The sequence below is a fragment of the Hydractinia symbiolongicarpus genome, chromosome 13, assembly GCF_029227915.1.
Source record: "Hydractinia symbiolongicarpus strain clone_291-10 chromosome 13, HSymV2.1, whole genome shotgun sequence".
In the NCBI taxonomy this organism is placed as follows: domain Eukaryota; kingdom Metazoa; phylum Cnidaria; class Hydrozoa; order Anthoathecata; family Hydractiniidae; genus Hydractinia; species Hydractinia symbiolongicarpus.
This window is the reverse complement of record NC_079887.1, coordinates 13079715-13144601: the sequence shown is the minus strand read 5'-3', so window position 1 is coordinate 13144601 and position 64887 is coordinate 13079715. Positions and strand designations below refer to the sequence as shown.

At 32.4% G+C, this 64887-nt stretch overlaps 2 protein-coding genes across 3 annotated transcripts; both read left to right on the top strand.

Moving 5' to 3' along the window:
• Positions 1-4756: 4756 nt before the first annotated feature.
• Positions 4757-9872, top strand: LOC130624311 (LWamide neuropeptides). Of its 2 annotated transcripts, XM_057439892.1 has the most exons (3): positions 4758-4999; positions 6482-6586; positions 8659-9872. In XM_057439892.1, exon 3 carries the CDS (start codon positions 8667-8669, stop codon positions 9816-9818), a length of 1152 nt encoding a protein of 383 aa, XP_057295875.1. In that variant the 5' UTR covers positions 4758-4999; positions 6482-6586; positions 8659-8666; the 3' UTR covers positions 9819-9872. The 2 variants fall into 2 exon arrangements, with proteins under 2 accessions (XP_057295876.1, XP_057295875.1); XM_057439893.1 differs by lacking the exon at positions 6482-6586 and having other exon boundaries at positions 4757-4999.
• Positions 9873-18578: 8706 nt separating this feature from the next.
• On the top strand, positions 18579-25979 carry LOC130624206 (uncharacterized). The gene is made up of 4 exons (XM_057439779.1): positions 18579-18644; positions 22347-22550; positions 23522-23704; positions 24212-25979. Exons 2-4 carry the CDS (start codon positions 22356-22358, stop codon positions 25136-25138), a joined length of 1305 nt encoding a protein of 434 aa, XP_057295762.1. The 5' UTR covers positions 18579-18644; positions 22347-22355; the 3' UTR covers positions 25139-25979.
• Positions 25980-64887: the final 38908 nt, after the last annotated feature.

The window sequence follows — 64887 nt, the reverse complement described above, 5'->3', positions numbered from 1 at the left end:
TGAGGAACTTGTAACGATCACGTCATATCTGTCGTCACCACGAAGTTCCAACACACGGCTAAACAAAAAAAATATTTTTAAAGATTTCATTCTCTTTGTTCTTTCTCCCCCCCCCCCCCCCCCCCAATTTTTTTTTTTTTTTTTTTGCTTTTTAAGCTACGAGATTTTTTTTTCGCAAAAAATGACAACGATTCGCGAAAATAGCTTTTGTCAAAATATTACAAAAACTTAGAAGTAATTAATCATATTTTCATTTTTCATTACATTTATACTTTCACTATGTTACACTACCATATCATATATGCGCATATTTGTTATTGTTCTTTATTCCTATAATTCGCAAAATTAATCTTTCGCGAAAAATCAACGTAGTGCAAGTTGGCAAAAATACCTCTCCGCGAAAATTAAACTCGTTAATGTAAAAGAATGTAACTTTACCTATTGTTCAGATACCTCACGCTTCCATTAGGCGAACCATTTAAAAATTCTAAAAATTCTGCTGGATACTTCTTAAACAGCGGATCGTCACAATGATATAGTTGAAAATAGTATGTAAACAGAATATAACTAAGAAAAAGTTTCATGTTTCTTCTTCCGAACTTCATCTGTGATTTCCATTTCATACCGAATAAGAAAAACCTTGGGTATAAATGAGTAATATTTTGTTTTTTTTAAATAATTTTTGATGCTTTTTTCGTTTTTTCTTTTCTTGCTTCCGCTTCATATTATGCCGAAAATCAACTGTTCTTACGCATTCTAAAGTACTTTTGAATTTAAGAAGTAAATAACTTATCACATGGTATTTTCTCACCCGAGGAAAAGTTTTCTCGCCCATGCTATATGAACAATAACTAAAAATTATATCATGCTGAAATATTTTCGCGCTAACCGACGAAATATTTCCATATGAACAGCTCCTAAAGGGTGTTCATGCATCACATGAAGTTTTCTGGGCTAAAAAATAGTTTCATGAAAAGTGTGTACTTTTCAATAAAGTTTTTTACATATATTTTTATATATAATTCATAAACTATATATTTTTATCAAATAACTTTTAAAATCAAAAAAATATTGATAAAAGTTTATTCATTAATGTTTTTGTTCAGAAAACAAGTGCATTTAGGGATCGAAATAACTTAAGCGGGAGGTGTTAAATGCCTCGTCGGGATTTGTGTTGAAAAAAACGAGATCCCGGTTAGTCGGGCTGGTTTGCTTGTCATTCCATAAAATTCAAAATATGAAATTAATACAAGTGTAACTTGCGAATTCAAACTAAAATTTAATAAAACTTATTTCTTATTTGCTAGGCTTAACTAAGAGATAATTTATAGCTATACCCTGAAACATCGCAACACCGCGACGACGACCACGAAGGAGGAAAAAAGGTCAGGCGCTGACCATAAAGATTTTTTTCCTCTTTTTTTAGGCCACTTGTTAACGATGAAGCGTGAAAACAGTATTGTACTATTAACTGAATATTTATAAATGATATATCTAGCGTTATATATCTATTTTATCGTTGTATATCTATTTTTGTCAGTCTGTGCTAAGTCTGTAAGACATAAAAACTGTGTATTGTACCACTACCTGAAAATTTATAATTGATGTAGCTATCTAGCGTAATATGATTACTATTTGGTGTTGAGTTCGCCAGATAGTTTCCTAGATTTTTACTGATTAAAATCAATTTTCTATCAACCATAAAATCAAAAAGTATGTACTGCAACCACTTTGGGAACAAATACAACTTCAAGCCAATAATCCTCACAAAAGCAATGCCCATTTTAACGCAGACACGAAGAAAGCTAAATTTGAAGAAAATGATACGCGTGTTCTAAAAGCATGACGTCATAGATCCTTCATGTTCTAATAAGATGACGTCATACATTCTTGACGTGACCAAAAAGCTATTTTTTCTCCGTAAGGAGTTTGAGATCTTTAGAAGTGGCATAATCCTCCGCCCATAGCTCATAGAAAGTTGTTAGAAAGAAGCAAATGTTATACCTGCCTCTTCTTTTATACAGAATAATGTAATTATTTGGTCTACTATCAGTTGGTTGGAAAGAGTACCAGTACGGCACACACTTCTTTTCTGTGCGTGTTTAAATTTAAAGAAAAAAGAAATCTTTTAAGCATTGTTTGCTTTCATTAAAAGCGATAAAAAAATTTAAATTTTAAATCTAACAGAGCAGCTAACATGAAGTTAATTAGAAAAAAGGAATCTGGCTATAAATAAAATTAAGGAATCTTTAAAGCTAAAAAATCTTTTAAAGCTAAAAAAAAAGCCATTCAAATCTATTAGATAATTCAAAACAACTGTGATAAAAGGAGACAGCCCAGACGGTCTCTGCGATCACACGATTTGCCAATAAACTAAGTTTCTCGTTTATTTAGAAACTCGCTTCTTTCTTGTAAAACTATTTTTGCCAATGGAATTAGAAAGCTCACCGGTTGGGAAGATGTTAAGTACAATGAACATGAAATATGATATTGTTACATAGCTGTGAATTTGCACCATATTGTGAATTTCAATGAGCATTTAAACAACCTTGTTGACGGGTTGAGGAAAGAAACTGAAATATTTTCACCAAGATAGAAAGTAATTATATCACGTCTCTTATATTAATAACCGTATTTTGTTTGCCCCCTGTAATGATGTCGTGTGAAAAATACACGAAATATATTTGGCGAAATAGCAAATGCGATATATTTTAATGAATCCTGTGGGTTTTCTACGGGATTATGGTTAGGCTTTATAATAACAACTGTATTTTATTTAAAATGATAGCCGATTTATCACCTTGTGCTAGAAATGCATAAAGCAGCAACGCACAAGATATGTACCTCGGGTTAACAATCAGTTTGTCTATGTCTATGTTTACTTGGAACCAAATTAATTTTTGTTTTAATATTGATGTGAAGTCGGGAAAAATTGATGGAATTCACATATGTGCTATAATGTAGATAGCTGTAGTTGTTTGTTAATTTGATCTTTTGGATTTGAAAATTAGCAGCACAAAATCTGCTTTGTTATGTTACGATAAAAGTAATAGTTACGTACCCTTTATAAAAAAACACTGATATCATCATCAAGTTGTTTTAGTGTGTATACTTTTTATATTAGAACAATTTCATAAGGATAATAAGGCTAGGATTTTCTAGAAAATTAAAACACAATAAGAAGTTGGCAAGGTTGAAAAAAATTTACTTTTTCTTTCTGATAATGATGACGTCATCGAACATTTTTGATATGTGTAGATGAACAAAAAGAGCACTATAACGAAATTCATTTTCGCGAGTTTTTTCACCCGAAAAATTAAATTAAAGGTACTTCTTTTTCGCTTCACCTATAACTTTTAACTATCCGCTAAATTCGGAAAATATTTATCTTGAAGTGTTAGGACTTTCCTTAAGTTACAGGCAAAAATTTTAAAAGAAGTTCTGGATCAAGAGATGCAGAAGGGGTGGGGGATTGATGGATGAGTTCCTGCCTCTCAAAAATGTCTAGTAACCACTGGATTAACTAGTGCTTGATTGTATCGAGAGAAAACTTACTGAAGACAGTAACTTGTACTTTTACATTTATTTGCTCTTTTTTGTATCACATGTTTTACAGGAATACAGTATACCCAATAGCACCGTCTCGAAATACATCTTTTCTCGTACAAAAAAATCAACGCGGTAAATTTTATTTTTATTTTTTTCAATTCATTCCCCACTTCACCCTTTATATATAGGTAGTTATAGGGGGGCGAGTGTAGTGGCGGGGGCAAAATGCTCCCCTTCCTCATAAACTTCTTGTGTTCAGTTGTACATAATAAAACTTGGTACGAATGGGTTATACCACGTGAAAAATCATGGCTCGAATGGCATAGGGCGTAAATAGGTGTAGCTTTAGATAAAAATTAACGCAAAGAGGCATAAGTTAGTGTTTATAGCGAGGGGCGTAAAGTATTTTTAAATATTTGGAGTGAAAATGAAGAAATCACTAATATGTCAAGAAATTAAAAACATGTGAGATAGAGCTTTTTATAATGATAAAAAATCAGTTACCAAAGGTTTCAGGGTCATTCAGTTACCCGTTCTAATATAAATAACGTCAATACTGCAGATGAGACATCCCTCTCCATCCCCGATCATAAATAGGGTTAGATACCCTTTCCAAACCAACTTTTGCTTTAGAATACTCACTAAGTATATGCATTTGTTTAATTTTCCTTAACGTCTACGCAGAAAAATGGCCCAAAAACGCGTCCAAGAATTTTTTAAAATCAAAAAAAAGAGTTTCTCCAGGCTATTCACAAATATTTTGTATGACAAATAATTTTGGCAGTCGAAAATTTTGTCGAAAATGTTCATGTTTCCCAGTCAATAACAGAGTTTGTTGAAGTTTATAAGCTTCATTTGTACGTCATTGAACATTTTACATCAGATGATTACATCATAAGATAATGTAAAGAACACAAGCTTGCCTAAGTTTCCTCAAGTAGAAAATATATTCTTTCCGCACGTAATTTAGCGTTTAATAAAGAAATTTTCCCGTAAAAATCTTCTGTTCAACACTGGCTAATAAGCTTAACAATCTGGAAATCTTCCGTTAAGCTCTTCTTCTTTCATTAAAATCGAGATGAACATTTTCTTTAAAAAAACTCGAAGGTTAATCCTTTTCTAACGCAATGTAAAGGGTGCCAGTCATTCACTTTCTAATCTTGGATAAACTTCTTTTATTAGAACATATAAAATAAGAAAGTAAAAAAAAAAAAACAACTTAGAATTATCATTTTGTGTTATTTCCTCGTGGGATGAACACAATTCGTGCCATTATATTCTGATTTTGTTGCCGTTTTAGAGAAGTAAACTTCAAGTGGAAGAGTATAAGTGAGAAATTTCTGTGTTTTTAATTCGCTACAAATGGTACAAATCATCGTATAAGGTATTGTGGTAAAACACACCTTGAAGTAAATTGTGGAGGAAGGAAATTTTTTGAGACAAAAAAAAGGTTGGTATGCATGTTTTACATATTGTGATTTTTAAAAGTATTTTTAATTACTAATCTGTAATGAAATTAGTATTTTCTCGTTATTGACGTGTTCCCTACTGCAAGTTCATGATTTAATGAGACGTAATTGCTTTGCCATTTGAAGGAGCTTTTTAAAACTTATTTTAACTGGGCCCTATCTATAACATTTGCCATTTTACAAGAGCTTCTTGAGGATATTTTAGGCAGGTCCCATCCATTAAATGTCGTTTTGACAAACAGTAATACATTGTGTCGAATATCACACATCGAAGTTAAAAACCTATGGAATTTTAAATCTTTTCATGTTTCTTTAAAAGGGATTCATTACCAAAGAAGAAGGAAAACTATATATATATAGCATCAAAAATTTAACAAAATAAAACAAAACAAAATTTAGTGTTGTATGGTGTTTTTCGTTTTGTAAATGTATATCTTTCCTGTTTTCTTGAAGTTTTTCCTTCCTTCCCGTTATTTGAAATATCTTAAGAGATGTCATAGGTTTTATGAAACATACGAAACAAAACAAAGAACAGTTAAAAGAAAAGAAAAAGGAAAAACAGAATGATTGTGTTGAGATAAAACATAAGTTATTCGAAACAATTTGAATTGCAATAATAAAGAAAAAGGAAGCAGGTTTTTTTGACAGCCATTTGATTGTGAACCATTTGCTAAATATATTACACCAGTCTGTTATAATACGCAGTCGTCAAACTCCGCAAGTAAAAATTAATTGTTTTTCTGCTTCAAACTTTAGCATATCTTTCCTTGAATTACACTTTTCTCATATCATTTTTATTTTTATTTTAGGAATCCAAACTTTCTACCTAGCCATGCTTATCATAAGTAACAAAACTTTAAGTGTTCTAATAAAGCCAGACATGAAATTATTTGTAGCAAAATTTAGATCGTCAAATTAGTTGTTCATAATTGAAGAGTTTTTCAAACTAATATTTTTTTGCCATTTGATTCAAGGATTTAAAATTGAGAAAAACTTTAATACCATTACAGGTTATAAAATTTGGACTCCTTTCTGACAATGTTCATATAACGACGGAAGTGATAGAACCTTTAAAAGCAATGTGCTTGGAAAAATCTGCTATACCTTAAAAAAATGATAAAATAAAGATACAAAATATTACAGTATTAAAATATTTTAAATCTTACAAAAGACTTAATGCCCTTTTTCCTGAGTTTGTACCTTTTCATTTTTCTTTTCAAAATTTAAGTAATGCAGCCATTTTTTCTAAATACAAATTGGCGCCAAATTATTAAAACAGCGGGAAAAAGCGATACAAAAATTGTAGCGACATAATGTTTTTAAAAAAATGCATCTGTTCGTATCACCATGATAAGGTGAAATTTTATAAAAATGGCTTTCCACATCGTCCGGGCAAATAATAAATAACATATGTTTGAATGCAAAACATACTTGTATATATAAAAATGTTCATTTTCCAATAGGCATATTAAAACTCAGAAGAAAAAATTCAAATTTATTATATGGTCGTGGAATCAACAAAAGATAGAAAACAGTGGCAAAGTTTAAGACAGGGATAACACTCCTAGGTATGGAACACTCCCATTGAGTTTTGAATTTTCCTATTTTTCTATACTATTAATTATAGCTGCGCATTAAAGTGTTAATTTTTCCATGCCGAAAACTTTATAACTTAAAATAATTATGACAGATATCGGAATTATACATTCGAGATGAATATTATCTCATAGTTCTGCCAAAAGATTGTTTGTTTTGTGTATGAAAACAACATTCTTTAATTTCACTTTTTCGAGACCTTCTCTGTTTATTGAATTAAAGTAAATTGGTATTTATTCAATCGAACTATATTATAAATTCAAGTTTGTGACTGTTTTTCAAAAATATAAAATGTCTAGCGAGTGAACAGAAAAGTGTCGAGTAAGCAGAAAAGTGTTTAAAGCGCGAGTTTTTTTAAAAGTTGCACTTAGAACTAGAATAAGACCAGTGTAGAAAGTGATCTAGTATCAACTTTTCACCTATCTTTAGAGGAGCGTAAATTATCATAGAAAAAGTTAACAAAAATATGATAAACAAAGAAAGATATATTTCTTAGTACACAATAAGAGAATATATATTTTCACACCCTCGCCGAACGTACAGAATATCAAAACAACGTATTAGAGAGTGCTAAACCGGAATTAGATTCTTCTAATGAAGATTTATTTGAATGTTTATTTCAATATATTTTTCATCGCATGCGCTACTCAAAATCTTATTCTAACAATTAGTTTTTTTTTTTACAATAAGAAATTTACTAATCCACTCGTTAGGAGACTAGTGCAATATTATTTATTTTCCAACACAAAGATAACAAAACAATCTGAGAGTATAACTGTCTTTTTTACAGCTGTTTGCAGCTTTACCTAAACATCTGATGTGAAAAAATGTAATTGCCTTGCTTATAATGCCAGGAAATAAAGAAAAGCTATATATGAAATGCTTAATCTGTTCAAAAGAGATGGGAAACATATTTCTGTTAGGATCCTTTAACAAAGAAATCTGCTTCCTTTGAAGAAATAAGAAAACAGAAAAAGCGCATGCGCAGTGGTATAGAATACTTTAAAAAGTGTCCAGTGAAAAGGTATTTAAGGTGGTAAATCAATCATGGAAATTGACTACTGTATTAGAGCTGAGTTGCAGAGAAAACGAGGCAATAATAATAATAATAATAATGAAAAGGCAATAAAAAGTGTTTTTGATTTGATGGAATTTGATAAAGATTGAAGATTGAGAAGTTGCTGTAAAAGATCTTATATAAAAGGGTAAAATTCTGTCATACAGAACAGTGTTCATCAAAATCTGTTCTTGTTGCTATAAATTTATGAATCAACTGTCTTTTATTGTTGCTTTTAGTAAAAGAAATGACAGCCATTTTAAGATAGATTTAGGCGTGTGTTTCGTTAAGTTTATTATTTAATTTACTGTTATTTTTCACTTTTTGCATGAACTTTATCTTAGTTTATTTTTTGAGATAAAATTATCCTCTATAAGAATACAAGAACGGTAGTAATCTACTGCAAACGACAAGCTTTACTATAGTGGTAAAGAGTTTAAGTATTTAATTTTCGCGAATTTTTTGAGTTTTTGTCATTTTCGCGAGAATTAATTTCCGCAAAACTTAGTATTTACCATATTTTTTTTTTCTGTTTTTTATTTATTTCTTAAAACTACATTTAATATATATGTAAATTTTACCTTCTTTACCGTCTTTAGTTAAGGTCTCATGTAATAAGACCTTAACTAAAGACTAATAAAGAAGATCTTTGAAAAACGGTATAAATTGAGAATTAAAATGTCATAAATTCCTTTCTTTTAGAAATTTAATCCTCGCGAAATTGTAGGATTTACCAACTTCATGAAATTTAGTTTTCGTGAAAATTTAGACATCGTGCGTGGAAGCAAGCCTTAAAAAATACTTCGACAATCTAATCTCAACTGTTTTCATTGGCAACCTTACCATTTCTTCCTATATTTGTATTCAAGACATTGTGTTGCTTCCATAAATAATTAGATCTAATTGAAAAATCAACATTTACAATCACCACAAATAGTTGAGTTTCATTTTCTCTCTTTATTGATGTTCATCACTTTTACATTCTAGGAAAAGCAATGAGAAACTTGATACTGCTGATGTTACTTACTGTACTGCTGGATAAAGGAATTGGTAAATGCAACGCTAAAAACGAAGAAGATCGGGATGGGAACGCGAGGAACAATAGAATTGATAAAAACGATGAGGATAGCGATTCTATAGAAAAATATTTCAGAGAAGTGACTGACGAACTATCAAAGATACTAGCTAAAAGGATATACCGCGATATACAATTAAGGGAGAATAACAAGAAAGCTGAGAATCGACAGTCTTGGATTGGGGATTTAGAAAACCTAGATATTGATTCAACAGTACAGAGGCCGCCAGGTTTGTGGGGAAGAGAAGCCGATTTTGATAATAATAGAGCTCATGACTCAGCGCAAATATCAGATGAGAAACCGCCTGGAATTTGGGCTGGAGATGCTAAACCACCAGGTCTGTGGGGCCGTGATGCGAAACCACCAGGCTTACGGGGCCGTGACGCCAAACCACCAGGCTTATGGGGACGTGACGCCAAGCCACCTGGCTTATGGACCGGTGATGCTAAGCCACCAGGTTTATGGGGCCGTGACGCCAAACCACCAGGTTTATGGGGTCGTGATGCCAAACCACCCGGTTTGTGGGGCCGTGAAGCAAAGCCACCAGGTTTATGGGGTCGTGATGTCAAACCACCAGGTTTATGGGGCCGTGATGCCAAGCCACCAGGTTTATGGGGCCGTGATGCTAAACCACCAGGTTTATGGGGGCGTGATGCTAAACCACCAGGTTTATGGGGTCGTGACACTAAGCCACCAGGTTTATGGGGTCGTGACGCTAAACCACCTAGTCTATGGAGTAAAGATGATAATGTTATTAAATCACAAAGCGAGGACGCAAAACCTCCAGGATTATGGGGTCGTCAGGTTGAAGATGGGCCAACAAAGATTTGGGGAGATGGATTCCTGGATGCTGAACGTCATATTAGGTTGCTCAAAAACGACGAGCGCTTTAATCGACTAGAAAAAAAGGTTGATATGGAAGAGGAGGTCCGTATTGCTCAAGGGCCTTCCGTTACAAAAGATACTTTTGGAGAATTAGCTGATTTACTGAGAAAACGAATTGTAAAGAGACTGCATAAAACTGATAGCCTCAACAACAGGAGAAACAATAACAAGAATAATAAGTTTTAATTAGTTATATATTTATATGTAAAAAAAATGGTAAATAAAAAAGTTTTAATTTTATGCTCATGTGTTTTTAGTCTTATGAAGTGTTTTTATAAAAAAAATCATAACTTAAGCAGCCTCTCCGCTTACTAAAAAAATTAAATATTAAATCTCACTTAAGTTTCCTAATTTCGGCGCAGTAAACCAAAAATTAGGCTGTGCAACTTAGTATTTCTGTAGATTTCCTTTTTTTTGGGCTAATTTTGTTTTCATTTTGAGACTGTACACAACGTGATTATGTTCCTGCTACTTTCCTATTTATGTGTTAATTCCTTAGAATTATTACTAATATAACGGGCACTATCAACCCAGTATTGTTCATAATGTGGGCATAAATTACAAGTTGGGGCCAACATATTTACTGCCCGCTAATCGAGCATAAATGATGTTTGCAACGCGCTGAGCAATGCAGTGACTTCTCTGATAATTTTTTTCAGAAATAGCTGTTCTTAAATGTACATTTCGATACTTTCGTTTAAGTGAATTCAAGTAAAGTTCAATAAAATTATCAATAATTTATTATCAAAATACCCCAAGCAAAGTACAAAATTTTTCCAAAAAATTTTTTTTTATCAGAAGCAATAAAAAAAAGTTAGGAATAGTCATAAAATTTTAGCACTTAATCACATGTGTATCTAAAGTTATGCCTAGTCAAAAAGACCGCGGGCACTTTGTGCCCCCCCCCCCCCCCAGACACAATAGGGTTAAGAGAATTCAGTTAAAGTTCACATTGGTGAAAAGCCGCTTAAACTTTAAGAAAATAACATGCTTAAATATGTGGGAGCTTTCAACTCTTTATGTACTTTCAATTTTGTTAAAAGAAAAGTTAATTATCTCAAGCTTCCGCTGACAATTTGGCCTATAAATGTAGGGTTATTTATGGTGTTGTTGTTGTTGTTGTTGTTGCACTTCTCATTATTTGTTTTCATTAAATATTTATAAAATTTTTGTTTTATAAAGATATGGCTTAATACACGTGTTGTTTGTTTGCCTAAACAATATGTGGTTGAAATGAAATTGCTAAAATGAACTTTTCAAAAGTCTTAACTGTGACGGAACGTTTTGACAAAAATTCGTAATCGTTGTAGCAGGTTTCTCATGTTTGCTGTCCAAGTCGTAAAAAAAGGAAAACAATAATGTTTTTTTTATAATAACGCAACAGAACTTTGATTGATTATTTTCAATTTCAACCAAGCTTTTTGATCGACTATTTTCATATTTTCTGCTTTTTTTGAGATCAAAGATAAGCTTTTAATTGTCAGGACATGTATGCATGAATACAAGTGTATTTTGTTGTTAAAAGACGAAAAAAGCAGTAGCGTTTCTCATTTGAAATTGACTTTTACGAAGATGAAGTGGACCTTTCAATATTATTGTTCCAATAGCAATTTTCAGTTTTTCAAATTGCTAAAATTTCTTACCAATTTGGTTGATGTATTAGAAAAATACATCAGTTTTTTTATATACGTTACTGCTTCACTGTTTTGTTGTTTCACACTCACTTCCGCAAGACGAAAACAGAACCCGTAGTTCCGAAAACAAATAGCGAAAAAATACCATGCTTAATTTGAAAAGATGCGTCCCTTTCATTCATATAGATTATTTAAATACTTTGCCAATCGGCAGTTTTGCTTTTCTCAATTAATTGAAGCGATCTACGGCCTTTAGCAATTGTTCTCCAAGAGTGGACTAGCTAGGTGCAGCGTTTAGGATTTGATCAACCAGCCAGCGTTCCAATTAATGACGTACAGAATTACCTATAATTTTATATATATTTAAGTTTTACATCAAAAATCAGAAGCTTTTTGTTTCACAAAAGACCAAATATGTTATGAATAAAAAAGTCGGTAACAAGTAAAAACATTTGACATTAACTTACTCATTAAATTTTGTTACCAATTTTTTTCAACGACTAAACATTTTCCTTGAACTTTTAGTTTTCATTAACTGAGTTTTACACTGCTTTTTGTTTTCTTTAAATCTATTTAAGGCGGCCTTTTTAAGGACTCTAAGAGTGTCTAAAAAGCAGTGGGTAAGATATGACCTATTAATATAGCATTAATAATATAAAATTTAAAGAAGAAAAAAAATTGCCAATTTTTTTCCAAACACTTCTTAACCGAGTCACATAGCAATAGACGCAACGTCATACAAAAAATATTTTGTTTGTACAATAAGAAAACGATACAGATCGACCTTGCTGCAAACATCCAGTAACTCAAAATTTAATTTTTTCCCATACTCGTGCAATTTTTATTGAGACACCCAAATGTACTTTGTCATTTAACAACTGAGAAATTTGGATCGTTCTCACATGCACAGGTGTCTGTCAGGAGGTCTTTGTTTTGTCTGTAGCATACCAATGATGCTCATTATGACATAAATACACGAACAGATAAAAAGTAGATTTCGTTTGTACTGTTTGTCAACAGTAAACTAGGTCTCGCATTTCTTAAAAAAACTTAGACGCAATCACGGCGTGCCTTTGTGGTAGAGCGTTTGTTGGACTTGGAACTTGGACACTCTTCGCAGGACCCTCCTTAATAGCTGTACCAATAGGATCTGAAAAGTCTGTCTTGGGTAAATAATTTTAAAAATAATAAATAGCGTAAAGGTTCAGACTAGGATAAATAATCAGTGATTCCCGATTGGTCAATAAGAATTTCGAACTATGTGCCCAGAAACTTGAGCAAAACTTTCGGCTAGTTGCATGCGGGCCTTAGAGGGGGGAATCAGTAAAAAGATTGTAGAGTTTCTATTTTCTTTTTAGTGAAATAACGCGAAAGAACGATTTCACTATTTACTCATCTCTAAGTCTGGGTAATCATTCCTTTTTATAGATTTTTGATCGAATATGTTTACTAAGTGGCTGCGATAACCTACGTGGAAAGCTGCCTGGCTATAGCTGGTTAAACAGTCGCCCTGCTCAGAATGACGTTTTTAAGATCGATGAAGATGATGTTGGTATGTTAAGTACAGACATCATATTTTCTAATTTTATGAAACTTGAAAGACTAATAATGAGATACACCACGTCCTCCATCACGCAGCGTTTAAACTAACTGATTACGGCGCGCTGTGAAAGGGAGTTGGACACTATATGCTGTTTTTCTCAATAACAATTAATTAAAATTACAAAATTAAAGAGCATAGATATTAAATAAATTCTCAGCACCATGAAAAGTCGATTTAAAATATCACAACTTGTTCGCAGCACTCGTACAAGTTTTATTAATCTTTGCGTAGATTGGAAAATATTTTAAACTGGAATACGCAGGTAAAAATTAAGGGTTTGGAGTTTATGCAGTTAAAACTGGCTTTATCAACAAAAAAACTTTGATGGCGTAAATGAAGGAAACAGCCTTTAGGTACTTGGCGTTGACTGCTTCAGTTATTTTAATTGCGGTTCTCATTAAAAATAGGAAGCGTTGTTTACGCATCAAAATTTATCCAGCGCGCAGTATTCAGGATGAAATTCATACAGTCTCGTATTATTGTTTCTGTTGGGTTTGCTGCTACAGCTGCTTTCCTAATTTGTGCTGCTGCTAGCAACAACTGGATCGCTGAAAGTATTGAGGTTGCAGGCATTCTTACTGAATCATCTTACGACTTATGGAAGCGGTGTGTTAGATACTATGGCTTTGACAAATGCTCGACCTATGAAGACTGGAACGAAATGTATGAAGATAACAATAGAAACCTTGGCAATTCCTACAACATTCGATTGGTGGTTGATCCCTATTTAATTCAAACGAGAGGATTGTTATGCTCAGCTATCGTTTTATCTATCTTAAGTCTAGCAATCACTGTTCTCGGTATGGTCTACAAACATAATTTAAACTTCAAAAGATTTGTGCTGTGCTTTCTTGCCTTGTTGTTCATTTGTATCACATTAGCCACGATTATTATCTTCATGGGTAAACACCAGATTATTGTGGATGGGAACGAATTTTGATTTAGAAACCCACAAATGGAGTTATAAAGTTGGCTTTAGTTTTCCCTGTATTGCTGGAATAGTCTGCGCTGCCACTGGTGTATTCGCATATTGTGAGAAAAAATTATTTTAATAAAGAAAATTCAGTTGGAAAAAATGCCAGAGAAAGGAATGGAGGTCAGCGTATCGACTTCTACTGAAGAAATGCGTTGGAAATTTTTTTTGAAACATTCATTGTTATAAAAATGGAAGGAATCCCAGTCTGAAGAAAGGCAATGAACGAAAATAAAGTCAACAATTATCGCCAATATTATCTAAAGATGATTTAATGGAAGTCGGAAGTACTTTTTTGTTGTATATATACATATCTGCCATTTTTGCTTATTAAAATGAGTTTTAATGAACACTTGTTGGCGAACTATATGCGTCACTTTTCTGTTTGTTTTTCACTCTGCACCTTTGTTTGTTTGTTTGTTTGTTTTCTTGTATATTTGTCTTTTGCTTTATTTGTTCCTTGTGTGTTTATTTTTCCCTACTATTTTTGGTTGCCTTCGTCACCCTTAATTGTAAGTATGGTTAACTCTTTAATTTCATGAAATTAGTGGTTGTATTAACTGGCGCTGAATGGAACAAACAAAAACATTCGCATACCATACTAATTCGTATTTTTTTATTTATTTATTTTTTGCTTGGATACCATTGTCATTAAAAAACATATGAGTTAAAATAATAAACTTTCCATCGTTTTATTTTTTTTATAATATTTTTATATATATTGTAATATATTATTATTATTATTCCAAATGTTTATACAGGATATAGCCACTTCAGTGTTCGAAACACTGTTATCAATGTGGGTCCTGTGTTCGGAATGTATACATTAAGTATACACCGGCATAACCTACCCAATTTCCCTCACATGGCATGGGCTGACCCGTAGCTGTAGTAAAGACACTTGCTAAACATGCCCGCGCTGTGGACCGAACCACGGACCTTGTGATTACGAAGCGAACTTCATAATCACAAGGCCACGCTAGATTATATAAATCGATGAAAAATAACCTAAAAAACGAAAGGCGAGGTAGTTACTGCATAAACAATTTATACTTATAATAGCATTTTTTACATGTTCTCAGAGATATATAAGCGACATTTCACGTGAACCGAAAGCATTTTTTACTCAAGTATCGGCCAAAGAATACATGCCTATTTTAATAAGAATGTATTTTATAAGAATAGCAGGCAGAAATAACTCCTAATGAGATAAGTAGCTATACTAAAAAAACTGAGTAAAAGTTAAATTAAAGCAGATATAAAATGCAATACCATTTCGAACATCAGAAAATCAGAATAGTTCAGGTGGAAAAAAATTACTCTGGATCTCAAACGATTTTTTTGCGGTTCTGACGAATTAGCGCCCCGGAGTTGGAATAAAATTGACGGGAAAAGAATGTTTAAAAAGTCAACTACTAATTTTGACTGAAAAAGACATCAATCCGTTTGAAATTGATGAAGGTGATTTTGTAAATGCTGCCCCTTAATATCTCACGATAGACGTAGACAAGGACGATGAAGATGAAAATATTTGAGAAAATTATGAGATGAAGTTTAAAAAATTTGCTTCTCTGAAAAAGAAAAAAAGAAAAGCCCCTGCTGAATTAGCTGCTCCTGCCAGTAAGCGCCCCCTTTCAAGATGAAATTTTTAAATCAGCGCCCCGGGCGCCTAATCTGTTATTTACGCAAGAATACAATGCTACATAACTGACACATTTCCTACCTCGTATATATACTTTCTTCTTTTGATGAGATTTCAAAATCTATTACTTATTCAGGCCACACAATTACCAAAGAAGAATGTATTGAACATATGCAAAAAAAAACAGTTAGTTCACGTCATCGCGCTATAAAAAGAAATTACGCAGGAAAAAAAACTTTCTGATGGTAAAGGAATTGGATGTGGGAAGGAAAGGTTGTCAGACAAGGTTGATGAATACTCTTCAAAACCATTAATGGACTGGCTATTCGGCAGAATACAAATCACTTATATGCTATGAAGAAAGCTGCCGCGTCTAATAACGAATATCAAGAAAACAGACATTAGCATTGTCCCCGTATTGCGGAGTCATAGCGTAAATTTCAAAATAATAAGATTACTAGTGAAAATACTTGCAAGAAAAAAGTCAGTGTAGACAAAGCAGTCTCTGACCTCATTTTCGTACAAAGATCTCGGCAGCAATGCACGTTTTAAGAAATCTCAGCATGCGGCCAAACACAAAGCTTCAACGAATCGCTTTATAATTTAATTTGGGCAAGGTGCCTAAAAAGAGTTTTTGTTGGGAATACTTTCCTAAGACACTTTAATTGCTCCCGATGTTTTGCCTATGATGATGGTGCTATATAGGACTAATTCCGTTGTTTCAAAAATTAGGCATAGATTGCGGTTGAGTGCAAAAGTGCAAAAGCAGACACTCGTCGTGTCAAATATTCTAACCTCAAATTAACAGCCAGTGTCAAGATGTAAAAAGCTCAGAGCATTTAGAAAAGGATTCACTGATAAAAAGTTCGAAGATGGTAAAACTTCTGGATATCTGCAATTTTAACTTGTTTATTATTAGATTATTACACAAGATTATTTTTTAAATGTTTTGTTTTGGCTTTTTTGTCAAATTTTGACCTTTTAAAAGAATAACTTTGATAGGAAAGAGATTATTGCGTTAAATTTTGCATTTTTTAAAGATTAGAATATTTTAAACGTTTTCTATGAAGCAGATTGAGATATTTTTTAGAATCATTCAATATTACACTTCTTTGGTCATATGTGGTAACTGATAATTTTTTTATTATAGCTTGATTGGTCAACTTGAAAAATATTTTTTACATATATATAAAAAAAAGTAAAGAACTCATATTAAAAATTTCATGCAATTCTGACTGTTTTTGAAGGCGTTATTTAATCTGATGATTATTTTTGGGGAACTAGTCGTTAGCCCATGGAAAAATCCACGGGCTTTCCCGTCCTTTTTATACCGCATTGCATGCGTCTCGCTACTTGCGCAACTAAGCTACCATTTTGTGTGACAGACAGACGGACGGACAGACGTATACGGGTACTATAATAAAGATAAAATAATTATGTGCATAATTAATGCCATTGTCACATAAATTAAAAAAAAATGAAGTGGTTTTGTAAATTTTTTGTTCATATAGCTACAGTCGTGAACCAGAGGTTATAAAAATCTGTCGTGCGTCGGTGCATTCGTCACCTGACCGTTTGTTTGTTTTGTCTATTAATAATCCGCCCGTCCGTTGTCGTCTTTTTGTGCTTGTCGTAGCTACCTCCGTATGTTCGTCTGTCTGTTTCTTGTTCAACCGTTCAACTACAGGGTCGTCTGTTGGGCGTTACTTTAGCGATTTGGTTGTACCTAGTTACCATTCACGTTTTTTTGCAAAAAAATTATTGATAAGAAACGTACATGCAGAATGTTGAAAAGATAAAAATCAAAACCCTTCGCCATGTTTAACAAAAATCGAATTAAAAGAAGTGCTATGCAAATCTGTGGTAGAATGCTTTATTAAATATATCTTCCCTTTATAAACAACTCCTATGTTTCACTGTAGTATATTCTTATGCATTAATAAGAGGATCCAGACCTGCGAAGGTACCTTTTTCTTTCTTTGTTTCTTAAAATGGTAGTGACATCAAATTTACACTTCGAACAAATTAAGTATCATTTTAGCAATAATTTAAAAAATTTTGGCATTTTTAGTTACATTAATCCTACGCATTTCTATTATTTAGAATTTTGTTTTTAGTATCACTTTAGATTAATCTTTTCACATTTTTTTTTTTTACAATAAAGGTTGTAAATCAAAGTCATGATACTTTTTAGCAGTGTCAACTTTTGGAGTCTCTCGTCTGGAACTAGCCCACCTCACAGCAAACCCTTGAATTAAAATCAACCAATGAGCAAAAAGCCGGCGTGGTTACATCTTACTCTTCTAAATAATACGAGAATGAAATATATAAAATCAGGTGAGTGAATTCGCGCTCAAAACAAAGGATTTTAAGATGCTGATCACGTGAGTAAGGAACAATAGAAGTAACCAATCAAAAAGCGCAGTCAGTATTTTGGCCTCAAGAAATTCGTGTCGGACCCAGCGTTTTCCCCACCTAAACTATTCCGGTTTCCCAGTGGTAAAAAAAATTATGGTGGGTCTCATGGTACGCAACGCGCGCAGAAACATGCATACCATTTTTCATCATGTGTATCAAAAGTTTCAAAGTATGGCTTTCGGGAGAGGTGTCGGACATATTTGAGCATGATTTCGTTTTAAACTTTGTGCTCTCATGATGGACGACAAAAACATTCGGATAGGTGGAAAAAATGCCTTGAGCTGAGAAAGCGTTGTGGATTTTTAAAATGATTCCAAATCAAATACAATATCTCTTCCACTGGAAGATAAATCACGTAGACAAATTAATGCCCCGCTTTACCGAACTCTCGATCATACCTATCTACCTTTGATCTCTGCAGGTATTTTCTTCAGATTTATTTTTCGTGTCCTGAAAACTTATTTCTGTTAACGAGGAAATTTTGGACCATGCAAACGTCCCGTAATTAAAAACAACGACGAATAAAAACAACTTCTGTGCACAAAGACATCGACACAAAAATCTTTCCACAAAGGCTATTGAAATTGACATAATAGAAATATAGTTTCCGATCAGTAATTTGTTTGTTTTTCAACTAATTTCTAAAAAAGTGTTAAATGGACTTTGAGCACAAACACCTGTCCTAAAAACATGCTTAGCGAATTCTTAGCAAATCTTTGAAGAGGAAGGTTCACACGACGAGGTATATTTAACTGTATATATGTTTCTAAATTTAATATTGTGTGTAATATCGTTTTGAAATTTGTTCGAAATATACATTAAGATGTTTAACTTATTTTAACTATGAATCAAAGTCGATGAAAACTTTACTTTAGGACAAACAGAGTAAAAAAATATATAAAAAAAATAAATTTTTAATTTATTTTTATTATGTATGCTAAGCCAAAATAATAAGGTCTTAGAACAACGTAATTTTTGTTTTTATGGTAGGTGCGAACCAATGTACAGTTAGCCTGGTAACTCGAACGCCAGATAACTCGAACTTTCTTTATCTCAAAGCAGGGCTCCTTAAACTTTCGTCATCCTTTCTTATAAAAAATTCCAGGTAACTGGAACCTCGGATAACTCGACCCATTTTTTGTTCCCCATGAGGCTAATTTCTTCGGATAACTCTAACTTTTTACTCAGATTTTAAATTCTAATTTTAGTTTTTTTTAACTTTTGATATAATATAGTAGATAATGCTGTTTTTCAAGGAAAATTCAATGTAGAAGAGGCTTGCATGCCTTTTTCATCGCCAAGATTGCACTTTTTCCCGGTAACTGAAAAAATCACTTTAACTCGAACTATAATCTTATTTTAGACTACATTCGAAGTAACAGGAGCTTTTTTTAACTCGAATATTCGTTAATCCTCGTTTCTTTTGGGGGGTCGAGTTACTGGGAATTAACTGTAATATTTTACACAATATTCAACCGCAAGCACGAGGAATTAGGAGTTTATGCGAATTGGGTTAATTGAAAAACATGAGGTAACTCAGTTGGAAAATATTTGGGGAGCTGGTTGCTTGGGGTAGCTAATTTTTATATTCAAAGCGTATATTTTGTAAGTGTAATTCTAATTTTACTTCAGTACGACGGCTTTTAGCTCGCTTAACATATCGAATTTAGCGCCAATTTGTTAAAAAAAGTTTCGCTTTCACCTTCGGTTTACAACGCGTTGGTCCGCCATATTCCAATTTTACATTACATAATAATTCGCAAACCAGATGCCTTTACAAAAATGGGCTGGTGTGTGAAGTTGAGAACTTTTACGTAACGATGGACAATGTCGTATGGTGCTGTTCCTAAAGAATTGGTCGCCACACGTAGTGAAACTCTGTACAGTTTTAGCCTCGTTTCCATGTTATTTGATCATTGACAAGACAACTTCATCAGAAGAAAATTTTACATAAGAACCCTGCCGTGGAAAGCCTCCGTTCCAAGTTATTTGCATTCCAAAATAATTGCTAGCCTCGCTTTCATGTTATTTGGTCATTGACGGGAGAACATTATAACCATAGGTATTCCTAAGAGATTTTGAATTTTTTACTGCTAATAGAAACCATTCAGTTCGAGTCTAATTTGGCGGTTTATATCTGCAAAAGCGAGGGAGGATAAGTGATCAAAGTTAGGGAAATGCGATATTTTATAAGGTTAAATTTCTTGTTTATATGCTAGAAATGGGGAAGTAAGAGACAACAAAAACTAAACAAACAGAAAAAGTAATCATTGTCATAAAAAACTGTGCCACGAGACCCAGCATAATTTTCTTACCACCGGAAAATCGGAATAGTTAAAATGGGAAAAAATTACACTAGGTCGCAAACAAATTTTCTGCGGTCAGAATACTGACTGCGCTTTTTCATTGGTTACCTCTATTGTTCTTTGCTTACGTGGTCACTGTCTGGAAATCCTTTTTTCTTTATAATTATGGACGCGAATGGTCTTACTCACCTGAACAAACATTATTAAATCTGTTACCATTTTTAGGGTAAGATGTGACCACATTTTTGCTGTGAGAAATTATCTTGTGTTAATTAATTGGTGGATTTGTATTTTAGGGATTTTCTCAGCCCCATTCGTTTGCGTCTAAGCTTTCGTATAAGAGAATCAGAGTTTTAATAAACTCGAAAAAAGCTTAGTTATTAAAACTGAAGCGTTCTTAGAATGAAGTAAAGTCAGGATTGATTTAGATGAAAAAATTTAAAAAGGGCATTTGAGGACACAATGTGACAAAAAAGCAAATGAAAAAGGATTCTGAAAAATTGATGAGCATGTTTTGATTTTCAACCGCTTTTGAAATCACATTCAACAACTCTAAAGGCCGTTTCACATTACAGTAATATATTCTGTAATGTGAAACGGCCTTAATAATATGAACAAATACCCGTTGTTTTTCAATAATTTATTAGAAAGATCTATTTAGTTGTACTGATAGTGAGTTTAATGCTATTTATGAGTTAGGTTTTCATGACGTCCTAAAAATCTAGCCGGTGTAAGTTCACTCTAAATCAAATAGAAATCCTGGACGACCTTCGGATACTGAGTTTCTTTGTCAAAAGCTTTTTTCGCCCTCATCGGCACCCATAAAAGTTCCCTATTTTTGTTAGTTTATTAGTTAAATTTTTGACATCCGGCAATTTAAAAGAATTTTTAACACTAATAGCGCTAAAATTAAAGACAGCCTTTTCATTTTGGCTGATGTTCTGTTTTTCTGTGATTTAAACAAAATATTTGGCTTAAAGCCATGCCGCTTTTTTGTGTTCACATCATTTTGACGCTTTTAAAAAAACTATCCGATACACGAGAGTTATTTTCACATTGACATTCTGTTTTTTTTAATAAAAATTTTGTTAATAAATTGCACCAGTTATCGAAATAAAACCTAACTGCGACGGTGCAAAAATGCGCGAAAAATTATTACGTGTACGGAATATTTTTTTCTAAAGGTGCAACTAAATTAGATTGTGTGAAATCTGGAAAAAGATTACCGTTTTTAATTATCATTTTACGTAATTATTGTAATTTATTCGTAAAATTAAATATCATTTATAATCCGAGTTGGACAGCGTAAATCCAAGATTGATAAAGTTTTGAGCGCCAATGAAATATATAAAAAATACAAATAAAAGATTTTATAAATATTTTTTACGATGTGCAATAGCTACGTTTGTTGCAGTGGAAAGTAAATGAGAGAATTAATCAAGCCCTTTTTTGCCATAATAGTTATATCCTTCGTATTTAATATTTACAAAAAAATAAAAGTTCTAGATAAAAAAATTGTTTAAATGGAATGTTTGGTGATTATCGAGAATCTTCGTGGAACGTGCATTAACTAGCGAGCGGTGTTTCAAATATGTTCTCACCATGATAGATCAAGAATATTGAACGTGCATATTCTGGTCAATTGTATTTCCGGATTATTCTCGACAACATTAAGGCAAAAGTCCACTTCGATCGGAAAGCACGACGTACTTAGTGCTTTGCGGTCGTGCGTCCAAGCATCACAATGTTCACTGGAGGTAGAAATGCGCGCACAAATTTCAAAATGGCGGCAAATCAAGCAAATTTATTGGTCGAAATCATGAAATGACGTCATTATACATTGCAGCGCCTGCAACGCTCTTATAAAAGTCAAAATGATTCTGGCTTTCTAAACGATCAGTGTGTGGAAAAGCGGTCTTAAATATTGCGCAATATTCAGCACTTCAATGCGTGCACCGTGAACAGACGTGCTAATCAAATTAAAGTGGACTTTCAGCTTTTTTGTTTTCATGAACCGTCTTTTGTATACAAAGGCGTGCGCAAAAATTAAATATGCGTTAACGTAAAAGCGCGAAAATTAAATGAGCGGAATATAAATGCACAAAAATTTTATAAGTAAATCAAGGTATTTAATTTAGATTTCAGTTATGGCTGCATTTAACAATGAAACTTGCTCGTCAGACCATATGTTCAAGACCCTAAAATCAATTGACTGGAATAATAACGCCACTGAAGAATGCTCTATCACTACCGATTTCAAAGCTTCAAGGGAAAATGAACAAGAAAAGTCGGCGACAGGCAATTTGACGGCAAAAAGAAATGCAAGTACGCAAAAGAATGACGTAAGTGTCTTGACGTTATCTAGAAAAAGGTGTGTCGTAATGTAGTCAACATTCGGGCTGTAAATGTTTGCTTCCTTTAAAGTCTGTAATTGTTGTGCAACTGTTGTACAGAGGAAAAATTTCATGTGCGCCATTTTTCTTTCGTTGGTTTTGTTGTAAAACATTTGTTTTTACTAGTCGTTATCCCGTGAAAAATCCACGGGTTCGCCTGTCCTTTTTATACCGCATTGCGTGCTTCTCGCTATTGCGCAGCTAAGCTACCATTTTGCGTGACAGACAGACAGACGTATACGGGCATTATAATATAGATTAATCTCATGACAGCGAGTGTTGTCCAATTGCTATGCGACTGTTGTAGAGAATATGTGGAACCTCTCTTGCATTGTCTTTGTTGTAAAACATCTGTTTTTATTGTCACGGCGAGTATTGTACAACTGTTGTGCGACTGTCGTACAACAATCTTTATGTTAATGAAAACAGACCTTAATAATATACTACAAATAATATACTGCAAAGATTTTGCGTGACAGATTTTTTAAATATATTCTTTTGTTTTATACTTGAAAACCAAACATTTTGTAGATTCTTTTAAAAGACAAAAAAAAAAAAAAAAAATGGATAAACATGTTGAAAAAATAACGTTGATTTAGGTGACAAAGAATCTGTTCTTAGATTCCTTTTTTCTATTTTTGAAGATACAGATTTATTTAAAGATGAAGTTAAAAGGATGTAAATTTATACGATGGTCGGGGTTGACGAAGCTTAACATAATTTTATAATATTAGTCGGTGGCCGGTAGAAAAGTCAACGGGTCGCCCGTCCCTTTAATACCTTATTGCGTGCGTCTTGCAACTTGCGATACCATTTTGCGTGACAAAAAGACACGTATACAGACCAAGATTTTTGTTGTAAAAATTACATAGGGGCTTTCTATACGTGTAAATTCATACCTTTTTTCTTTTTCTTTGTAGCCTTTAGTAAATATTGTATATGAACGCATGAGACATGTTGGCAACGAGTTACTACACCAGGAATTGATAAAAAAGGCGAATTTCAAGAGGGTTTACCAAATTTCAGATGAAAATAAAATGCTCCAAGAATACAACAAGGAGTTAGAAAGGAAATTACGAAAAGTGAAAGAAAGGAATTTGCAGGTAGATAAGTTTAATGTCTTCGTGGGGATTTTAATATTTAGTGTATTCTTATATGCAAGAACCTAAGTTCGTTTACCTTAAATACTAAGCGTTCCATAAATTACCAAATGTTTGGGACAGGTGTTAATTAGAGGGAGGGGCGTTAAAAAGAGATTATTAAAAGTTAGATTTGCACGAAGAAAATGCAACAACGAATCCAACATAAAACTTAATCGATGGTTATAAAAAATCTATTTACGCCCTTTTTCTCTGCTCACAGTTTCAAACAAAGATGTGATAAAAATGTAACTTAACATTTGAAGCATCTATACAGTTTTCTATATATTGTTAAGATTTTTGAAGGGCGTTTATTAGAGAGTACATTTAAGAGAAAGTGAGCGTTTAGGAGAGAGAGTGTGCGTTAAAGACTGGGCGGTAATGAGAGAATGGGTATTAAATAGAACATGTACTAAAATTATTGATAAATATTATAATGAACGGAAATAAAACAAAATCTTTTTGTTTTAGTTAGTGCTAAATAAAAAGATTCATCATTTTAAATCTCAAGTTGTCTCAACATCAACCAGAGAAACCATCTCTTTCGAAACACACACTGATCCGGTCTTAAGCCCGCCTAACAACAGCGATTTTACAACACATCCTGAATACATCGAGTTATGCTACCCACCCAGATTACATCCTACCTTTATGGCAAATCTTAATGAAGCACCTCCCTTGCCAAGTCCAATCTTTGCCGAATGTATGATTGGATTATTACCTGGAATTCCGGTGGTAGCAAAACAATCGATATCTAATAGAAGAACTTCTAAACATTCCATGTATGACTCTCATGAGATATTTCTGATGAAGCAAAAACTAAACCACGAGATTATGCTAACACCACCACCCTCTCCGGGTGCCAATCTGTATTTGGGCAAAGGATATGAAAGTTTGACAAAGCAGCTACAGCAGATTAACGACCATCAATCTAGTCACATTCAAGCCAGTCAAAGACGAGCTATTCACAGCCAAACCAGTCATAGACCACCCAATCACAGTCAAGCGACTGACAGTAAAGCCAATTACAGTGAAGCATGTCATAGTCAAGCCAGTTATGGACAAGCAAGTTACAGTCAAGTCGATTACTGTAAAGCAAGACAAAGTCATGCCAATCGCAATCAAGCCAATCACAGTCAAGCCAATCACGGTCAAGCCAATAAAGGATTTAACTTTGCGAACACACCTCATTTATTTTTTCCTTCGCATTTTCCAGGAAACAACTTGCGGTTTGACATGAACTACGGTCACACGCTAAATCCAGCATTAAACCCTTTTCAAGATCGACGCGACCAAGGAAATGCATTTTCAGAAATAATACGAGATTTCAAACGGCAAGAAAGTCATTGTAACAGCTTCACCGAAGAAAATATTTGGAGGCGGTTTAAGCCTTATTAAAATTACTATCTAAAGACCGCATGACTCGAAAGATAATCTCGAGACATGTGCAATAGCTAATAGAGTTTTTATAAGCTTTCACGTGACTGGACTTACTACGTGGGTTAACATACCTCTTGAATAAACAAACACGGAACAGGTGACGTGCTGGATTTTTACTATGTGTAACAAAATCTTTTTAAATTTTTGTAGATTTTTTTAACAAGCTTTCTGTATTGACATTGTTTTTATTTTACCTGGTTTATTCGATGCGAACTTTCTGGTACAAAAAGGTGTGACTCCTCCCGTTATTGAGGACGGTATTTGACGGTATTGATCAGTACTACAAGAATCCTTTATAAAAAGTTCTGTTTTCATTCTGAAGCAAATTTTCTATCAAGTTAGAACATACAAGATGGCCAGCAGGTGAAGAAACTTGGGAAATTTGAATAAAAATAATAGCAGTCCTTGAAAAATCTGTAAATTCAGGTAGAAATATGTAATGGAAAAACTGACCTTTAATAATGAGGATAATTAAAAAAGTAATAATTAAAAATATACGGGTTTTTTTATAAGAAAAGGAGCCTCAAGATCTTAAAAGAAAATTAAAAAAAATCTCCTGCCTCAGCGTGTTAAGATTGTGAAACAAAGCTTTGGACAGTAAAGTATAACGTGCCAAGATGAGAACGAGGCTAAAACAGGGTGAAAATGCTATTTTCCCCGCAGAACAACTCAAAGGCAAGACTTGGTCTTCAAATCGGTTAATCTTACTGGTTGGAAAAACTGGAGAGCTTGCATTTTAGGACGCTACGTGTAATCAACTTTGCAGTTGTTTATGAAGTAATTTAATTCAGAATTACCGAGCATAGAATTTTCGTGGCTAAACTTGGATTGCCATGTATAGATTAAGACGCGTTTAAAACATGTAAGGTGGTTGAAAAGCTATTTAAAGTCGTTACAAATGTTTTGCTATGGGCGTTTGCATTTTTTTCAAGCTTCCTTGCTAAAAAATGCCTGATGCGCAATTAAACCGTAATTTATCATAAGCACTACTTGTCGGCTAAAATAAACTTAGTGTCTAATAATAATAGATAGATAAAATACAACTCTAGAAATTTGCTAAGTTTTTCTTGGAAAACTACCTTAAATGTAGTATTCTATGTAGGTGCAGCAAATTTAATAACACTAGTGTCCCGTGAAAAATCCTTGGGTTTGCCCTTTCTTTTTAAACCGCATAGCGTGCGTCTCGCTACTTTCGGTACCATTTTGCGTGACAGACGTATACGGGTATTATAATATAGACTAGCCGGGAAACCCGGCGTCGAATCAGTCAGGTGGAGCGCTTTAGTACAGGTATGCAGTATGTCGTAAATCAAGTAATGCGCACATACCATTATAGTGTTGCGACTGTAACATATTTTTCAAAAAATAACTTTCCCGCAACCGTTGTGACTCCGTCATAGCAAAAACAATCGGTCAATATTATTTTATTTTGCGGAAGAAGGTTTTGTAAAAGTTAAAAAATTAATCGTGACACCGCACTGAGCGCTTAGTACAGTTAAATGGTGTTACACAGGTGTATAGGGATAATACCCTTTTAAAACAAACTTTCTTGCAGACTCTCTTTAAATGAAAACACAAGAAACAGTCCTTCGCTTCTTGCACAGGGCTAAGCGGTTAGTCCAGGTAAACATTGTTGGACATTCGTACAGGCGTAATTCCCAAGAAAGTTTAAAAATTAATTGTCACAGTAGGCTGACCCGCATAGGCGTAACAGCCTTTTCCAAAAAACTGGCTATCGTTAACACTGAGCTGACCGCTTATTACAGTTAAACAGACTTGAACAGTACCCTTCTCCAAAAAATTTTTATCACAACTTCGGTTTATATGACAAAACAGGAAACAGCCTGTCGTTACCCCTCCAGCTAAAGCAATTGCTTAGCCATTTTATTTGCAAAAAATTTTTTAAGAAAATAATTAAAGATGTATAGCTACCTAGCTAAACTGCATTTAGCGTAAGATTTATTGCTGAGAATAGCGCGATATTGATAGCCAAACTACTGAATTTTTATACTATCACTTTTTAGGTAAATATATAAGATAGCTAAATGGCTATATCCTCGCCATAAAAATAAATGTTGGGTTGGAGAAAAACTCGTATACCAAACAAAATTAGTAAAAAGTAAGTAGCCTTCAAAATATTCGTTCCTAGCCAAAAATCCTAAAACTGGTGCGTTTAAGATCTGCACGTAGCTAAAAAACGTGACAGTATATTTATCTTAACATTTTAGAACATAAAAAAAACAAATATTACAAATATAAAAAGCTTATAGAAGACAAAAAGGTGAAACAGACTTAGAAACAACACTGACCACCATTACTTTTTAAAAACTAAAATGGCCATCATGTTTCTTCGTTGGCATGTCTAGGCCGCGAAAGTCTTGATTGGTTTTTCAAAGAATCAGGCGTTTTGATTGGTATACACGTGCGAGCGGTCAAAACAAAGTCAGTTAAACTGTAAGTAAAACCATCCTATTTGTTTTCTGTGGCTCCTGGGCGGAATCGGCGATTAAGGTCATGGGGGTAAAATATTATTTAAAATGGCGCATTTAAATAATGAATTCATTTTAATCACTTATTTTTTTTCAAACTAGAGGTTTATCAATTAAATTAATTAAATTATGTAAGGAAATAAATTAAATTTTGTAATTTATTTTAATAAATCATAAGATTTCCAATTAAACAACCCCCTGGTTTCTAAAAATCCGCGGAAAGATCAAAGGAATATCGGTAAACCTTTTGAACAGCCCGTTCTTTATATTTACCTGTCGTAACAAAGGGGATAACAATCTATCGCTTTTGATATTCAGAATTCCGTAGCATGATTTTCTATCTCAGCGGGGGTCCGACAGACAACGGCTATTATAGAGATGAGCATCAGTATTTCGAAAAAGGGTCTTTATATTTCCATTTACGTCATTTTTATCTTAATGACATCCTTAAAGGCACTGTGTGTGAAACGAATTCATTTGTATTTCGTCCACAAACCTGTCATTAAGCAAGGCACAGCAATAAGTATGACATTGAATGCTAAAGAGAATTGTAAGATTGAAATGCGGCGTACGGTTTACATGAGGCGCTTTCTATCTCTATAACTTCTTACAAATGTAACTATCTCTTTACTTAACCCTATTTTATAAAATGGGGTATATCTAGTCTCGTATAAGGGGGATGATTATACTAATGGTTTTTAAAATTAAAAGAAGGACAAACGCTATGACAATAGATTTGGCATAGTAACTAAGAAAAATAGTTTTGACAACTGAAAATTAATTCTGACGTCAATAATTTTTGCTGACGTTTACTATTTTCGTGTACTCCAAGAAAAACGGCTTTTTACAATTTTTTGGGGTTTTTTTACAGTTTAATTGTATTTTATGATGTCCAGTTTAAGCATACATTTAGATGTGAGGAAATGTTTCTTGAACACTCTATGTTAGATCATAGTTGATAGAAAAAGATATTGTTCCATGTTATTAGTAGAATTTTAGATGCACATGTAATTACACGCCTACAGAAATGTTATTTCGTTATTAAGAAAACACCTAGTTTAAATTCTACTTTTAAAAACTTTTAAAATTTTGTTTTTACTTTTATTTCGAAGGTATAAAAGGTGATAAAATAAATTTCTTAATCAATTAATTTTTGACGCGTAAGTAACTTAAGTTACAAAAAGCTCTGCACGGCAGTTGCTTTTAGTGTGAAAACAACCGAGAACAAACTTTCAGTTGCTTCTACTGCTACATAGCTCTCAAGTGAAACTTGATTTAAATAAGAAGTAAACATAAGTATCACAGTCTCGCTCACATGACTTCCTTTTCCGTTTCTGATATTTGGCTAGGTACTTCCTTTGCGCTCGCACGCATATCAAATAGCGTAAATCTGGGATGTAATTTGTTAAGAACTTTGTTTAAGAACAAACAGACATGCAAAGTGTAGTCGGAATTTTAAATATACGGAACAGAAAATCGAACAAATGTGTACCTATTGGTACTGCTATCAATGAGGGTCTTGCAAAGGAGATGCTATAAAAATACAAAAAAGAAAAAGTGAAGGATATTAGATAAAATTATGTACGAATAAAAAATTTAAAGGTTTGTTATCACAGTATAGTCTTCACAACACGTTAGAACCGCCTTGACTTTTAATTACTTCATACATCAGAAACTGTATGCGCTGAAATAATAGTTACTACCTCAACAATTGTTCGTTGTCGTGTAAGGCAGCTTTTATGATTCGCGCAAAGTACTGCTAATAATGATAGCATCAGAACTTCAGGAAAGAAGTGAAACTAAACTTCCTTTGTTCCTCTAAACTTTAAAAAAAACAAGGGACAACATAAAAAACGTTTAATATTCCTCGTGATCTTCTCGTCGCTAGCTACGAGCTCAAAAACATCATTGCTTTTTAGTTTCCATTACAGCGACAAGTCGTAGTCCCGCTAATAACCACTCTCGTCTCCAGGTTTTTTTGTCTGTTTGATATGAGAGGATGGAGAAAAATATCCTGTTATTGTTGAGCTAATATATGACCTGATTATGCAAACACGTCATACGTAATATGTTAAATTATGCGACAAACTATAGCGGGACTTGTTAGCGGGTTACGTAACACTTTGATATTTCAAGGGCAGAAACTTTTGCGGGTGGAAACTTTCGCGAAAACTTTTGCGCTCTTCGCCATTTTGGTCCTTGTTCGAGTGGGCTTTTGCCTCTCGAAATTTCAAAACAGCAAAACGAAAAAGTTTTTTTACGCGAAATCATAGCCAATTTAAAAAACGCGAAAGTTTTTCATGCTAAAGGCTTCTACCTAAAGTTCGTTGCTATAAAAAATCAGTTTCCTTCTTTGGTGCTATTAGGCTTAGAGAAGATGCCATTCGTCCACCGATACTTTCCGTGGCATCGACCCAATGTTTGTTGAGGATGACAAGTAAATGGATAATAATAATCATCTTCTAACCATATGTGATGTGACTGTAGAAGAATTGGAATTGTTATGTGGTAGCAAAATTCGGCGGTAAATTGGTGAACATGGAGAAAAGATAGCAAAACTGATTATTTCTAATATAGGAATTTAAAAAAATCTTATTATTTCCTCATTCGCGAAAGTTGATTTAAAAACCGCGGGAGGCAAAAGTTTTTTCCATACATTTTACGTTTTTTTTTAACACGCGAAAGTATCTACCCTTAAAGTAATAGTTTATCTAGTTAGGTACTTCCTGAATAGAAATTTTTTTTGCCGAACCTTAAGGCCCTACTGGGACGGTTGGTTGTTAGGTAGATTTATAGTTCAGTTTGTGAAAAAAGTTTTTTTGTGGCGTTCCGAATTCAGTGAAAAAAGTAAGGGAGTGAAGAGAAGGACAGAGTAAAAAATACTTGTTTAAAAACATACTTTTGCTAAAAATAAAATCTATAACTTGGGTGGAAATTAAAATAAAGACTTGAATTTTAGTATGACATGTTTTTTTTGACTTATTTGATGAAATTGAGTCAAAAGTATTTCCACTATTGTTATAGTTTCTGAGTTTCTGATTTTCAGGGACACTGTTAAGCGATTTTTGGCAGAATATGCAATAAAATGTGCGAAAAGCATTAAGAGCAATTCTCATGATTGAAATACGTCAGATAGAGTCTAAAAAATGTGTGCAATGTTTGAGTAGTGTAATCCAGTTTCCTATTTGCAGATATTTGGAACGCGAGAAACCAGAGTTTATCTGAAAGTATCTTCACCGTCTCACAGAAAGCTCACGGAAAGAAAAAAATTGACCATCATTTTTTGTTTCAATTTTGTTGCAGGATATCCAGCGTCTTTTTAGACTGCGGACAAATATATCGACATGAACGCTTATGGAAGTAATCTCACCTAAGTTGGAAGAAAGTCGATATATTTTGCTGATCATGTGAGACAACATATAGCGTTTATTCACTTAGTTATAACCAATAGAAACCTCAATAAAATTAAACTAGACTATTTTAAACGTCATGTTTTTGAATCACGGCTAGTTTTGTAGTTTCCTGACAAATCGCAGTTTAGAAATGCGTTTACTCGACCTTTATTTTATATATAATTTTTCTACACAAAGCTTAAAAAAGGACAAAATACAATTTTTTTTAATTATTATGCTTTTTTTAAAAGTGCATTTTTAGATATATATTTAAATATCATATATTACAAGTATCAAGAGATATATATACCCTGTCTATTATTTTCAGGAGGAGCCATGGGTTAGATGGGGAGTTCTGGAGTATTTAACGGTCATTTTAAGCTACGCAGACCCAATTAGGGCCCCCGCTCTACCAGACAACTTCGTGCAACATCGAAAGGTCCATACACCTTAATTTCCCTTACACTGTTTCGGTTGACTCGGGGTTATAGTAACATTCATCCGCCCATATTAAATCGCCGCGCCAAGGGGAATTGAACCCCGTTCTCCCACACAAACTGCTAGTGTTATAACCACTAAGCTACGGCGCCACAACCTTCGTTGAAGCAACTGTACATGCCTGATAAGCCAAATATATTTAAAATCGTCTCAGCCTTCCATTTAACAACTTTTGCATCATCATATGAAGTAGTTCCAGGAGAATAGAGATTAGCTCACCCTATTGCAATTACTGTTGTTTCTAAAGTGGTGAGATGCAATTGGGTTCGTCATGGTATTTGTTGGCAGCATTCTCCATTAATACCTTATAAGTATTTCTATGCAGCAAAGGCAAAAGGTAATCGTCTCGTGGACAAAAATACTTAAGTATTTACTACTTCTACTCTGACGAGAATGAATGAAATCCTCTTCAGCTAAATAAAAACAACAATTAAATACAATTATCATCTAATGCAGGGATTATAAATAAATATTTCTGTTCTTTTTTAGCATTTGCCATTATTTTATACTTATTTTTGATCAATTATTTTTTTAGCAAAGCTTTTACATAAAATATTTTTAACTTAACTTTTTCCTGCATTTCAAAAGCATAATTTAGGGTTGTCATCGTAATGTAATGAACAGTTAGTAGGATTAACTCGCCAATTATCTCTTTTAATCCTTGCATTTTAAAAAATCTTCATTCCTTTTGCCTACATGTTAAAAACAAGCTGTTTCAAACACATCAGAGAAACAGTATTTTGGCTTTGCTGCCAGCAATCAAGATTTTGACTTGACACATATCTAAAATATAAGACAGTATATATAAAATGATCATTCTTTCGTATGGTGTTATGGACATTTCTTAAGGTCCAACCTGTCAAATTTAAATTTCTTTTCCAATTTCCAATTTTTTTTCACCAGTAAATATTTTCTAACATGAGATCGCCATTTTACATATCTGCTAAAAAGACATTACGCACATTTTCACTTATTCTTGCTGGTGCCCGTTAATTGAAAAAGAATAGTATTTGGGATATACTATAATAAAATTCTTGTAGGGTTTTTAAAGATGTTTTTTTGGTAGATTTCACCTAGAGTCTCTCCCTAATGAATGAAAAACCTCTCCTCTCGCTAGTCAGAGATATTTGTCTTTCATGGTGTCCGTTAATAAAAAAGAGGGAGAAGGAAAGAGATAGAAAGACGGGAGAGAGGGCTGTAAAATAATTTTAAAAACCTGCCTAGTTACTTGACTAGCCATATCACGCCATTACAATAATCTACTTTATCAAAAATAAAATACATAAATAATAAACTTTATCAAATGGATGTCTCCGTTGTGAAGCAACCTTGTCAAAATAGTAATTCCCAGTGCAACTTGTAAAGTCCTCTTGTTTTCGCATAAAACAACATGACGTTTGCTATGCACCTTGAAATCCGATTAAAAATACCTACAGTTCGTTTTAAAACCCTAATCTGTGTTGTCAGCTTAAGGTATTGTCCTTTTGTACAAAAAAAATACAAAATAAGTTTGATCATGACGTGCAATATATTTAGCTATGGTAACTAAGAAATTATAATGCTGTTTTGTTTCTATTTTTTTTTATAAAAGCCTGGTAATAAATCAGTGTGTTTACTTCAAGTTTAGAGGATAAGATACGTAGAAGTAACGCATTGAAAGAGAAAGTCCTACTTTGCAAGATATAAGGTAAAATTACTTTTATAGTCTGAATTTAAGAATCTACAATTCTGCTGATATTCTTTCTCAAATTGGCAAAGCATCACTGTCGGAAAAATGTGTCACAGCCAAAATGCTGTAAAAGTTCTTCTTATATATTTGGTAGTGCTGGTGACGGACCTTGATAATGGGCTAGTCACTGTTGCTGCCTTGTACGCATTATGGAACAAGGTGGCTGCCAACGAAGGTCTGGGAAATCGAGAGAATAGGCCATGCTTAAATTCATCGCAGTCCTAAGTCCGTTGTTGACATACTACCTATTACCAACCTATTCTTTGTGAACATAGCTCATTGTGAACATTGGCAAGTGAACATCGACAGGTTTAAAGTGCATAGGTTTAATATGAAAAGGCCGTAAATCATTGCTTGTGTGTATGATCTTTAAAATTAAGCACATCTTTTATTAATTTTTTTAAACAGGATTGTAGTTCCAAATAATTGTGCAACTGTCTTGAATCGCATAGACAGAGTTGTCTGTCGACAATATCATCCGGCGTTGGGATGTCTCTTTTACACATATGTTTAACTTTTAAACCTTTAGGTTTGCATTTCTCATTCATTAAAGACCCATTGATTAGTACGCCTGAAGAACCGACGAAAATGAGAACACTTCAGGTAACAGCTTTCTACAGCACGTTTGCTAGTTATTTTAAACTTACCCAAGCCTACCTTTTCTTTGTTTCATTAAAGAAATCAACAAAAGAGAGCGCAGTTGTGCAACAGAATGATTCACAATCTGTGTAATATACACTTGCAGAACTGATTTTGTGGCAATGCATTAATTACCTATAACTGACAATTACAAAAATACAGAGAGTAATTTTAAGCTGCATTTCAAAAAAGAAAAGAAAAATATGCGTAACTATCGTTGCTAAGGGTTTAAATGGTGGTGTATAACTGAATATGTGAGGCTTATCATTCGTCCAAAAAGTTTTCAGTAAAAAGGAATTAGTAAAAAGACGAAAATTAGGGAAATAATTACGCCGAAAAAGTTTCGACCGATATGGTAATCCACAACTACTTTCAATAACACATGTTGTCAACTAAATCTTATGTCAAGTTATGTTGTGCTGACGACCTACGTCTCACTGCTTTGTATGGAGTTTGACAAACAAGTTCGGAGAGTTCTTAATGTTAACATAAGTAACAAAAGGGCGTACTACAACCGGGACGAAATGAATACATTCATTACGTTTAGGGGCTGTTCATAAAGACGACATTTTCTGCGCAAATTCTCAGCTTCTTAGTAAACCAAATCCATATGTATCTGCCTGCGTTCTGAAGGCTTGCTTAAAATGATAAAAAACTGTAGGTTAAGACTTTTTTTCTAAAACTTTAGCAGTAGTTGGAAACAATGTAAGTGAAATAGTATAAATTAGACAATTACAAAGCCAAAATGTCTTGCCAAGCTTTACTTTTACAGGCAATGATAAGCATCTTCACCAAAAAACAAAAAGTTGAAGCAGAGGCTTCACCGAATATGTTTCTAATGTTTGTGCATGGAATAAAGATGGAAGCGGTAAAGCGAGCCAAGATGATTAACATAATGTGTCAAATGAGTAGAGAGAAATTAAAATGAAAAAATAATTAAAATAGCTCTTTATTTAAAAATTAACTTTAGTTTCTGACATTTACAGTATTCTGTTAATCATGTTTCGGATAGACTTTCTTTTTGACCAATTGTGCAACCGAAGAGAATTCTCGATTTATTTTAAGTTTTAGTACCTGGTAGTCGTATTCCGCTATGCACTACTTTATCTTTTTTATCGATAGAAAAACCCAAAATATCTCAGTTCATTTTCACGCGCGAGATTTTATGAAAACAGCAAATGCGTTAACAACCAATTTTCAACCTTGTGCCTTGCACAGTTTATTTCTTATTCGATAAGACTGAAAATTCATCTGGACTTCCCTATTCCAAAAGTCAGAACAAGAAAGTACAGGGAATAAGTTAGACCCAGGTAAAACACGCAGAAAAGTAGCGGGGATGCAGGTAGGGTATTTTACATATCATAAAAATGCTAGGATAGATATAGTCAAGTAAACTTACTTGCATAACATTTCCAATGTTTACGCATTTTGAATTGCAAAATGGCGAACTTCGCTAGAGAGTTCATTTTAATAAATCAGGAAAGTAAACCGTTGTTGAAAGTGCTCGCATAGATATGGTCAACTAAACATAATTGCATACGCATTGCGTCAAACTTTTGTTGATTAGATCTGTTTAATAAAAACAATGATAGCCGAAAAATAAGGACAGAATAAGAACAATGGCAGGGCAAAAATGTATTTGCTGCTTTACCCTAAAAGGACATGAAAACATTGGGAAACGTATCTTTCAAGACAGAATTTTTGTTTTTTATTTGTTATGATTTTTCCAAAATATTTCGCAAATATTGTACCTTGAAGTAAATAACATTAAAAAATAAATTAAAATAAAAAATAAAGAAATATCCCAGTTGAACATGAGAAACAGTAGTAGCGCCTCAGGTTTAAGTTAAATCTTCTGGTTTTTTTCTGAACAATGTAAAAATGCGATAAAAAAGATTTTTCAAGTTTATAAGAAAAAAACATTTTAGTCCCTGTATCCACAAATTGCTAGACACGTAGTTTTCTCAACATCGAACAAACTTAAGAATTAGAAAAGTATAAAATTTTACAAAAGTCAGGAATCCATGTTTACTCTCGCTATCCGAAAATTTCAACGTCATGAAATGTACAATAACGGGGAAGCCAAAGTAGAATTAAGGATTGGCGCACCGTCCTTTTGGCTAGTATGTAAAGCGCAGATAGATGTAAGGTACAGGAAATGAAGTTAGCTATTAAAAGATAACTCAAACAAATAATAATATACGGCACTGAAATCACGCCATACTTTGTAAAGCAATTTAGTTACTCTAGAAAAACTTGTGAAGAAAAAATAGCGAGAGGAAAAAATAGTTAACTGTGGGCAAATCATAATTGGGCAGTTGAACCTATAACCATTAATTTTTTGGTAATTGCTTTATTTTATTTTGTCCTGTTGCTATTCAACAAATCTGGTTATACTCTGAAGTTTTTCTTAACGTTTGCTGATTATTTCGGCCACGAAATAAATAGAATCTAGATTCTCATTAAAAATAAAACAAGTACTTAATCCTTGTTTAACCTTTATTTTTCTAGATCATATTTATTCTGCTGGCTGCTGTAAAGTCAAGCTCGCCATCTATATTTCAAGAACCACGAAGGGCAATAATGCAAGACCATGTGTTTTCAAATTCCAATGAAATTCTAAACGCTGAAGATTGCTATAGAGAATGCAGCCACATAACTGTTTTATACAATCCAATTTCTTGTCATACAGCTTCTCTTTTTACATATCGTTGTGATTGTTGTGCTGTTTTACCCAACACTGGTGAACAAACATGGTGAAAGAAGATGCGTTTGTTTTTTTATGGTTATTCTACGCGCACGAATCTCCATTATGCAAATATAACATGGCGTTTCTCGATTTCTTAGAACATTTTTTGTGATTTGTTTTTGTGAATAGATTTAATCCCGCAAAACAGCTCTGCCAAATCTTAGGAAAGAAATAATTAAAGAAGTTGACTAAAATTTGTAAATTAGCACATGTTTTTTCAAACAAAATTTTATTACGGTACACCTCTGTACTTACTCAACATTGTTTATGTAATTGATTGATTCTAACTCTTTTCGGTCCGTGTTTTTTTTTTAACACATGTCAGCTTATGTCAGCAATTTTTCGTCATCAGCGGCTTGAAATTTGTTCAAAGTACAACTATTTGTTTCAAACTCCATTAAAAGCAACAACAACATTTACGACATTATTTTTAAGCTTTCGTTCGATACGTGAGTCATGATCAAATAAATGTACAAATTTTAAGTAAATTGACATATTTAAAATATTGAACTTCCCACTCACAGTGCAAGAATTGAGGGCTCTTCCCCTAGAACGATTTCAGAAAAGGGCGTTAAGTTTTCTTTATGCTGTCGTACTCTACAATTTACGCCACTAGTAAACCTTGCTTAAGCAACTTTATACTTATTTTCGAGAAATTTACCAGCAAGCTGGTCTTTGAAACTCGACTTATGGTACGAACCATCAAATCCCTTTTGACTTGTGACAATTGTCATTAATTATACCAACAGCAAACACACCTATTACGGTGGGAATTAGCGACTCCTGCTGGGCATCTGGTGCAAGTGAAACTGTTTAGGAATAATTGCCCGTAGCAGTTGCACTGGTATCTACTGATGAGTCATCAGGTGTTTTCTTATTCATTTTGTTGTTCTTTTCCTTTTTTCAAAATACAGGTTTCATAAAGGTACACATGGCAAAACTTTCGTTTGGAAATGGTTATTCAAATATAGAAATACAGGAAATAACCCAACGCTGCCCCGTCCAGTCTATTCTGGACTTTTGGAGCCATGCTTTGTAAAGTTGTTATGGGATGATAATTTAGGTACACTAACAAATTCTCATTGTGCACAGTAAACAACGACTCATATAAAACGTGACTTTGAGACACAAAGATTTACTTGGGTCTTTTCAAATGTATTAGAATCAAACATGTTTTCTTGTCGACTTGTAAAAATTCAAAATTTTCTAATTTACATCACAATGTTTGCTCATAAGTGAAATTATGCTTGTCTAATTTTTTTGGTAATTAAGAACTATAACAACTAGCTCTTTTGACCAATAAAATAATTGTTAATCTTAACCCAACCTGATAGGTATACATCATGTGGCGGTCTGATTAAAATTAACACTAATAACGGTTGATGCTGCTATGCTGACAAAAAATGTATCTAGCACGAGAAACGTAATGTCTTAGATTTTTAGTTGACCTTCGTAACAAACTAGCTCTGTTCTTTGCGATTCTTCCTCAAAATCCAATTTTGTTGCCTCTTTTCCGGTCAACGCAATGTTATAATTTTCCAAAAATTTGTTAAATTTTAATAAACCTTTGTGTTCTTAACTTAATGGAGTTTCTGATTGATATCTTTTGAAAAACAGTTGCATAAGCATAAAAACCTCATTGATTCAAATAAAATAAAATAAATAAATTAACTTAATTAAACTGAATAAAATAGGTGTATAAATGTATTATTATTTTAATATGTCATTTTAAATATGAACCTCTGTGATTTCAATCGTCGATTCTACTCACTAGCAACAAAAAAGAATGCGACATACTTTTACCGACCTTAGTTTGACCGCTCGCACGTAGCGCCTAAAACCCGCCTGGTCACGACACCCGCCCGCCTATTCACAATCCCCGCACAACCGCCCGACAATTTTGAGGGAGCATGCTAAAGTCAGCTAGAGCTAGCCTTAGGTTATATTATTCAGTTTGGTCTAAGAGCTTTTATATCCTAGCCAACATTATTTATTCTTATGTTGGGATTGTCGCTTTCTAGCTAGCTCTTTAGTTACCTCTGGCTAAAAAAGTGAAAGTAACCAAATGTGGTTTGGGTACAACAAAATTCTTTACCAATAATTCTATCGCTACATACGATTAGGTAGCTACACCTTTTATTATTATCGCAAAAACTAATTCCACAAAATAAATTGAGTTAATTAAAAAATGGGGTACCCCAATTGGGTTGATATTTGGGGTAGTGTTTGGGGTGATATTTGTTTTTTGAAGACGGGATAATTATGTGCTCTTTTTTGTCCCTGACTAATTTTGCAGATGGAAACCATTAGGTCTGGACTGGATGATTTCTATTATCGATAATTTCACATGTAAACAGTTTGAAAGAAAGGCCCTATGTAAGGTTCTCACAGCAAATCTTCTGGTTATAATTACCAAAATAGCATGAAAATGATACTAGCAATTAATTACAAATATAATTTCATTATATCAAATGTTCACCTTACGAAGTTATATTTTAGCTGGACTGGGTAATGTCGAACAGTTCCCTGTGTTTTTATCTACATTATAATACCCGCATACATTTGTCTGTCTGTCTGAATGGTAGCTTAGCTGCACAAGCGGGACGCACGCAATGTGGTAAAACAGGAAGGATGAACTCTTGGATCTTTCCACGGGCAACCGACTAGTTTAAACCAAAGTTGCGATAAATAATTTTACGAAAAGGCTATTACACCTATACCCATGGTATCATGGTTTACCCGTACTACGTGCTCAGTCTAGTGTTACGATCAAATTTTAAATTTTCACAAAAACTTTAGATAATATTGATCGATTGTTTTCGCAATGACAGGATAACTATAAATTACAAAAAGTGTTTTTTATTTCCATTAGTTGCAGTAAAGTTATTTTTTCAAAAATTTATTACACCTAAAGCACTGTATTTTTGTGTGCGCTGTACTCAATTTACGACACTGCATACCTGTACTAAAGCGCTCCAACTGAATGTGTGGCAAATTCTGCTGCTTGTATTGGGCGCTTCACAGACCGTTCAAAGGCAGGTAACTACATGGTGTTTTTAGGACCCGTGTATATACATGCGGTGCAAAGACCAAATCGAACATTTGTTTAAGTTGACCCTTTTAATATTAAATTCCCAACCAATTCAGAAAAGTTATTTGTTATTTGTTTGGAAACAGATGCAAGCTGTCGTAAACCTCAAATTTTTTTTACAATACTATACCTTTAGAAACATTTGTACACATGCTGTTAAGCTGGTACATGTCAAGTTAATAAATAAACTATTCATCTTATATAACCCTAGGTATATAGCTAGTTACCTTCAGTTACGCATTGAAATGGCAAAATCTGTCAACTTACCTTTATTTTAGCCATATTCTGCAACCTAGGTTGACATCCAATTGAATTTACCACCAAATGTTATGTCAGCACGTAAATTTTTAGGTTTATGCCTATAATGCAATTGGCTTATTTGTAGTCAACACTGTGATGTTCTGAAAGTAAATGACCGAAGAATTATGACTGGAATGCAAATATAGCGGTCAAAGTATAATTACAGTAATTTCTTTTCTAATAATTAATCCATCCTTTCTAAAGTTTTAATGCTACATATCAAAAGACACTCATGTTTTCCAAACGTTTCGTGTTCCTATTTTAGGAATCTGATAATGTTAAACCAGGTCCAAGAACATGTAGTTATGTGCACATTGCATGTAGCTGGCAAGCTAGCTACCTAAGCAGTTAAGCAAAATATAAATAACAATGGGGGTAGCTCTTAATCCATAGAATGTTATCCAGTGGTAGGTAGAACTGTCAAAGTAAAGGTCTTAAGCCGTATGCAGCTAGAACCCAAACAGAACATCCTTTACTAAAATGAATGCGATTTCTTAGTAACCAAATGGTATTATTATAAAGATAACAAGTTTGAATCGTTTGCTTCGAAGTTATAAAATCACTTAGGGGTCAAGTGCTTACTCACTTACTTGTTTAGACAAGCTATGTGGGTTTACCTTTTTTTTAATAAGACCTTCCGTCTGGTTTTCAATAGTGTGGACAACGGATGTTGTTTTCTGGTAAAGTTTATTGTGGCTAATATCGTCCAAATTCTTTTCCGTCATTTCTTTTGCTTAACTGTTTTATAATGACACATTACTTAATTACAACCGTCCGTTTAAGGGAGAATAATTTAGTTTAATCATTTTTTTTCCGTGTTTTTGTTTTGTTTTGTTTTTCCGTGACATTTTGCGTAAAATCACATTTGGATACTACTTCTTTAGAAGGAAAAACTATTTTCATTTTCCACGTTCACGTGTTATTAGAAACAGTATTTATTGTAGGCCATTTTTCAACAAGTCTTGGGAACCATATTTTACCGTAAGACAAACATGATGTACCAAATGTTTTATTATATCATAGAAATTTACAAAGAAATTTATCTAACTATTCGACGCAAAAGAATGGTTAGAATGGAGCCATAATTACCGGTTTGGAAGTCATTATACCATAGAAAGGTAAACAGCATTCCACAGTAGTGTACAAAAACGAGTAGTCGAATTTATTCCGGGTGGAAAAGATTTAAAATAGAAATATCTTGAGTTCTAAATATATTAGGAACAAACAAGAATATTTCATTCTTTCCATGTTTTTTTGGATTATCAATTTGAGAAAAACCCTTAATTTTCTGTTTGCGTCAAAACGTTTTAATGCTGGGTCATATTATCTTTGACAATCGTTTAACATCGAACAACTCCGAACAACTAGTCCTTTGTGCTTCTATTTTCTCAACTTCTTAAGGCTGTCTTTGGTCAAAATTGTTGATGTTACAACGTCCAAGAATGTATTTTGCTTTAAAAATACAGTGTATACATACACTATATTAAATTTTGCGTTGACTTTCCGAAAAAGACTATGTCGTTTTATTACATGGTCTTCTTGTCATCTTGTCTCTCTTGTCACTGCTTATATTATGATCTTCATATTGAAAATAATATTATGATCTTCATATTGAAAATAATATTACGTGTTCATAACTAAATAAAAACATTAAAAGAGATTTATAGCCTTTTTTTCCGTACTGTGTTATTGTGTTAAAACAAGTTATTTAATCAAACCATGCCTGTATTCAATTTTTTTATAATAAAATATTAATTCTAAAACTAGACTCTTGTTCACTGCATTAACGTCAATTTGAAGTTTTAAAATGATGCATGTGCGTGGTGAAGGAATGGCACGCGCCGACAAATAAGCAATATAGTTTCCTTGGTAGTTGGTGTTAATGAATTGAAAAAACTGAATGTTCAATAAATTTACGTGCAAATACTAAATTAAAGTAATTTATGTTTTTTTCAGATTTGTCAAACCAAACTAGTTTATCATCCTATTTATTATAATTGAAGATATGAAACACACGCTTTGACTGAGTAAAATGTGAACGACTACCCAATAGGAAATTGATTCTAAATGACGCGGTTAGCATATTTTCTTAATTGTTTACACACAAAGCTATCAAATCATACCTCTTCTTTTGTTTAATTGTTATTTTGTAGTGTAATCTCATAAAAAGGTTATTTCTACTCCTACTTAGTTATGTATAGGCAAAAAAGACGCTGTTTTACACATTTTCACGCAACGCACTTGGGACATTTAAAAGAAACGGCATTTGGAAAATTGACAATTAAAATTATTGACAAACACATGTAATATATTAATCACAAGGAATTTTCAATTTCAATTTGAATGGATACATTATATTGCGCGAAGATGGAAATAAATTTTTTTGATTTGACATGAGATACAAATGTAATTAAAAATATATTTCCAAGTTCACAAAAATAAATTTAATCTCTGAATAATGTATAAAAAATAATTTACCTAATTGCTTTATATATAGTACATGTCAATATGAAATAAACTAATTTAACTTCCATGAAGATGAAATTAATCTCTGCTTTATTAATGTCACAAGTATTTAGTCAATGTAAAGTTAAATCTACTTTTCTCATCGAGGCTGGCGATGTTCTCTCTCAATTTTCTTTGAAACTTGCATATCTCACCGCATTTGTCTTTCTCTTGACTGTTTCGTGAAGGTATTGCTGCTGTCGTTGGTGCATAACTGCGAGGATGTTCAATACCAATCGCTGGAGCAGATTTAATATATCTTCCAAATACAAAGTTTTGGTCATAACTTATTGACAGAGTAAGAAGTGTATACAGAATGGCGATCTTCATGTTTAATTGATGAAACGTTGGTGTTCTGTGCTTATGCTAATGCTTGCTGCCCCTTTTATACACAAAGTAATTTATGTACGTGATTTATATTTTTCAATAAAACCGTGGTAGCTTCCTATTTTAGTAGACGAAGCAGCATTGTTTTAAGTAGGACAATTTGATGCTATTTATTGATAATCTTAGTCATGCGCGTGGTTCCTTGTTTGTCCTTTTGTTGCTTATACGCAGCTAAGATAAAATAGCATTTCGTATGAGGCATTCACACACCCAGTTTTAATTTTTTGTTTTGTTTAAAGACATTTTTGCTTGCTTACGAAATCAGTTATGTGTTTAAATTTCTACATGATCAAAAGAAGTACATTTTACCAAAGATTTTGTAACTCGCAATTCACGAATTTAAAGGAAAGTTACAACACGACATTGTCAGAAGAATAATGGCTTAAGTAATTTAGCTGGTCTTTTCAAGAAAAAAACTTAGTAAAATAGGCAAAAAAATATTTTTATGCGTACAAGTAAAAGTATTGCGCATCAACAATTAAAAAATTGTAACAAATGATGGATGTCATTTACAATCCAATAAGTTTCCTTTTTCATTTTATTTTTTTCATTTAAACAGAATCCAGACATATGCTGTAATTCCAATTACTACTTATTCTGTACCTCAACTTGTGTCATAGAGATTGTATAGTTAAGTCTGTTTTACAGTTTGCTTTATTGTTTTACAACAATTGATAAATCGACACGTAGTTGGACTCGAATAAAAAGCAAAGCAAATTGCTCTGGTTAAGTTCGTTGAAAAGTATTTGCCATGGATAATTAAAGAATTAGCCTTACATCCTATAAATTATTCTCTCAAAATATTCTATGCTTCTCGAAGCCACCTACATCTCCAAGGATCCTGATAAGATGTCATTTGAGCTTTTAAATGGTTGTATGTATGCGAAGATGTGCGCTTAGCGTAATTGCATGTTAACATTGTTGGTCTTAATTCCGACCGAGATGCAAGAAGCAGCTTTAGCGAAACTATGATACTAGAAGTAAGCATGTCGGCAGAAATTACCACCATTATTTAAAGCATTTTCAAATTAAACGCTTTGTAATTTGAAGAGGGTTCAATAATATACCCCGTCCAACCCATACTAGCATGGAAAACGGACGTTAAGCCGAGAATGATGTATAAGCAACCTTGAAACGACTGATAAGAAACATACTAAGGGCAATAAATAAAAAAATAACAAGATTTTATTTTCCACATTGGTCTACGACGACGGATACTAAACATCTCTATAAATATGTTTTACATTGTCTAAAACTGAATTTTTAAATTCAACAACCTACGCTAACTTATTTATTATGTAATAGTCACGGTCAATTAACTTTTGTTGTTCGATTTCTTGGTCTTAGCTTTTTACTTTTACTCGATTGGCGTCTATTTCATTAATTTTCTTTTAATTATTTCCCTCTTCGATTAGAATTTATAAACTTTTTAAAAACGATGTGACATATTTTTCTCGATCTGACATTTTTGTTTTTTTTCTGGCCTATACAACAGCCTTGCTTTTTATAAGTTTTGTTGTGGTAACATTTGATATTGTGTTTGAAATTTTAATGCTTTCTATAAAACATTTGTTGTCTTTCTCTCACTACCCAGGCTCCTGAAAATTTTGCAAATATAGCGAAGTTTTCTCACTGAAAAATCATAGTTTTACTGGCGCTGATTTTACGATTAAGGCAAAAAATGCATACTCTCAACAGTTAAAGAGTATCTTTGCTTTACTAGTTGAATTTAAAGTGATAAATTTAAAAAAAATGCACATTTACGATTTGATTCGTTAAATTAGATTCAATGACGTCAGTTCATGAACTCCTTACAAATGTATACCTTACTTTACAGCACGTGCTTGATTTGCACGTGCCATTTTCAGATTTAACCTGTCAAAGGTAGCAAAAATTGATCACATAATACCCAATGATGGTCACAAAGAAATGCCATTATAACAGCTTTCTAAAAAAAGATGACTGTACTAATCATTCAATAGTTTTTTCTAGAAAACAATTACTTTTTAGTGAAAACATATTTCACCTTTACTGATGCAATCCTTCGACTAACTTAGTTTTACTTAAGACATAATCATTCATTGCACAACAACTGCGAGAGTAGAATAATTGGCGGTATTAGCCCTCCGTTGGGTAAAGATAAATCAAGCTAGCGATGTGGAAACTCACAAAAATCAAAGGAATCCAGTATTAATCAAAAATTATCACCCACTGAAGATTTATTCGGCACCTTTGTGTACTTTAAGACTTAAGACGTTAGGCTTGAAGTCATAGGTAAACAAGAAAGTAAAAAGAATAAGGCCGATATGAAATTGCTGTATGCAGATGCTGTATAGAGCATGGAAGAAAGCGTGCAATAATGCTCACAATTGAAATATTTGTGATAAACAATAAATTGACAATGCAAATCTGAAAAATGTAGATAAACACACCAATTTTAAAAGGTTTAAATTGTAAGAAATTATTATCTGATAATGCATTGGTTTTTATAAGACAAAATGCGTCACTCATATTCTTTAAAAGATTGGTATGTTAAGGTGAATCGTAGAATAGCTACGTTTATAAAGCCTGCAAGTTATTAGCTCGCCTAAACAGTTCAAAGTAAAAGAATAACATTAAATTGTGTCGATTCCAAAGGTGTTACAACCCAAAATAACACATCCGTATATAAAATTAGTTAACTGATTTTCGTACCGCCTGATAAGCAGCCATATTATATAACTTGCAAGCTGAAATCTTTAGACAACATTTCTCGTGTTTTTTATAACAAAACTTCTCTTGTCAATTTAACTAAAAGTCAGACACTTTAGCTTATTATAGGCTTTTGCTTCAATTAGTCGCTGGATTTTTTTTTCTGTACAAGTTCTTTACGTCATACTGTTCAGATTATTTGTGATGAAGGAATGTCCGTGTAGTTTAACGGGCGGTGGCGTGCAAAAAATGTTGTGGGAAGTCGCGCCTCAAAATCTCTGAGTATTTTCCGCTCAAACTTTATATAATTACATATTACATTAATTACACCCATCCGTTTACAAAAGAATGTATTGTTTTGCCTATTTTTTCCGTGTTATTGTTGTTCAACTTGACATTTTAAGCAAAAAAACAACAAAAACAAAACAAAAACGAGAATACCTCTGTTGCAGAAAAATAAAAAACACAAAAACCGACTTTCATTATATAACTTAATTTTGCTTTTTCACACAAAAAACAACAACATTGGAATTAATTCTTAATTTAGGTCTACTTACTTTAGGCATCAGAAAAAAATAAAGTAAACATAATGTGTGATATGGTTAACCTTTAATGTTTCGCTGAATGTCCAAATAAATTTAGCTAGCTACATCACCCAAAAAAAGTTATTGATCATGGCAAAACAAATAGAACAGTTTACAATAAAATTTTAAAGTATAATTCAGATAATACTTCCTCTTCACCTTATTTTATAAAGTCTGAATCCTTAAATAAGTAAAAAATATTTTACTCTCACAACTTTGTAGCCCTTTTTACAGTGAAGCTTGATAGTTTAAGTTAAACCCAGTCTCTTTCGCATATGTCGCATATTTTTAAAGTGCTTTGATCCTTAGGCACAACATACATAGCTCTTCTTAAGCTTTTCATGCCCGCCTTTTGATGTACTACACATTCTCTTCACATTATTAAGGCTAAAGGAACATATTTCAGGGGAGCGTTTTGTGATTCCAGCTAAAAATATCACAGGTTTTAAGTTGAGAATACTCATTTCACTTATTGCCTTATTGTATATATATTTATGCCTTATTAAAACGGACCTTCTCCAGTCTGTAAAATTCATCGGGCCCGAGAGTATTAATGAATTGTGCATCACACAGATTTACATAAATGTGTCAAACGATGCAAAATTTTAATTTCATGTGTATAAATTTATAGCTATAATTGTAAAATCTTTCACTTTACGTAACACACAAACACACGTCATTACCTAACATCTCTTCTCTGTAAATTGTCAAGGAATACTGATTTAGTCCATTTTTTGTTAACTTTAAAGTTTTTTACGAAATCTTAACAATTTTTCACGTCAATTGTAAAGACATTTCTTATTTTTTATTAATTTTTAGGTTTTTTTTGGATATTGTGTGTCAACTCTGAATTCTTTTTACTTCAATATGTTATAGGTAATTTGATAAACCAAGCGTTTATGCTTTAAGTCAACCTGTAACGAAGTCAGCGATATCATTTTAGATATAAGCAACAGGTCAAAGAAATATCGATTGTTTGGAAGGATAAGTGGAATTGGTAAGTGCCGTTGAATTTTAGAGTAGTTAAAACTTGAAATTAGAAAGTATTGATCATGAGAAAGGATACTCGCATAGACATTTGATACAAATGCAGATGGAATATGAAACTAGAGTGTTAAAGAAAGTAAAAGAAATAGTTTGTTCTTTAGACTGTCTAGTTTGTTGTTTTAAAAAAGAGTCAAAATCATTGTTGCGTGAACGATCAATTGCTCCTTCCGGAAAAAAATGTTATCTTAAACGCACAGCTAAGAACGTTTTGACAAGTAAAACAAGAAACATTCTTCTTGTCGAACCAAAGTGGGGGAGAAAAAGTCTACCTTTTGCCTCAAAGTCAAGGATGTTTGAACATCGCAGTAAAGTTTTTTTGAGCATATTATCATGCACGTAAACGTACATATAAGCTATCCTCGACTTAAACCCAAATGAGATAATTCTTCATAGTGTCAATAACGAACTGCAGTTAAACAAAACACCATGTGAAATTTTTAAAGATTATTATCTGGATGTATGTCCAAGTAACCCCACGCATACTGGTATGGCAAGCATAATCGAAAGATTGATCAAGAGGCAGGAAAAGTACTAGGCATAAAGTAAGTGTGAAAACTGTCAATGGACAAATTATTTAATATAATTATACATCTTAACAATAGTAGATCTCACTTGGCATCAAAGGCACAAGGCACCAGATTTTTTGTCTTTTGCAATTTCATCAAAGTGGTGACTTACACCAAATTGATATGGTTAATAATTTTTATAGTACAGCGTGCTGAACCGTAAAGCCTCTTAAAATTTCCAAACGACATTATCAAGAAAGAATACTAATTCGTCAACATAATACAAAGAAAATATTACTCTGCTTGATGTTTTGAAACAAAATCGATATTCTTCTGATTTCAAAACAAAACTAGACAATTCATTCTCAAATGTTAAGTTTTGATTGAAACGTCAGCATTTGTTCATTATGTATTTTTTGCAATATACAATACGGCATCCATCTGATGATCAAATAGACAATTTGAAATTTTGCAAGCACTTGGGTAAACCTTTGTCTTATTAGGGCATCGAACTGATCAAAAAAAATTTATTTAAGGAATGTGAATTGAGGGGTGAATATAACTTACTTAACTTGTCTATTAGGTAAGGAACACAAACGTTTGTGTTCATATCAATTAGATTTTTCTTTGGAATTTGGAGTATGGAATATTCTTTCGAAGAATAAACTCTTTGAAAAGAAGGAGGATTCAAATATTCATCGACACAAACATTCGGAAAGGCAGAAAAAAGTACATGTATTTTTATCAAATATCAAGAACACTTAAAAGCTGAACCGACCTCTTGTTTTGGCAAAAGTGTTTGCTTTGCAAATAAAGCAAGTTTTAAAATATCGTTGTCATGCATGGTTTAAAGCATAAATCTTTACCAGGATTGTACAATATTTAAACGTAAACATTCGCAAAGAGAGTAGGTTGTACAGACATTCTCTTCAACGTTAACTGAATATGGTTTTACAATATTAAAAATATCTTATTGCTAACCGTACAAATTTTATTTCCTAATAATATCAAGAACTCATTCTAATCATCATTTTATCGATGTTATGATGCTGCATTATCCTTTTTAATCGCCTATTAACGAAATTATTAACATATTGAAACATTTTTTAGTCAGGTACACTTTCTATGAATCAGAAATTCGTAATAAAGAAATGAGCGTCTCAATGACAAGAAAACCAATTCTAAAAGTGGGTGCAGTTCCGTAGCGTTTCACAATATACCCCATGAAGTACTTTAGACTGCGTTGTATGCAAATGACAATAGGAAATACAAGGAACCACACACGAAACTAAAATGTATCAATAAATAGCATCATTTTTTCCTACTTAAATCAAAACAATATTGTTTGGTACATCAAAATAGGAAGTTAGCAAGGTTTTGGAGAAATATTTATCACGTACATTCAATACGTCATATATAAGTAGCTAATATGTGCAAAAAGCTTCAGTGCAAAGTAAAGTGATGGATACATTACGGATGTTTCAAACATTTATCTTAAGAGATTCAATTGTCAAAAACAGTGATATTATAGTGACTGTTACCAATTTTCCAAACACTGTCTCCTTCCCACATACACATAAAAATTGGTAAAAATAGCATCTTTTTTAGTTGCCAATGGATAACTAACTAAATGTAGCGATAATGTTTATTTGGGATTACACTACAACATAACAAATAAACAAGTACAAACAATTTATTATTATTTCTTTTTGCAGGCCTTATGCAAATCGGATTAATACGCTAGTTTAGTTTAACAAAATTGAAAACTACAAATTATTTTAATAACTATTGAATGTAAATTTATATATTAGTTAGTCAGTTTTTCATTCCATTAATTCACCACATATTGACAAAATTAACTGGTCGATTTGTCAGCTCGTAACATTGCTTCATCACGCACGTGCCGTCCTACTCTGAGCTCCACTATCACGTAAAAATATTTTGATAAATGCAGTAGAAAAAGATTCTAGTCTTACATTAATTTGAAAGAACGATTTGATTAAATAATTAGCAATAAACATCCATAAAATTGTATTAAACGAAGAAAAGTTTATTAATACGCACTATTACATATAATACATAGATCAAAATATAAGCCATCTTTGTGGTACATACGTAATCTAAGATATACGTATGTAAAACGTTTTTGGTGAAATAGAAAACAATTAATTAGGTAAAAAGACAATGGAAACGATAAAAAGTTATTTTACTGCGACTATGACATATTAAATTAAGTTAGCGTAGGTTGAAAGTTTTAAGAATTCAGTTTTATGCAATGCAAAACACGTTTAAAGAGATGTTTAGTAGCCGTCGTCGTTGAACAATGTGTTATTTTTCATTTAATTAGTTTAGTATGTTGCTTATCAGTTGTTTCGACTTTAAAGAATTTAATCCTATTGTTGCTCATACAAAACGCGTAATTCAAAAGGACTTTAAATAATGGCGGTTAGTTCTGCCGACATCCTGAGAGCCAGTATATTACAGCAACTTCTTGCATCTTGGTCCGGATTCATACCGACAATTTTAACAAATTATTGCAGACATAGCTAATTAACTCCTTTTGGAGGTATTAACAACACTCACAAAGGGGCCTTGATGTTGCCTTTGCTTTCTCATTAAACTAAATTTCGATTTTACTGATAAGTATTATATTTTACAGACCGTAGCTTATTGGTAAATGCTAAAATATATCTATTTTTGGAAATTAAAATTTAAAAAATAGCAAATCCGTAAAACTAATTGTTCATTAATAGGCTGTTATAACCATTTTATTGTTACAATAAAATGGCTATAATTACTTATACCTTGATCGTCTGAGTGGTCTGGTTATAAACAATGTTATTCAAAAATATACAATGATGAAGAGTAACAGCATCTTACTTGATTCGTTTCGTAGCCATTTAAATAACGTTTTATGAAAACCGGCCATATAAAAAAGGCGTCAAAAATTGATTACGAAAAATTAGACGAAAGCAAAAGCGTAAAAATAAATCAGAAAATATATAGCTATTTACAATCTGACAACAAGTACTCACAAAAGTGCGAGAAAGAAATATTTTTCAATAAAACCATTCCAAGACAGAAATATTTTTCAATAAAACTATTCCAATGCTCAAATTTTTTGATTTTCATAAGAAATCCTGCAACGTTTTAAAGCATTGTTTTCTTATTTTTAATACGACCATTGGAAATTTTAGGTAATTTTAAAGAAGCGTAAAATATTTTAAGAGAATAGTTTTTCGCAACTAGAGCTTTTTAAAATTTTAACACACATAAATTCTTGCGGAAAGACTAGCTTGTACAATTTATTCCCATAAGAAAGTGAAAAAGCTTACAAAATTTGGTTTTAAGGCGCTTTTTAATTTTCCTTTGTAAATGCTTTTAAATAAAGTTAGGCATAGTGATTTGCCTCGCTTTTTATTCGAGTCCAACTACGTGTCCATTTAACTATTGTTGTAGAACAATAAGAAACCCTGTCAAGCAAGCTTAAATATGCAAGAAGCCAACCAAGATTGGGTACCGGGTAAGTAGTTTTCAGAAACACACCACATTCCAGGATCCTTTAAAAAGGAAAATAGGACAAAGAAAAAGAGGAAACTTATTGGATTGTAAATGGCATTTATTTCATGTTGTGATTTTTTAATTCTTGAAGTGCAATACCTTGTACCCATAAAAATATTGTTTTGCCTATTTTATGAAATGTATTTCCTGAAAAAAGCACCTGAGTGTCCTTAGTTCTTAATTTTTGACAATGTGGTGTTTTCAACTATCCTTTAAATTCCCAATTTGCAAAATCCTTGTCCAAATATATTTCTTTTGAGCATTGAAAAAAAATGCGTACAACGTATTGACAACGTTGTGAATACGTTGTATTTATTCTTTTCAATGTTCTAAATGTCCATCAATGTTCTAAATGTCCATTCAATTAATTCTTTTGACCATATAAAATATAAACATATATTTAATTTCGCAACCAAGGAAAAATGTCTTTGAACAAAAAAATGCTATAACAGGGTGTGTGGGTGCCTCTTACGAAATGCTATATTATCTTGGATTCGTATACGTAACAAAAGGACAAACAAGGAACCAGGCGCATGGCTAAAATTTATCAATAAATAGCATCAATTTGTCCTAATTAGATCAAAACAATGTTATTTAGTCTCCTAAAATAGGAAGCTGCCACAGTTTTATTAAAACTATAAATCACGTACATAAAATACTTTGTGTATAAGAAGGCGGCAGAAGGTATTAGCATAAGCATAGCATTACTTACGTTTTATCAATTAGACATGAAGTTCGCCATTCTATATACACTTCTTACTCTGTCAGCAATTTATGACCAAAACTTTGTATTGGGAAGATATATTAAATCTGTTCTAGCGATTGGTACTGGACATCCTCGCAGTTATGCACCAACGACAGCAGCAATACCTTCACGAAACAGTGAAGAGAAAGACAAATGCGGTGTGATATGCAAGTTTCAAAGAAATTTAAGAAAAAACATCGCCAGCCTCGATGAGAAAAGTAGATTTAACTTTACATTGACTAAATACTTGTAACATTAATAAAGATGAATTTCATCTTTATAGAAACTAGATTAATTTATTTCATGTCAACTTGTACTATATAAAAAGAAATTAAATTAATTATTGTTTATACATTATCAAGAGATTAAATTTACTTTTGTGAACTGGTAAATATATCTATTTACGATCGTATCTCATGTCAAATCAAAAATTTATTTGTATCTTTGCGCAATATGATCTATCCATTCAAATCCAAATTGTAAATTCCTTGTGATTGATATATTACATGTGTTTGTCAATAACTTTATACTATCTGTCAAAAATGGTAGTATAATAATTTTAATTGCCAACTTTCCAAACGTTATTACTTTAAATGTCCTGAGTACATTGTGTGAAAATTTGTAAAGCTCTTTTTTTGTCCAGGCATTACCGAGTAGGAGTAGAGATAACGTTTACATGAGATTACACTACAAAATAACCCATAAACAAAACAAGAGGAATGATTTTTGCATGTTTTTTGTGTCTTGGTGCAGTCTATAAGTCGTTCACGTTTTACTCAATTACAGCGTTTGTTTTAGAACATTTTTATTAAATAAGATTTATAGAGTAGTTTGATTTAACTTTGATTTAACCACAAATTACTTTAATTAAGTATTTGCACATAAATTTATTGATTAGTCAGTTTTTCAATTCATTAACACGAACTACCAAGGAAACTACATCAATCTGTCGGCACGTGCCATTCCTTCACCACGCACATGAGTGACTCTAAACTCATGTAAAACTATTCAGCAAATTTGAAGACATGAGTAGGACTAGGAATACTTTAAATAACTTATAAACCTTTGCCTTTACCTCTAAATTAATCCACATCCATACTTTAGTCACAACACCTTGCATTTACCTTTAATTATATCCATAGCCTAGTCAGAAAGCTTTTTAAGAAGTATTGTTTGCTGCTTTTAAGTCCGAAATACTTTAAATAAGCCATTGCAATATTGTCTGAAAAACTCTGACATAAAATCAAGCAATTTCATTGTCGTTACATGTTTTAGTTTTCGTTACATGTTTTAGTTTTCGTTAAATATTCCGAATGTTCAGTTACATTTTTTAAGAAGCAATTTTTCTGTAAAAATCTGTAAATGCTAAATATCTTCAAATTAAATATAAAAAAGTAATACAAAATCCGTTTTTCTGATACTTGATGTAGATATAGGTCTAAGTATCAATGATTGAAAATTAATTTTTTTGCTTTTCCTACGGGAAAAGTAGTATTAGTAGGTATCAGTTAATAAGTTCATGTAAAATGCTACAGAAAAAGAGCAAAAACAACCGGGGAAAAAAATTATCAAACCAAAGTAATCTTCCTTAAACGGAAAGGTGCAATTAAAAAAAAAATCATTATATAACAGTTAAGCAAAAAAAATGACGCAAGAGAGTTTGGGCGAGATTGACCACAACAAGCTTTACCGGAAAAACCCTTCCCCGCTATTATCTAAAAAACAGAGGAAATAACATATAGCATGGAATACTATGGATCACAAGCTATCTCCATTGTTGTTCAAATTAAAGTCATAACGGTTTAGGTAGCTAGCTAGCTACATGCAATTCAGGCTAACATTATCAGCTTCGTATAATAGGAGCATGAAACTTTTGAGAAGTATGAGTGACAAATCCTAATTTGTAACATTGCTAGTTTAGAAAATTAATTGATTATTAGAATGGATCTCATTGTAATTTAAACTTTGGACACAATTAACTACAAATAAGACAGTTGGATTAAATGTAAGAAGTTGAAAATTTACATAATGGCATAAATTTATGAAACCCTAAATAGATTGTTTAGTGGAGATATTTCTACATTAAAGAAATTAAAACTAAGCCAGTAATTATTCAGAAAGGTTGTATTATTGCAGTGAAGAAACGTTTTCATAAATAATTAGATGCTTTTTTTAATGAAGAAACTTAATTCTAAATAAGAAACTTCTATAAAAAAGAAACTTTAGAATATTTCAGTTGCTTTTTTTCCTTATTTTAATGAACATGACTAGCTGTCATGACGTCAGTTAATTTTTTTTTTGACAGGTAAATATATAAAATGGCACGTATAAATCAAACGCGTGCTCTAAAATACCTTATATTAGTGAACCAATCAACCATTGTCATTAATTATAATGAATCAGATCGTGAATGTGCATTTTTGAATCATAACGTAGTTAACGTAGTTAAACTTAACTAATAAACATGCTTTTCTTGTTTACAATAAGTTTGTTACATGTTTCTTTTGTATATCTATATGAGAGGTCAAATTTACGTATTAACTTGCAACGTTATGCTAGTGCGCTAAGCAAAATCAAATTAATAGTTTAACACGTGTGTCAAAATAATACATGTTTTGCCTCTTTTCTCATTACAGAATTGGGTTTGGATAAAAGTTATTTCTTTTTAAAAATGACTCCAGCGTCAAGAGCCTTTAAAAAGTATTTAATAAGTATTTTATATAAATATAAAGATACTACGACCGCTTTAGGATCTGAGAATGAATTTCAGAATGAATTTTTATAAAGCATAAACTTTCGAGAAAGACTAACTAACAGATAATTTTACTAATTGCAATTTCAAAAGTTACTTATATACAGTGAAAAATATCAACTTTGATATCTATATAATTCTACAAATTTTTGTCTATTATTTTGGTAATAAATATTTCATAATCCTTAATCCTATTAATCTTAACTTATATAATGACCCACAATAAATTTTAATAGACATGTCCAAATAGAATCCAAATTGGCACACTTATAGTGCGTCATAAAAGGAACAAAATCGCAGCAACAAATATATGCTTATCAGGGGCGGATCTAGGGTTAGGCAGCCTAGGCAATTGCCTAAGCCTAGTTTTGTGAACTAGAAAAAAAATTCTCTATAGATAGAATAATCTAAAAAAAAACTAAATTATTTTTATCAATTTATTTTTGGCATCCGCCGAATTCGACTATGACGATGCGCGGCGTGCGTGTTTTATTTTACTCAAATAAGCAAACCCGGGGCGATCTTAGGCAAAATGTCTATTCGCCTAAAACGTCCGCGGGTTTTAAAGTTCCGAATGAATGAAAATCACAGATGGAAGAAAAAACGCCTAAAACGTCCGCGGGTTTTCAAGTTCCAATGAATGAAATTCTGGAATGTGAAGAAAAAACGCCTAAAACGTCCGTGGGTTTTAAAGTTTAAACGCCTAAAACGACCACGGGTACGGTTACATGGAGTGGATGTTTCTTTTTCAACATGGTTTACCTGGATCAGGTCCAATTGCAGGGAGCACTTCAAATGTCTAGAATATTAAAGCAATTGTATGCCACCTAAGTTAAATAAAGAAGTTTTGAATTTGGAAACCTTTTCAAATATTGAAAGGATTGGAAATGCTGGAGAGAAGTATTTTGGCCACGTGTGCCGTGTTGTTGTCTCAAACCAAACCTTTATCTTCCTCTGCAAGAGACAATAAATTCAGTAATACTTGAAATATTTTAGTTTTAGCTGCTCCTGAATTTTAGGCACTTTTGTGTCAAGAACTATTCTTAAAAGTGGTAAACCACCAGATGTTCTTACAAAACGTGTAATTTAAATCTTTTTCTTATCAAAACAAAAGGTTTTAACTTGGCCTTGATCAAATGCATTGTTTAAAAACATAAAAGCCCAATGCCAAACGAGATAGCTAACGGAGGCAATTTATGTAAACACTGTCTTGGCGGTCGAAAGATGTTTTGATGTGTATGTTAAATTCGGTATAGAGTATTACTAGCTACCTGTATGTGTATTAGTTGGAATTTTGTTAGTTTTTTTTCTTTAACGTCTTAAGGGTCACTGGCTTCGTGTAGGCTTCGTGTAGCCGTTTATGCAACTGTGTATCTTTGTTTCTGTTTGGGAGAGAATACATTCTTGTAAGATAACTAAGGGACAGCTCTTTCATGAACGCAAAAGTCCAAGCTAAATGTTAATAGATCTGCAGATCCCCTTTCCCTCCCCTAAACATCAAATCAGAAAAGGTAATCTTTGAATGTTGTCAGTCCTTGAAACCATAAGCACTCATCCATGTGTCCCTGCTAAGCAGGTAGACACTAAAAGTTATTAATTCTTTCTGTTCTCTAAGAAATCGATGTATACAGTATGAGATATAATTAAACGTCAAAGGATTCTACCTCGTCCCACCGCCAAATTTATACGCTTAGCATATACTTTTTTATTGTGATTGTCCCTAAGAACTTTGACTTTGTGGGAACTTTTAAACAGTGCATTTTATATGCAACATCCCACTGCTCATTTTAAAACTTTTAAGAACACGAGAAGATCTCTTTGACTTTCCCATGTTACTTTTAATTGTAATAATATTGCTAAAAACAAAAGAATGAAACAATACCTAATCTAAGAATAGTCCAAGTTTGTTTTATAATATTTCTTATTCTCATCTTGCTGAGCAATACATTGATATAATTTTGTTTTAGGATAAGATATTTTGATGTCACCCTGGTACCTAAGATGAATATTCTTCTGACAATGAAAATCACCATCAATTAAAAGAACACAGATTTGTTAATCCTTATAATATTGGAAAACTGTAAACAATGGATATATATCTGGTATAATCCACAAAGTTGTGTTTCATAAGAGGAACTAAGAAGGTGAAAAAAATCAATCAAAATAATTTGTATTTTGATGTCACCCTGGTACCTATGATGAATATTCAAGTAAATAACACAGAAGATTTGTTCTGAATCCTTATAATATTGGAAAACTGTAAACAATGGATATATATCTGGTATAATCCACAAAGTTGGTGAAAAAAATTAATCAAAATAACTTGTGAATATTCAAGTAAATCATAGAAATGATTTTCACGTAAAACATATACAGATCGAAACAAGAATTGCATGTTAAAAAACGTTCTGTTACAGACTGTAAACTAACAAAATGTCATGTCAACTTATGGATATGAGTAGGATTTGTATATATGTTGCTTTTTATATGAGAATCTTCATAATTGGCTTATAGTTACTAAAACTTTCTTAAAGATTTTACAGTATTAAAATATTTTTTAAACATAGTTGACAGGGACATGTAAGGGTAAATAATATGAGACATCTTAAATGTTTTGATGTTATTTTTCTAATTTCTAACTCTTTTCTGGCTTAATAAACTGCCTTTCTCTTGTGGGAATTTCATAGCATTAAAATTAATGCTTAATAGAAATTGGTGCAAAACTACACCAGTAACCCTAATGCTAAACTGTATTAACTTCATGAAGAGGTGATTACTATATACTTTTTGTACACGTTTATTATATGTTGCGATCTTACACTGTAAGTCTAACTGGAAATCTTTCATTCTTTTATATGCTGGTTTTCTTTGTGCATTTGCAGGTTGTTACCACAGACTATAATTTTCCAAACAATATTTCTACGTTGCACTACTGTTGACTATCTATTCCTAAAATTGTCTTGTAATGTAATTTTTTGTTGTATTGTTAGTTATTAGACTTATTGCATGTTTTGAAATGAAGCAAATCCCCAACTTATTACTTGTACTCGTATTATTTGCGCAAAACGAAAAAAGATGCTAAGATACTTAATACCAATATGTGATTCAAAGAAATTATGGAAACGCTAACCCTGTTTCAAATCGAATTTGCTAACCAGACGCATTTTCCATCCGCATGTTTTAACAAGGATAAAGTGGTAAAACTACGGGGGTTACTGTTATTTGTTTGGCTATAAAGAAACTTTCGTTTCTAATCTAGAAGGATTCTTAATAACTAAAAACCTTACTTTTGGGAAAATTTTAGTTCCTTTTACAGCAAAAACACAAAACGGCCGATTTACCTCGTACAACACCACAACCCTTGACATTACTTTGCCAAAAAATCTATGAAATTTTGCCTAACCAGAAAAAAATCCTAGATCCGCCCCTGCTTATGTTAGCACTTTTTCTATGACGTCTTAAAAAAATTGTTTAAAATACCACTACCTGCTTAAAAATTAATGACTTTAGTTCTAGAGCGAATTTTAATATTCTATCAAAAGTTTCTTAGAGACAAATAAATGTCATTTGACACAATTTCTACATAGTTACATAGTCACATACCAGAAAATCCGAAGCAAATCATGCGTGATTTGTTTAGGCAGCAACTTTTGCGTTACCTTTCTTATTCGTGATGAATGGCCGAACGAATGATATTGAAAGTAAAAGTTAAGGTAGTTTTTTAACTTAAGCACATGCGACCACACAGAGGTAGATGACTATCAAGAGGTATGTATAACAAATGACGGCGTTTTGGCAATGAAAAAAATCGTAGTTAATAAACAAAATATATTTGTCAAAAAGAGCATAACAAATGACATTATGTTATTGTAAGGGACGAAAAAGACGCAAATATATGGCTGTTAAAATACCGGGTATGACATTTAATCATAGTTTCGTTGGATAAAAAAAGGTCTTGCCAAAGCTTATAGTAATGTTTGTGCATGAATATGCAGAAAGTTATTCAGAAAGTTAGACGTGTCCAAAAAATGTCGGTTGGCTTTAAATTTATGCGAGAGATTCTCGTTTGTCATGCGCAAAAACAGCAGAATATAAGTTTAATATTTACTAGGGAACGTTTTTCAGGCATTTTGTACCTTAGATGCTTGATGTGCTAAACTGAATTAATTTTACTAGTGTATTAGTTAAGTTTTAGAAGCAGCAGCACTGTTAAAGTTTTTAAGCTTTCTTGTTTAATATGCATTTTGGAATAAAATTAATTTAGACATAGGTATAAAAAGAGCTGATTTATGATCAATTTTTTCAATGAAAAAAACCCAGCTCTTTAATAATAGCTTTGTATCTAAAAAAGCCATCGGGGCAAAATATTTTAATATCAAAATACAATGAAGCATAAGCAACCTTAAGAATTAGACTCGTTTGCATTTTTCATAGGAAAAGGTGTGTGATAGTCAAACAGTCTTGAAACGATTGCTAAATGATTTCGTTTACATTGTCAACTTTATTAATTTTGATGTGTAAGTACGTCTCTCATAACGGAAACTCATTGGTAATTATACACGTTTAAATATACTAATTTTTTTCCTCATATAACACTAAGGTGTCGTGGTGTTCTTTTTATATCGGAATTGGAAAACGAGATTAATTGTTTTATCCTTATCAAAGTACACCTCCTATGAATATGTAGAACGATGAACATATCATCAATTGGTTCAATTGTGCATAAATGACAAAAGGACAAGCAAGAGACCACACAGGTGACTAAAAAGAATTAATAAGCATCCATTTGTTTTACTTAGATCAAAATAATGTTGTTTATTGTATAATATAAATTAAGAAATATGTATTACCTATCTAAAATACATTGTATAAAAGCAGTCGACAAGGGTGATATTTATAAGTTTAATCACAGGAACACGTACGCTTTTATAACTGCTAATGTGGCTCACCGTTCTATTTGAACTTTTTACACTGTTAATTTTTCCTGTGTTTTCAGGTTCTGATAGGAAGATTTCTAGAATATTCTCCTGCAATTTTTACTGAGCATCATTGCAATTATGCACCAACGACACTTTTAAGAAAGACGAAATCGAAAACCCTAATAATCTGTTAAGGGAAAGCTTGCATAAATATCAATGTAATCATAAAAATAACACGATAAAGGCACGTATCATTAAAAACGTGCGCAACATAAACCAGCAAAATTTTGTTATCTTATACAGCACATAAGAAAGTCAAAATTTATGCACTCGTGTAAGGCGATACCCTCTACATTACAAACTTTGCCAGCAAAACGTTACCAATTGCTAGCTTTTAATGTCAATATGACGACCCATCCCAAATTAACAAAATTAAATGAAGACAAATCTTTTTAAACACACATTGTTGACAGACAATAATATTTCATAAATGTGCCACAATTTATGTACTTATGTAGTGCCGCTACCCTTTTCCAACAAACCAACAGAGCGTTACTAACTGCAAAAGTAAACTTTATATTGACTAAATACTTGTAAAACAAATAAAACAAATAGAACTTCGTCTGTGTGGGAGCTGGGTTAATATATGTCACAATTGCCACACAGGTATTTTTAAAGATAAAAGGAAAAGTTATTTTTTATATACTTTCGCAAGTCGTATTAAATATACTTGAATGAATACACTGAATATAAAATTGTATATTTTTAGCAAAATATCATAAAAAAAGGTTGTATTTGTTGCTACCTATCTATGCACAATACGCAATAAAATTCAAAATTTAATTCTATTTGTATTGGTTATCTGAAGAAGATAGAATCTGTCACAAATTGCATAATTACAATGAAAATAGCCGATTCTACAAAAACATTTAAACTCTTTTATTCCCGTTAGTAAAAAAAGTGGAAATTTCTTTACATTTTGCGGTAGTTGGGAAAGTTATGGTAATGTTATAAAGATAAACTCAAATTTTCTCATTACAACGCTTCTAACTTAGATTTTTATAAAAACACATTTTTTGGTCTAATACTAAGAGCCTCCCCTCTTAGTAGTAGACCAAAAAACTAGAATCAGTTTTTTTTAGAAAAAAATGAAAATGTCTAGAAAACAGCAAATTAAAAGGAAACTGATGATTTTTAGAAAGCTTATTGCATATTGCAGTCACAAAAAATCGAAGTAATTTAGAAATAATATCTTACAACAGTCTTAACATTTCACTCAATTGAATATGAATGTCAAATCTTTCGTTTTGTTGAGTAACATTATGACCTTTGACGAACAGAAATTACATACAATGAATGCTTTATATCCTTAAATGTACCAGCACGCTTTTATAAATTTGTCATAATTTATAACTGTAAAGTTATTGGCTCACAAGTATTTTTTATCAGGGATGATTGGAGTGAGTAATCTACCTATGTATATTTCATTCCACCTTCTTTTCTGAATTAGATCCCTAGAAATATCTAGAGGACAACTTCAAATATTTGCACGCCATTTTATTAACAGTTTTTTTTCAGTCATTAGTTCCCACTACCTAGGAAATTGTTTGTCGGCGCCCGTGCCATTCCTTCACCACGCACTAAATTTTCAAAAATCACATAGAAACGTTTTGTTAACTAAATTAAAAACATATTCCAACCTTGAAGTTGCTATTTCTAAAGAAAATAACTAAATGTAATTTTTGAGAAAAATATGCCCCGGTAAAAACAATTTTCAAATTTTGGCACCATATTCATTCCACATAAGCAAATACAGATTGTTTCACGTGTCATTTGTAATCCTGATGAATTACGTTTAAGAAATTATGTTAAGATCCAATTAAATTGTCGTTAGAATTACTAAGCCTCGCAATTGTAAACTTTGTCTTAAATATGTGGTTGCATCACAATTTTAACAACTTTTTCAGCACTTTAAGGTTTAACATGCCATGTGCAAATCAAACGCGATAACTTTTTTATATTTGCAATGTTTAATTAGGTTACTTATATTTATTTTGATTTTTGCCAGCATAAATTGATAAATTTAGTATGGCAAAATGTTCGCAGCAGTGAGTGAAAGAATTTGCCATAGTATTTATTTGAGTGCAACCACATGGCCATTTTGATAAAAAAAATTTGAGATGAAAAGATATACACCACTATCGCATGAAGCGTTTGATTAAGTCAGAAGCCGATGAAAATATTTTGAAAATAAAATTGTGGCGGAGGATAATTAAGTTACGAAAAATGACTATTCTTCTTGTGTTTTTATAAAGAAAAGCATGAAAATGATAGACGGCATCGTTTATGTTGTATTTTTGGATGTGCAAGTCTATATGGTTAGCCTATTGAAAACCAGGATTAGAATTCTAATCCGTCTGAGGTGCAGCTTCTGTAAGTTATAAAAACACGAACAGAATAAGTGACAAACAATTTCCATCGGAGAAAATCATCCCATTAAGACAAAAGCAAAAATTTGCGTAATTCGTTAGATTGCAGCAACGCATCTAACAAAGTGCCACATTCTCTAAACTTAATGCGCATGAAAACAGTCATGCGGGATGGAACCACGCGCATGAGTAAAAGTTAATCACAAATACATTCCTATTTTGATCTAAACAATCTTGTTTAGCATATTGAAATAGGAAGTTACCAAGGCGTTATTTTACATTATAAATCACGTACATGAAATGCGTTGTATATAAGTAGTCCAAAATAGAGCCATGTATCATTATTACCAGAGCAAGACGTACGTTCCATTAACCAGATATGAAGATCGCCATTATATTTACACTGCTGACGCTGTCAATGTGTCTTCAATTTCGTTTCGTGATAGGAAGATTTTTGAAATCTGCCCCAACGGTTGGAACTGAGAATTATCGCAGTTATTTCTCAACGAAAACTGAAATGTCTCCAGGAAAAAATCAAGAAGAAGAGTTATGTGGGGAGATATGCAAGTTTCAAAGAAAGTTATTAAAAAACATCGAAAGCCTTGACAAGAAAAGTAGATTCAACTTTACATTGACTAAATACTTGTGAAATGGAATAGAAAAAGAAGGTTTTGCCCTTATGAGAGCTAGGTTAAGATATTTTAGAATTACGTCTGTAACAAGAAAATAAATAAATTAATGATTATATATATTGTCAAGAGTTGTATTTTAATTTATTTTAGTTAAATGTGATAGATTCATATTTATGTTGTATTTCTCGGCTTGTTTCTGTTGGTACCCACCTATGTGCTAACCAACAAAATATAAATTTAAATTCCGTGTTGATTCTAGGTTACATCTATTTTTCATGACATTTATCTCACGGAGATAGCTACTAATTGTCAAAAAATTGCATTATTATAATAACAATTGCTATTTTTAGAAAAATCATTTTTTAATGGTCATTATCGGAACACATAACGGTGAATACACAAAATAAGAGTTTACATCAAAACAACACAAATAGCTAAGAAAAACAAAATAGATTGTTTTTATTGCTTTATTTCAGGTATCATCTGTATAAATTTCATTGTAGTATCCAGTGATGAAACATAAATTGTCTCAGTGAACTTGTTCCCACGTCAAATTTAACGCTTCTCCGATTGCAGCTTATAGTTAAAAATATTTCGTTTTGTTGACTAAGATAATTTTGCTTAACGAATTTATAATCCATCTAATAATTTTTTTGCATGTTAAAGTATTTTCAATCTTATCTTAGCCAACTCAACTATAGATTTGTTGACTGTGACTTCATTATTATTACGGTAGATAAACAACCAAACAAACAAGAAAAGCATCGATCAGGGATAACTTATATCAAATTAGATTTAAATGCTAACACACTCAAACCAGCTGCAATCTACTTTACTATCAAAGGAAGGTGATCATTTTAGCTAGCTTTTAACAATGAGGCTTTACCTGAATTACAGCTATTGATGTGTTTTAAATTCTTAATGTGATTTATCACTGTGTAATTTACCTTACTTGTGTTTTCACTATTAGTATAGACTTCATGTAAAAAAAGGGACGAATTTTGAAGAGGATTGCTACAAATCATTGAAAAAACCGTTTGTCTCTTTATCACACACACACACTACTTATCAAAGTGGACTTGTTATGTTCAACACCACTAAGGAATTAACTTTTGCTGACGTCGAGGCTTAAATTAGTACATAAGACAGAAATTACAAAAACTAACCCTACTAACGAAAGTGTGACGTTATTTAACTGGTCTACACCCATCAAATGCAGAGCGCTGGATAATTGTGGTGTTTGACCATTTCCGCAGATTAGTTTATGCAGGCCTGTTACTTGCTAACAATTAAAATCTGCAAATTATATCCATTAAATATATGCACGTAAGAGAATTAATTAGTACGGAGTACCATGGAAACCAAATAACTATTTGTTGGCGCGTACAATTCCTGTACCACGCACGTGCCTTTTCTTCAATGGAGATATCACGTAGTAATGTTTTGATAATTGCAATAAAGAAGGAGTCGTCCTTTAAGCTTGGAATTATTGAGGTAAACAATTGAGTAAAATAAACGTCGAACATAAACATCTAAATTACGTCTCAAAAAAATGTGTACAATTTCAATTTAATGCCGAAGATAGTTGATTTCAAAATCAACTATGTATTTGTACTATTATAACGGATATAAAGATTTCAATCGTAAAACAGATGGTCTTCTTGTTTTTAGGGCAGCATGAAATAAAATTAGAGACACGGCAAACGAAAGACACATTGTGGTAAATAAATAGGTCTTTTTAGCAACAACCATTGTTGGTGATTTTTATCTTGCAGCTTTACAAAGACCACTGCTAGATGTAAAACTCTTAGATTGTGACTTATAATGTGTCAAGACCAATAAAAACTTTGCGCATTTTTTCAGGGTTTTGTTATTGCTAGACGACTAGAATTTGAAACTTTGTTTAACAACGTAAAATAACGAGCAATGTGTGTTTAAGAATAAACAAAACGCATTTGAAATTACGACATTTGTGCTTATTTTCTGAATACGATTTTTCGAACATTTTTTTCTTAAAGCACGATATTTTATTTTTTTGGATAAAAGTAAAGAGAATTTATAA

What these genes read in the sequence shown, in the direction of transcription:
- LOC130624311 (XM_057439893.1), top strand. Translation starts at nt 8,667, where the DNA reads ATGAGAAACTTGATACTGCTGATGTTACTTACTGTACTGCTGGATAAA.
- LOC130624206 (XM_057439779.1), top strand. Translation starts at nt 22,356, where the DNA reads ATGGCTGCATTTAACAATGAAACTTGCTCGTCAGACCATATGTTCAAG. An exon ending in CAAGTACGCAAAAGAATGAC is followed by an intron (nt 22,551 to 23,521) that starts GTAAGTGTCTTG and finishes TTTTCTTTGTAG; the next exon opens with CCTTTAGTAAATATTGTATA. An exon ending in TGAAAGAAAGGAATTTGCAG is followed by an intron (nt 23,705 to 24,211) that starts GTAGATAAGTTT and finishes TTTTTGTTTTAG; the next exon opens with TTAGTGCTAAATAAAAAGAT.